The sequence below is a fragment of the Telopea speciosissima genome, chromosome 10, assembly GCF_018873765.1.
Source record: "Telopea speciosissima isolate NSW1024214 ecotype Mountain lineage chromosome 10, Tspe_v1, whole genome shotgun sequence".
In the NCBI taxonomy this organism is placed as follows: Eukaryota; Viridiplantae; Streptophyta; class Magnoliopsida; order Proteales; family Proteaceae; genus Telopea; species Telopea speciosissima.
In genome coordinates, this window is record NC_057925.1 from 41,409,542 (window position 1) to 41,481,630 (window position 72,089).

General features: G+C 40.5%; 2 protein-coding genes across 2 annotated transcripts; one reads left to right on the plus strand and one right to left on the minus strand.

Annotated features, from left to right (window-relative positions):
• The first annotated feature begins 16,455 nt into the window (after positions 1-16,455).
• On the plus strand, positions 16,456-50,828 carry LOC122642653 (tRNA wybutosine-synthesizing protein 2/3/4). The gene is made up of 10 exons (XM_043836190.1): positions 16,456-17,280; positions 18,286-18,685; positions 19,089-20,267; positions 20,444-20,573; positions 23,382-23,617; positions 25,030-25,165; positions 26,066-26,142; positions 44,964-45,070; positions 45,198-45,313; positions 50,443-50,828. Exons 1-9 carry the CDS (start codon positions 16,503-16,505, stop codon positions 45,302-45,304), a joined length of 3,150 nt encoding a protein of 1,049 aa, XP_043692125.1. The 5' UTR covers positions 16,456-16,502; the 3' UTR covers positions 45,305-45,313; positions 50,443-50,828.
• Positions 50,829-53,336: 2,508 nt separating this feature from the next.
• LOC122642960 lies at positions 53,337-60,124 on the minus strand. Its single transcript, XM_043836582.1, has 6 exons — positions 59,713-60,124; positions 57,456-58,307; positions 56,434-56,624; positions 55,009-55,215; positions 54,612-54,672; positions 53,337-53,982 (listed from the first exon to the last, which is right to left on the minus strand). Exons 1-6 carry the CDS (start codon positions 59,980-59,982, stop codon positions 53,371-53,373), a joined length of 2,193 nt encoding a protein of 730 aa, XP_043692517.1. The 5' UTR covers positions 59,983-60,124; the 3' UTR covers positions 53,337-53,370.
• Between the last annotated feature and the right edge of the window lie 11,965 nt (positions 60,125-72,089).

The window sequence follows — 72,089 nt, forward strand, 5'->3', positions numbered from 1 at the left end:
GTTACACCCACGAACTCGTCGGTCCAACAATGCTTAATGACACTGATGAAAATCTCGTATGGATCCGGGATGGTCAATCTCCGAATAAATCTCTTCCAACCACCACTCTTGTTTTAAGCCGTTGAACAGAGGAGGATATACCCTTACAGACCCAGGATGATCGATTTCCTCCATGGTGCCTGGCTCTGATGCCATTTGTTACGTGCAAGATAATCTAGAAATAAAATAAAAAATAAGATAAATAATAGGGAGAGAAAGAGAGGAAGAAAGAGATAATAGGGGATGATAAGAGAGAGAGAGGGATAGGGTTTTTGCTTTATAGACGAAGCAATCGCGTCTTGGCTTGGGTGAGGAAGCCTACCTCATCTCTTTAGAGATATTTTAAGAATTCAATCTATTTTAGGAATTCAATTGACCCCTTTATTAATAAAAAAAAATAATATTTAAAGAGTGCAATGTGGTTAAGGATAACCGATTACCATGCACAAATCCCACATAAAATAACAAACTCCAAATCTAAATAGCCCACTACTTAATAACCTACGTATACTTACACTTCCCACTTCTAATAACCGACTCGATCTCTAATACTACTACTTAATAAATAACCTCCTAACTCCTACAACTTCTCACGATGCATAGTCATTAGCCACCTCCATATATCTCATGTTGTTGCATGTGACAATCTGTTACTCGAAACCAGTATAGGTCTCTACTGGTTCCTTCTTTGTTCTACTTTGAGAAAGAAGAAGATTTAGCCTCGGTTTGTTTTTCTTTGTATTTCTTCTCTTTCTTCTCTCCGGCGACTCTTTTGCTCGACTGGACTAGCGGAGATTGAGTTGCAAGTCATGTGAGGAAGAGAGTGGTGTGAGGAAGATGATCAATTTTGGGGTTTTTAGATCCAAGGGTAAAAAAGTATCTCTATACATGGTCAAGGGTAGTTTAGGGATTTACAAATATTTAACTTGCTGACTTTATACTTTAACCACATAAAACTAACTGTGAGTACTAAGTTATAATATAATCCTCTAACAGAGGGGAATGGGTGAGTATTTTCAAATAAGAGGAGGTGAGTTGAGTATCGTTTGATTTTCAGGGGGTGTCATGTAATTTACCCAAAGATTAATTATGAGGCACAAAGAATTTCAAAAACACTAGGGAATTATGATACATAAAGATTAAGGGAAAGGGCCGGGCACACCGCCAAATATCTAAGCTAGCAACCATTGTGTCTATCTCTTCTCCTCCCCCCCACCTTTGAAATAACTCCCCTACTACTCCTATACGATGCTTCATCGCGTTGCCCCATTGATACCTCCTGCTAGCTTACCACATATGGTGTGACTATCCCTCTCCCAAGATTAGTTATCCATCTCTAAGTCACTAATTGTGTAACCTGGAAGGACAGTGTGGTTATTCTACCTACTGAATATGTTGGAATGGATTTAGATAGATAAAATTTCTAATCTCATAATTGATACAGTCATGTACCCTTTCATGTATTGACGTCTTTCTTGTATTTTTAAAACGTACATTTTTTTTCCAAAGTTTTTATTTTGCCACTCGATCAACCCCATTGGAGTTATATGTAGGCAATTGAGTGGGAAATATTGGGTGACTTGTCATGTGATAGGGGTGAGGCATTATGCCTAAGGGTGTTAAAATGTTAAATGGTGTAGTAGGTTGAAACTGAAACCGAAATCGAACCGTTTATTAAATGGTTTCGATTCATAAAACCAAAACTAAAAATGGTTTCAATTTCCCGATTTGTAAACGGATTTGATTTCATGATTTTAAATGATTTCAGTCCCGATTTTGTTACCGGGTTGAGGTCATAGATTTATATACAAACAAACAATTTGTTAATGGTTGTTACATAATTTTGGTCTCGGTTTTGTGACTCTAGAACTCGAAGAGGCATGGAGAAGATAGAAGGCATAAATAATAATATCATAAACTATCCTTAAACAATTTATTAAATGGTTTGGTTCATTTCCAGTTTAACAGTTCAAAACGATCCGAACCATTTAATAACGAGAAATTTACTATTTCCTCCCCCTTTACTTTACCCTAATTAAACTTTCATCCCCTTGAATTTCAATTATTACTCCCCCTCCCCTATAGTGTATAATCTATTACAATTAGACCCAACCCGTCCGTCTATTAAGTAATGACGTGGCAAAGGAGAAATGATTTTAAACCCGAAAATAACCTTGGGTACATGTAATACCCAAATTACCCTTTTTGCTTCTTCTTCTTCCTACAACCCCACCCACCCCCACCCCCACCCCCACCCCTCTGCAATCCCGCCCCATCGTCTCCACTCCTTACATTGAATCAATCTTTGTATAACCATCTGCTTGTCCTTACCAGCACTAGAAGAAGTTGCTATAGCTGTTGCAATGCTAGCCACAACAACTCCATCAACTGAAACTGCGGATGGAGCTGGGCATTGTGCGCTTGGGTTTCTTCTTTCTTCTTCTATCTCCCGCCCTTCAACCAACTCCCAACTATCATTCCTCCTCCACTGCTAACACCACCACTGTTGCTGTTACCGCCTTTGTTCTAAGTGTTTACAGTGTTGTTCAAGTAGCAGAGCTACAAGCACACTAAAATCAATCTTAAAGTAACAAATAATGTAATTGTACCACCAAATAGGAATTTTGGGAATAAAATTGAAAAAATATTAATATATATTTTTTGCAAGAAGCACTCATCAAACCTTTCCTTGCAACCCTTCTCCTTATGTCAGTGTTGTGACAAATTCTGACTCAAGCAGCAGTCCACCTTGTCGGGTCGTCCTGCACAGGCAAACCACAAGAAAGACAAAGAAGTGTTGGCCTGAGCTGGTTAGTGCACTCTGATGCCTAAGTCAGAGTTTGCAACAGATGAGAATCTCAAGCTAAGAAGCTTAAGCTAGAGAAAGTGAAAGTGTCCCATACCTGGGTTGGGCTTGGCTATTTATAGTTTTGAGATGCTATCCGGTATCCAAACCTCTTTTGCCTATGGATGGTAATTTTGATTTCTCGTCATCCTAGGTGGCACGATTTCTGGCCGACACGTATGCGACCTAAGGTCACGCCAAAGGCGTGACTAGGGTCATGTGTGAGGCGTGATCTTAACCTGACCACGGTTCCTTACTAGGTTGAGTCATTTGTCAACTGAGGTTAATTAGGATTATCCCGAGGTCTGTATACCGACCCGAATTGGTCCCCGAGCCGACTATGCTCTCCACGTGTAAGAAGGGGGTTGGTAAGATTAATTATGATCTATCATAGGCCCCCCACTCTTATTGAACATGTTGGTTTGATAAGAGTAGATCGGGTCGTGAGCTTCCGAGCTCTGTTCGTCATCATGCTTATATTATTCTCGAGCTGATGTCATACCATCGTCGTGATGCATTTAATGTCGTCCATACCGTGTCAAGGGGTGGTTGTCAAACGGGTGATGTGTCGCTTCTCGATCTGACGCATGGCGCTTCGCCATCATTAGTCTCGGGTATTCGAACCATCATGCGTCCTCCACCGTTCGATCATGGCAATCTAGGTCGTTGGATCTCGATGACTTTCCCGCCCTTCTTACCTATAAATATGCGCTCTTCTTTTGCTCTTACTGCTCTTTTCTCGTCATTGTTGCTCTGAGTACTTGGGTTTTCGGGTTTTCTCAGTTTTCGGTGTTCGGCTTCTTCTTTGTGGTGCGGTTCGGTTCGTCGTCTTTCTTGCCAAAAAGTAAGTATGTCTTCCAACAATGATTACGAACCCATCCCGTGCAAGGGAGACGTCAAAGGCTTCAGCGAGGATAGTGATCCGAAAGGCTCGTCCATGGAGTCGGCCCATGACTCAAGTGAGAGTGGTGAAGTGACCTCCCAGACTGTTAAAGAGGCGATGGTCAGTCAATTGTTTGTCCGTCTCGATATTGATAGGGCGGAGGCCTCAGGTCGGGTTCAAGAAAGGGGAGCCACCGGCCCATCTGGTCTACCCGACTAGGAAGAAGGGTAGGGATCGGTGGACCATGATGAGGACGGTTCTACCAATCCCGAAGATGAAGAGGTAGAGGAGGCAGCAACGTTTGTGGAGCCCCGTAAGCGGGTTCCACAAAAGGTCGAGGACTATGAGTGTACATACACCGATGCCACCATAGCTGCCCTCCGGAAGAAATATTACCTCCCCTCCAACGTGGTTACTCATCGGCCCAACCGACATGAAAGAGCCTTTTCCCCCCGTGCCCCCAAGGTTTGTATCCACATGGATGCTCTTAAGGTAGGCCTTCAATTTCCTATTCATCCTTTCGTTGTCGATGTTCTTGATCACTGGGGATTAGCCCTGGGTCAGGTGATGCCCAATTCATGGAAGGCCATATTTAGTTTCTTTGTTTATCTATCTATTCGTGGGTACGAGCCGATCGTCCCTCTCTTCGCCTACTTCTATTGTTTGAAGAAGTATAAGGAAGGCTGGTATTATTTTACCTGTCGGGATCTGGGCGAGACGTGGAAGCAGTTCAAATTTTATGATCAGTTCCCAACGTCCAATAAATTCTGGAAAGGAAAATTTTTCTTCACCGTCATCCCGAGCAATCCATTCAGGTCGGGGTGGCCAAAGATTAATCTCTGGGTCGGAAACCCTCTAGCTGGTCTGACCCAAGATGAGCAAGAGTCAGTGAAAGCCACTCTTCTCGGCCCCAGGTTTGACGTGCGCAACCTAAAGTCAGAGGTCTTCCTCGTCAAGTGGGGTCTCAGTTCGGGTCAGTCCCACCCATCCTTAGTTTTGTATTTTTTATAGCCATGTTTTCCTCTTCTTACCATTCTTTTTGTTTCTTCGCAGTGAAGCTTGATCCAGCCCGCCTTACTGCAGTTGCCCGGAAGCAGAGGGCTTCGAAAGCTGGTAATAAGGCAACAGATGAAGTTGCCAAATCCCGTCCCGAGCAGACCATAGGCTCAAGCATTCAGAAACAGAAAGACAAAGAGAGAGAGAAAGGAAAAAGTCCATTGGGGGGGAGGGAGACGGGTCGGACCCCTCCCCCGAAGGATAATAAAAGTAAGAGGAAGGTTGCTGATGCAGGGCTTCCCGATGATCAAGGGAAGAGCAAGAAGCAATCGGAGGGGAGCCAGTCTCTTCCTTTGAGCACTGACCATCTCCCCCTCTCCGACCTGTTGGGCGCCAACCGGCCCGTTATATACAACCCGGGTTGGGTCATTACCGCCGGCGACTCTACCATCGATGATGGTTCAGTGGCTCGGGAGATGTTGGTAAATGGCCGCCTTCCCCGGGATGTGGCTCGTTTGAAGTCATACTCTCATGGCCGTTTTGTGGATACGACATACAAGGAGATTGCCAAGGTAATCCACGTCCCGATTGCTTGCCCTTGGTTCGACCTTCTTTTCGTCTTCATGACTTCTTCTTCCCCTCTTCCTTTCCTTCCTTCCAGGGTCTCCTTACCTCCGTCGAGGCTGTGAAGCGGGTCGAGTATTTTATGGAGTCCAACCGTAAGCTCAGCCAGGAGTTGAAGGACACAAAAACCTTCATCGAGACAATCACGAAGAGTAAGGAGGAGGCGGAGGGCTACCTGACCAAGATCTGTGGTGAACTCTCGGCCAGTATGATCCAGAATAGTAAACTGTAGAATGAGCAGACACTCCTCAACGACAGTATAAGCACGATGAAGCAAGAGCTCGCTGATGAGCACATTTATGTGTGAAATCTTAGGGAATGAAGCATACATTTTATCACATTGGACAGAGTTACTTTGGTGCTTTCTTGTGCTTTTCAGGTTTTGGGCTATTTTGGGCTATTCTAGACTATCGAGAGTTGCATGTCCCAAGTTACACGTAAAGTTACCATTTTTCTTTCCATGGCTGTAAAGAGGACTAAATTTGGAGCAAGATGGACGTGACGGAACGCAAGTATGCATTCGTTTAGGCCACCATGCAATCGATTATTCTTTTCAGGCCAGGAAAGGATAATGGGTCAGAAAGGAGCTGTAGTGCAAGCCCATAGTCATTTTGCCACTGCCCAAGGACATTTTTGACATTAAAGAAGGTACTTCTAAGCAATGGTGGAGATCTACTGCAAGTACATGATTGTTTTGGTAATTTTTCATTCTTGAAGAGAGAGAAGGACTGCTACCCACATGGGGGGGACCCACACTACCACAGGGTTCCATGATTTTTGAAGGCCCATAGCTATCCATAATTTTTAGAGGGTGCACACACACCTTCATGATTTTTCTAGAGGACTTAATGGGTATTTGATTAATTGATTGAGTGGAATCCTAGTCATCACCCTTATTTTCTCTCTCCTCCAACTTTTCAGGGGCACTTTTAGAATTTTATTGGGATAGATTTCTTTTGAAAAATATTCTTTCATCCATGGAAGGTTGAAAAGTCAAAGATGCCTTGATCTCATTGCTTGGAGAAGATATTTACAAAGAAAAGGAAGCACAAGTTAGAACTAGAAAGTTACTTTTGTAAAAATAGAAGGTTTATGTAGCTAGGATTCTCTTCTCTCCCTCTTTCTATTTTTTCTCTTTTTTCTTGGGAGTCAAGCATTGTAAAGGAGGAAGGAAAGGGAATATTCTCTATTTTTGGATTCTCTTCTCCCTCTCTCTCTCCCCTCCATGATTTTTAGAAGGAGAGAGCCCCCAAAATCATGGAGGCCTCTCTCCCTCTTCCCTTTTCTCCCTTCTTCTCTCCTTCCCCCTATAAATACCCCTTGCTCTTTAGGTTGTAACTGGTTAGTTCTAGTTTAGTTTTTAAATTAGTTTTAGTTTAGTTTTAATTCAGTTTTTAGTTCAATTAATTAGTAAAATTTCTTCTTCTCTTCTTCTAGTTTTTGGCTTTCTAAGTTCTAGTTTGATTTCATGCTTTCAATTTCATGGTTGTAATGCTTTTGATTTATACTTCAATTTTATGTCTTCAATATGGTTGTAATAATTCTAGTTTAGTTTCAAGCTTTCTAATCTAAGTTCCTAAGTTAATGACAAGACTTAGAGATTTAGAAGAGGAAGCCATGCAAAGTTTGTTCAAGTATTCAAGCTCTTCAACTACATTCATGCAAGCAATTTCAGTCCGGTTCAAGCACATCTAGGTTTTTACTCTCTAAACTCTTCTATCCCATTCTCTCTTCTTCTATCTCATTCTCTCTTCTTCTATCTCATTCTCCTTCTTCTTCTTTTGCTTTTTTTTTTTTAATGTGGCTGTGGTTTGTGGCTGCATTTTTATTCCTTCCAATTCGCGTTAGTTTGATAGGTTAGATGCTCATGTGTTAGGATGCCAATTTAATCCCTTAGATGCTTAATTTTATTAGCTGCTTGTGAGTTAGGACGTGTTATTTTAATCATCATTAGTTTAATTTAGTACTTTAATTAATTTGGTTCACTTTGCATTGCTTTAAAGTTAGTGAAATACAATGGCGTACATCTCCTCGTGTTTAACTCGTAGCTACGATTGACCTGTATGCTTGTGGTATTATTTTAACTCAAACACTCGCCGAGGTCAGGTCATCCAAGGAGCAGCTTAAGAAGACTTTTGACGAGGCGATAGCTGCTGCTTGGGTCGAGGCGGTTCAGGCTTTCAAGGCTTCGAAGGATTTCGAGGACTTGATGTACAAGCACTATGGTGAAGCCTTTGCACTCGGGATCCACACTACTTGCCACCACATACACAAGTCGAATCCGGGTCATGATTTCTTGAACTTTGAACAGTATGATGAGGATATTGAAAAAAAGGTGGTAAGGGCTGAGGAGAAAGAACTGGAGGAGGCTCTAGAAGCCATTCCCGTTCTTTCCGAAGCCACGGTGTTGGTTGACGATACGAAGGCTCATGACGCTGAGGCCTCTTCTCGACCTCCTCTGATTGATGAGACTCAGGCCAAGAATGACCAAGCTGAACCTTCTTCCAACGAGGTGGATGTTGTGGTGGTGTAGACCACCTTCTGTTAAGTTTTTTGTTTTTTTTTTTTTGTAAATTTTGTAAGATTTTCTAAGTGTTGGTGACCGGGTCGGTATTGTTAGTACTGATCTAACTCTGTAATTTTTGCTCAAAAGTTAAGAGAATGGTCTTTCTTTATGTTGTGTTACTTGTACATTGTTTATCATTTGTGCTTGCTATCTGAAAACTCCTTATGACTTTGCAGGGTACGGTTTCGTGTAATGTATGGAGATCTGCCTAACCAAGAGGTGAAGACTTTAGTGCCTCTCGGGTGAGGGCTTTTGTGCCTCACGGGTGAGGGCTTAGGTGCCTCACGGGTGAGGACTGGATTCTTTCTATTGGCGTCATACCCGACCCTGAGGTCGGGTGCTACTATTCGGAGAAGTATTAATGGGGATACCAGATTTTGGAAGAATTTGATGTATATTCCTTGTATGTTTCTTAGCTCGTAATACAAAAGTCAACAAGTAAACCTGTAGCAGAATCCCGTGGTCGGGTCTGAAGTTTTATTGATAGAATCTCCTTAGATTTATGGCATTCCAAGGTCTTGGGATGTCCTTGCCCCCGGTAGTCTTCAGGTGATACATTCCTGGTCGGATCACCTTAGAGACTTTATACGGGCCCTCCCAGTTCGGGGACAGTTTGTTGATGTTGCGAGGGTCAGATGCGCTGGCCTTGCGGAGTACCAAATGTCCGATCCTGAACATTCGTGGTCGTACTCGGGAATTATAGTACTGAGCTGCCCGTTGTTGGTATATTGCGTTCCTGATTAGGGCAGCCTCTCTTACTTCATCCAAGAAATCCAAATTGGCACGTAGGCCATCCTCATTAGCCAATTCATCGAAATTCGCGACCCGATGCGACGTGGCTAGTACTTCGACAGGTGTTAAAGCCTCCGTCCCATATGCCAATCTGAAAGGGGTTTCTCCTGATGGTGTTCTGACCGTCGTTCTATATGTCCACAGAACACTGGGCAATTCATCAACCCATTTTACTTTTACCTCGAGTAACCTCTTCTTGATCCCGTCTAGGAGTGTTCGGTTCGTGACTTCTTCTTGTCCGTTGCACTGCGGGTTGGCCACGACCGGTCTTCTGAAGTCAATGTGGCAGTGCTCACAAAAAGCTTTGAAGGCTGGGTTGTCAAATTGTTTTCCATTGTCCGTGAGCAATATCTTCGGGAGGCCGAACCAATAAATGACTCTGTCGCGAAAGAATTTCTCCATATTCTTCTCGGTTATTGTTGCTAACGGCTCGGCTTCTACCCACTTGGTGAAGTAATCAATGGCCACTACGAGATATTTTCTGTTTCCTGAGGCGGGGGTAAAATTCCCGAGCATGTCCATTCCCCACATTACAAATGGGATGGGGTTAAGCATGGAGGTCAGGGGCATCGCTAGTAGGCGCGGTACGGGAGTGAACAACTGGCATTGCTCACATGCTTTGACATAGTTCACGACCTCCTCCTGCATTTTGGGCTAGTAAAAGCCCTACCTGAGTATCTTGTAGGCCAGTGCCCGACCACCTAAGTGGTTTTCGCAGATGCCCTCATGGACTTCTGCCAAAGCATATCGGGCTCCTGCAGGCCCGAGGTACCTCAGGAGTAGGGCGCTAATAGCCCTCTTGTACAAGACCCCTTCAATCAATGTGTATCTTGCTGCTCCTCTCACAACTTTTTGTGCTTCGGTTCGGTAGGATGGCAGTGTGTCATCTTTTAGGTAGTCCATTATCGGGTCCATCCAGTATGGCTCTTCTTCGAATATGTTCACATGCTGCTCGTCCTTATGCGATGGCTGGTCCAGGACCTCTATATACACAGAACGATTGAGACTCTCCCAACCCCCAGTTGCTAGCCTTGAGAGTTTGTCTGCCGATCGATTCTCGCTTCTCGGGATATTATTTATCTCAAAATGCTTGAACTACTCAATGAGTGCTCGGGCCTTCCCCAGATATCTGGCCATCCTTTCTTCCCTTGCTTCAAAACTCCCATGGACCTGGTTGACCACTAACTGAGAATCGCTATACGCTACCAGTGCTTGACCTGTACTAAACGGGCCACCAGTAAACGGGCCACCAGTAGTACGAGCATGTCAATCAGTTCATGGCCCGAGCGAAAGCTATCTTTTCAACTTGAGGATACCTGGTCTCGGCCCCCAGTAGTACGTGACTGACATAATAGATCGGTTGTTGTGCTCGGGTATTTCCATCTGTCCTGATCAGGGCGACGCTCACCGCAACTGCTGACACCACCAAGTAAAGCTGTAATTCCTCACCCTGGATGGGTCGGGATAGCAACAGAGCTTTTTGTAAATATTCTTTTAACTCTTCAAAAGCCTTTTGACATGCTGGAGTCCATCGAAAATCCTTAGGGTTTCGAAGATTTTCAAAAGTTGTAAAGAAAGGTAAGCACTTATCTCCTGCTCGGGCCATGAACTGATTGAGGGCGGCTATTCTTCCTGTCAACCTTTGCACTTCTTTTACAGTTCGGGGTGGTTCCATGTCTCGTATGGCTTTTATCTTGTCAAGATTTTCCTCTATGCCTCTTTTTGACACTATAAATCCGAGGAATTTTCCGGATGCGACCCTAAATACACATTTTGCAGGGTTGAGCTTCATGCTGTTCATTCGTAGGCACTGAAAAGTCTCATTTAGGTCTGCAAGATGCTGGTTGGCTAGGACACTTTTCACGAGCATATCATCGACATAAACTTCCATATTTTTCTCGATTTGAGGTCTGAAGATATGATTAACCGTCCTTTGATAGGTCGCCCCCGCATTTTTCAATCCAAAAGGCATTACTTTATAATAGAAGTTTCCTTGCTCGGTTCTGAAAGCTGTGTGTTCTTGATCATCCTTGCTCATCATTATTTGATTGTACCCTGAGTATGCATCCATGAAACTTAACATCTCGTGGCCAGCAGTTGCGTTGATGAGCTAGTCTATACGGGGCAGGGGTAACAATCCTTCGGGCACGCTTTGTTTAAGTCTGTGCAATCTACACACATCCTCCATTTGCCATTAGACTTCGGGACCATAACCACATTGGAGAGCTAGGTCGAGAATTCTATTTCTTGGATAAACCCCGAGTCCTTTAACTTCTGCACTTCTACTTCTATGGCCAATAGCCTTTCTGATGTGAAGTTTCTCCTTTTTTATTGCACTGGTCTACACCTCGGGTTAATGTTGAGACGATGCTCTGCGATGCTCCTAGGGATTCTAGGCATGTCTGCTGCTGACCATGTGAAGACATCAGCATTTGCCTTTAAGAAGGCATGTCGGTGCGGCATTCTCCTATGCCATTTGGGGTCGGGAATTTGATCTTCAGGTGCTTGGTGGACACTACTAATCCGAGGGCATTCAGGGCGGGTCTTCCCAGAATAGCGTTGAAGGCTGACACCGACCTAACTACCATGAAATTGACTTCGATGGTGACTTCATTGGGATAATCTCCTGCTGTGACAGACATCTTTATATTTCCTTTTATCCTCGCTGCAACGCCCGAGAAGTCGTATAAATTGGTTCCATCCGGAGTGAGACTCTCGTCTCCCAAACCGAACTGCTTAAAGGCTTGGTATGATAGTAAATCTATCAAAGCTCCAGTGTCGATCAAGATCCTGTGGACCATTCGATCTTGAATTATCATCTGTAGCACAATAGCATCATCGTGTGGCCAGCTGATACCTTCCATGTCTTCACTGGTAAAATATATGATCGGGTCGGTCTTAGCGTCTTTGCTGGTCATCTCGGCTACTCCCACAAACCTCGCATGTGCTTTTGCTTTTTGGACTGATTCTTGGCCCGGTCCTCCCATGATCGTGAGAATCGGGGCTGCTGTTTGAGTTAAAATAATACCGCAAGCGTACGGGTCAATCGTAGCTACGGGTCGAACACGAGGAGATATACGCCACTCTATTTAATTAACTTAAAAGTAATGCAAAGTGAACCAAATTAAAGTGTTAAATTAAACTAATTAAACTATTGAAAATTAATGCATCCTAACTCATAAGCATCTAACAAAACTAAGGGATTAAATTGGCGTCCTAACACATGAGCATCTAACCTATCAAACTAAAGCGAATTGAAAGGAATAAAAAAAACGCAGCCACACTTCATAATCACATAAAAAGAAATAAAGGAGTAAAAGTGCATCCACATACCACAACCATATAAAAAAAATAAAAGCAATAGAGGGAGAAGAAGAAGAAGATAGAGAGAGATAGAGGAAAGGGAGAATGAGATTAAGGGTTTAGAGAATGAGATACCTTGATGTGCTTGAATACTTGAATAAACTCACCATGGCTTCCTCTTCTAAATCTCCATGTCTTGTCATCAACATAGGAACTTAGACTAGGAAGCTTTAAACTAAAACTATTACAACCATTAAATTAGACTTATGAAATCAAAACTAAAAACTTGAAATCAAAACTAAGAACTTAAGCCAAAAATAGGAAAAGAAGAGAAAATTTCACTAAATGAATGAAATAAAAATTACACTAAAAAATTGAATTAAAATTGAACTAGAAATTAACTAAAAACTGAACTAAAAAACTACTTCTTACAACCCAAAGGGCAAGGGGTATTTATAGGGGGAAGAGAAGAGAAGGGAGAAGAGGGAAGTGTAAGAGAAATATTCCCTAAGAAAAGAGAATATTCTCTTCTCCTTCCTCTTTTACAATGCCTTGAATCCTAAGAAAAAAAGAAAAAAATAGAAAGAAGAAGAAGAGAAGATTGTTTACATAGACCTTCTATTTCTAGAAAAGTAAACTTCCCATTCTAACAGTGCTTCCTTTTCTTTGTAGATATCTTCTCCAAGCAATAAAATCAAAGCATCTTTGATTTTTCAACTTTCCATAGGTGAGAATATCTTTCAAAATAAGTCTATCCCCAGTAGAATTCTAGAAGTGCCCTTGAGAAGTTGGAGGAGAGAGAGAGTAAGGGTGATGACTAGGATTCCTTCAAGAATAAATAAAATACCCATTCTGTCCTTCAGGAAACGTGGAGCATGGGGTGCTTATATAGGCCTCACCATTGTGTTCCTTGCGAAAAATCACCCAAAATAGAACCAAATTTCGTCCAATTTGGAGTTCGGGAGCCCAAGATATCTCAAGTTAAAGTTGGACTGTCCAGAGCCCTCCAAATGGAATCTTTCGGGTACAAGAAATGTAACTTCTAATAATTCTGTTAAGGCCCCTGCAATTCGAACTTTCGCTTCACTTTGTCCCCAGCCGACTATCAATAATTACAAATAAACCCCTAGAGACCATTTTCGTGCTTCGCTACGGAAACGGCTGTAACTTCTTCGTTTCAACTCGGAATCAAGTGCCGTTTAAACCGTTGTGAAGCTGACTCGATGGGCTACGCATCCAAGCCATTAACACCTTTAAACACCTTAAAAACATTTCCTTAGCATCATCTCCTCCATTTTCACAAGAATTCACCTAAAACCTGAAAAGCACAAGAAAGCACCGAGTAACTCTGTCCAATATGGTAAAATGTATGTTTTATGCCCTAAGATTTCACACATAAATGTGCTCATCAGCTGCCAACGGTCTGCTTGATTGTCCGGCTGCTCTGGTCGGTTCATTCCTTGTCTCGATTGTTCTCTCCTTTTCCTTTTCATATCTTCTATCACCTTTCTGTTGATCTCTCCGATCATCTCTCGCACTTTGTCTTTCTCCTTCTTTGTGCTAAGGTCGGCTTTCTCTTCTTTTGTCTACATACTTTGACAAATGCCCGTCCCGAATGAGGTTTTCAATCTCTCTTTTTAATTGCTTGCAATCTTCGGTGTCATGCCCCATATCCCTGTGGAATTGGCAGTACTTACGAGGATTCTTGTCCTCCGGTTTCGAAAACATGGGCCCAGGCCAATTCAACAATCCCTTACTCTCGATCTGCATCAATATCTCAGATCTCCTCACGTTGAGCGGGGTACACTCGGGGCTTGGTGCCCTATTAGTTTGGGTCTTTCTATAGTCCTTTTTGTCCACTTTTTTTTCTTCTTTCTCGGCCACTTTCTTCTTTTCCTTAACTCCACTTGCTTCATTTTGTGCCACAATGATCTCTGCCATATTGGCAAATTGGTGACACCGACTGATCAGCTCGGTCATGTTGTGCACTTTGTTCAATATGAGGGATTTTATCAATTCAATATCGGTTATCCCGCTCTGTAGTGCATTAAATGCCACTGAGTCATCCATGTGGGGTATATCAAGTGACTCTCTGTTGAACCTGGAGACGAAATCACGAATCGACTCGTCCTTCCTTTGCTTGATGGCTAGCAAATTTGCCACTGTCTTCCTCTGTCGAATACTGCTCTGAAATAGGATAACGAATGCCCGAGACAACTCTGCAAAACCACCGACCAACTTTGTCCTGAGGTGTGAAAACCACTATGTGGCGCCGCCTTTCAATGACGCCGCAAAGAACCTACAGGATTCAGTGTCCGACCCGCCGTAAACCATCATGACTGAGTTAAAATAATTGATATGATCGATCGGGTAGGTAGATCCATTGTTTAACATGAAGGCTAGAACTTTGAACCCCTTTGGTAGCTCTGCCTCCATTATACCCTTGACAAAAGGGTGCTGGTTCGACACTGTCAGCATCTCCTCGGCTGCGTTCTTTCCAAAGCTCCGTAATTGATCATCAAGGTCTTTTAGGCGGCGCCCGATCTCTACGTCCTCGGGACGGTAAGATCGGTTCTCGCTCCCTTCGCCGTCGAATCTCCCTCGCATCTATCCCCTCTGGGGTGGTATGATTGGAGATTTGTCTCGCACCCTTCTTGGACTCCTCACGGATAGGGTCGGTGATCTCGCTCGGTGTCCCCTTGCTTGATCTTCGCATCTTCTGCTCCTTTGCGAAGGTGGGGTTCTGGTCCTTCTTCCAGCTCTTGCGGTGCTGGCCAGGCTCTCCATTCGGTGAACGCCTTGCTCCCCTTGTCGCAGAGGAGGCTGGGGTGGAGGTAGCTGACGATCAGAGCCTCCTTGCATGAACCTTCTCATCATTGCTTTTGTTTCTGCGAGTTGTAGGCATAGGTCATGCACTTACGCGTTAGTGGCTGGGGCGTTAGGGTCAAAATGCTGCACTCCTGGGATTGCCGGCATCAGCCTGGGTCCTCTCCCCTGAATACTTGGGATTGGCAACGGAGGAGGTGGAGGTAGATTCTCTTCAATCACCGGGCTGGGTGATTGTCGCACTCGGGACGGTCCTAGCAACAGCATTGCCCTAGTTGCTTGCCTAGGGATCGGTCCTCTCTCCATCTGATCCGTCGCCCCGCGACGTGGGCTCCCCGTTGCCCTGCTATTTCCTTGGCGGGAACCGTTTCCCCTCTCCATATTCATATCACATGGTTGCTTTGTAACGTTTCCCACAGAAGGCGCCAATCTGTTGTGACAAATTCTGACTCAAGCAGTAGTCCACCTAGTCGGGTCGTCCTGCACAGGCAAACCACAAGAAAGACAAAGAAGTACTGGCATGAGCCGGTTAGTGCACTCCGATGCCTAAGTCAGAGCTTGCAACAGATGAGAATCTCAAGCTAAGAAGCTTAAGCTAGAGAAAGTGAAAGTGTCCCATACGACCATACCTTGGCTGGGCTTGGCTATTTATAGTTTTGAGATGCTATACGGTATCCAAACCTCTCTTGCCTATGAATGGTAATTTTGGTTTCCCGTCATCCTAGGTGGCACGATTTCTGGCCGACACGTATGTGACCTAAGGTCACGCTGAAGGCGTGACTAGGGTCATGTGCGAGGCGTGATCTTAACCTGACCACGGTTCTTTACTGAGTTGAGTCATTTATCAACTATGGTTAATTAGGATTATCCCGAGGTCTGTATACCGACCCAAATTGGTCCCCGAGCCGACTATGCTCTCCATGTGTAAGAAGGGGGTTGGTAAGATTAATTATGATCTATCAGTCAGCAATGAATTTTAATTTAGAAACATCAGATTTAACTTTTCCCAACTTGCATAAGGGTGGTTGGAGGTTGCAGCGATGATGGGGCAGTGGGGTGCACAGTGGAGGGTGTGATGGGGGGTGTAAGTGGGTAACGATGGTTGAAAAAGAAACAAAAGAAAGGAGGAGTGGTGCACTGGTGGTTCCCACTTTTTATATAAATCGAAACTATAACTTATACCAGGCAAGGGTAAAATAGTTTTTCCAAATTATAATTAATAGTAGGCTAACATTGTCAACCAGTTGGGGTCTAAATGTTAATTGAAAGTAGAGGAGATGAAAGTTTAATTAGGGCAAAGTATAGGGGGAGGAAACAATAAATTTCTCTTTAAATAAACCAAACAATTTCATTTTTAAAATCGAAATCAAAACATTTATTAAATGGTTTACCAATTTTAATTTAAACGGTTCAATCCAATTTGATAAACGGTTTCAATTTGGTTTTGAGACCCATACTTTTGCTTCCCTTACGCACAGTACTTTTACTTTAGGTTGGTAAATTTGAGAATAAATTGCTTAAATCTTAAATACTTGATTAAAATTACTCTATTTTCATAAAACACCCTTCTTCTCAAATACGCGCAGTCACAAGGGGCGAGCGAGAGGAAGGAAGCCGAGACGACAGCCATGGAGTTTGAGAAGAGAAAGGCGAATGCACTTGCAGCCATAGCATCAGAAGAGGCAGACAAGTCCCCCAAGGGCACACTAGACACGCCCATAATACCTCTCATTAGGGCCCTCAACCAACACCATTCCTACTTCACCACCAGCTCCTGCTCCGGCCGTATCTCCATCCTCTCTCAGCCATCCCAAACTACTTCCACCACCGCAACTAAGAAGAAGAAAGCTAGAGGTGGTTCTTGGCTCTTCATAACCCACGACCCCGCCGATCCCAACTCGGTTGTCGATCTTCTCTTCCGAGCCGACTCGACTCCCCCAGACCAGCACGGCGAGCTCGTTTTCAGGTTCGAACCCTTCATCCTCGCAGTCGAATGCAAAGACGTCGTTTCCGCTCAGTCTCTGGTTTCCGCTGCCATTTCTTGCGGCTTTAGGGAATCGGGCATAACGAATGCTCATAAGCGTATCATAATCGCTGTCAGATGTTCTATACGTCTGGAGGTGCCACTGGGAGAGACCGATCGGATCATGGTCTCGCCTGAGTATGTTCGGTACCTTGTGGGAATCGCAAATGAGAAGATGGAGGCTAATAGGAAGAGAACTGATGCTTTTCTCCAGGTGCTGCAAAGCACTGGTCTTTCGGGACCTACGCAGCAGGCGCCGGAGAGCCAGAAGTATACTCCCGAAAATGAACATTGTGACATGGTTGATGAACTAGCTGTTGATTCTACCCAGATGAATATTGAAGGCTGCAATGCGGAGAGTACAGATGCCGATACCCAAAGCGGTACTAATTGATTTGTGATGTAATGCTGGTTCAGGTTTCACAAGACATATGCATTTCTTAGGCTTTGAGAAGTGAATGTTTTAGAATTGATAAACATTGTGTCAGTTTATATAACAATCAGAAGAAATGCTTAAGTTTGAACGATGAATATGATTTTTGAGTAATCATTATGATGAAAACATGGTAAGTGAAAAAGTCTTGTACCTCTTTCTAATTTGTTGAAGTTGAAAATTCTCCAGTTATATGGGGGTTTGCTGAAGTATTAGTACTGGTAATACAGTGCCTTCATTTTATGAGAGTTGGGATGTCGGTTACTTGGTTTCACAACCTGGCTGTGGTTTAGAGGATAAAAACCTTCTATCCTGATTTTGTAATCCATCTAACTATATTTTTAGATGTTGTCAATCCTGACATATGAATTGGACTATATTGGAACTTGCTTATATCACATATAATTTTACATACAACTTATTGATTGCCATGTACCAAAATAGTTAACTCATTTATAAAGGATATTGTTAGAATAGTTTCCACATAATATTACCAAGTGACATATGCTTAATAGTTAATAGTCACTAATATTGACTATTTAATACATATGGTTCTAACGTATGTGCATATTCTTTATGTCTATTTAGGATGCTAAAACCATCCAATGGAATTGTTTCTGATATTCTTTAACTTTTTATTCATTTTCAATTGTTTGTTGTATCAACTCACAACCGTGCAAACAAACATGCATTTCACTTGATGATTACTTCCATTTCCATGTCTATGTGATGACACATTTTGCCACCAGATGCAGAGATGATTTTGTTCTCCAAATATCATTGTCTGGGCCAGCAAACCTCTACTATAACTACTTATAGGATGGTTTTTGTTCATGATGACTACTGCAAAAAATTCATTTACCACATTCATTTCCCTCCCTCTTTTGTCAGTGAAATTACAGGAGACTGTTTTCTTTACCTTGACAATGAATTTGAATCCCTCATTTGTTTGCAGGGTTATCAAGAGATACTGGGTGCAGTATTTCCGTGACCCAGGTAGTTGTTGTTGGGGAACCCGTTGAGAAGCTTTTTCTTTGGGGTCATTCTTCCTGTACCTTAAACAATACCAACCACACGAGGATTTTGGTTTTTGGTGGTTTTGGAGGGGTAGGAAGACATGCACGAAGAAATGATTCTTTAGTACTTGACCCATTTTCCGGAACGTTAAAGGCCATTAATATTGAGGAACTTCCTTCTCCACGCTTGGGTCACACATCTTCGGTAATTGGACAGTATGTTTTCATCATTGGAGGCAGGGGTGATCCTACGAAAATTCTGGATGATGTTTGGGTTCTTGATACAGATAAAAATAAATGGACGTTGCTAGAATGTAACCGCAATATTTTCTATCCTAGGTGATGTTTAGTGTTTTTTCATTCCTTTCAGGATGCGGCCTATTGAAATGTTTCACCAAATGACGAGTTTGTCTTGAAATCTTGCCTCAACAGGATTTCACACTAATCATCAAGCTTATCATTTTCTGATTGGGAGGCCATATTTAAAGTGAAAACATTTGCACAAAATGATTTACTCACCCAAAAATAAAAAAAAAATAAAAAAAAAAAAAAAATCCTTGATAGTGTGCTGCTACACTATTATCCATTGAACGAGAGGAGAAAAGGAAAAATAAGCACCACTGAGCTAGTTACCAGTTGTTTCTCATCTTCTGAAGCTTTGACTTTATTTGTGTATTTTTCTTGTTCAAATTACAGCTTCAGATATATGATTTCCCCTTTTAACATAACAGTTATTGTACAGGCACAGGCATGCAGCAGCAGCCGTAGGTTCAAAGATATATGTATTTGGTGGGCTTAATAATGAAATGATCTGTTCTTCCATGCATGTTCTTAACACAGAGAATTCAAGGTGGAGCAACATAAGTATCTTGGGGGAATGGCCATGTGCACGTCATTCCCATTCATTGGTCGCAAAAGGGTCTCAACTTTATATGTTTGGAGGATATGATGGGGAAAAACCACTAGGTGACCTTTACAGTTTTGATACTAAAACATGTCTGTGGAAAAAGGAGAAGACAGCAGGGAGAGCCCCACATGCAAGGTTCTCACATTCTATGTTTGTCTATAAGAACTATCTTGGTATTATTGGGGGCTGTCCTGTGAGACAGCATTATCAAGAGGTAGCATTACTAGATCTCCGCTCCCATCTTTGGAAGTATGTGATGCTCGACTTGGTTGACAAATGTCTGTTTGTTCGTAGTACAGTCAATGTTGTTGGTGATGATCTTGTAGTGATTGGTGGTGGTGCATCATGTTATGCCTTTGGTACAAGGTTTACTGAGCCTATGAAAATGAGTTTGCTCCCATTAATATCTCCTGATGATATCATCTTTCCTTCTGACTTGGATGAAAAAGTTATCAAGCATAAGGCTGGAGAGGCAATTGTGAAGAATAACAACTTCTTAGTTCCTGAGAGATATCTTGGAAAAATATTAACTGAGAATTCATTCTCAAATTATGAGCCTGATGTATTTGCTGTGAGTTTTGAACATCAGATGAGTGCCAAGCTTTGGGTTCTGAAACTTGGAAGAAAATATGCTAAACTGGGGAAGGACATCCTGAAGAAATTTGGATGGTTAGATCTTGGAAGAAAGGTTTATTCATGTGAAGATGAACTGCTTATTTGCTTACCTGTTACTGAAAAATTTTGTGCCATGTTTAATGAAAAGAAACATGATCTGAAAGATGCACTTGGTATAGGTGTTGTGCCATCTACAGAAAAGGGTGTTCTAATAAATGAGTTGTCTTGCCCGGCGGCGTTGAATTTTTTGTTGGCATGTGGCGGTTCTATACTCAAAGATGAGGTGGTAAGTGTCAGAAAGTCTCCAAGATCTCCACTAAAGACAATGAGTGAAGCTGTTGGCTATTTGCTCAAGGACCAAGGCCTCTCACAACATTTATTGGAGCAGTTACCTACTAGGTATGTGGTTTTCACTGTAATCTTTTAGTATCAATTTGTGATCCCTAGGTAGTATGCATTCTACAATTAGAAGCTTGCATCCTTGAGTTATGTTGGCATGGGGTTTGATGGGGGTGTTTCTATTGCTTTGTGTTTCACTTGCATTACCTTCTGCATTGACAATTCTGCTGCTTTAGGTGGGAGCGTCTTGGGGATATTGTTGTGCTTCCAGTATCATCCTTCAAGGATCCAGCATGGAATTCAATTGGGGAAGAACTTTGGTCCATTGTTGCCAAATCACTTGGTGCCCGTCGGCTTGCTCGCCAAGTATGTTGCCAACTTACTTCTGGTCTGCTGTATTTGCCTAGTTCCTGTTCTTTTGATGTGTTTCAAAATGTAATTCTCCATGCCAATGTAGTCTTCTCTGCTGTAGCTTAGCTCATCAAATCCATTCTGGTGGATATTTGGTCATTATTCAAAGACATTTCAAATATCTATAGATGCTGAAAGGGATACAACTCAACTCAGCCTTACCCCATCTAAATGGGGTTTGCTACATGGATCATTTTTATCTAATCAGCTCTATTAAAAGCCATACTTATTACTAGTCTTAAGCTATGCTTGTCTTTCCTCACCACTTATCTAGAGTCATTTTAAGCCTACCTCCGACACTTTTAGCTCCTTCAATCTGAATCAAATCATCCCTTTGTACTGGTGCATGCAAAGGCCTCCATTGCACATGTCCATGCCACCTCAAATGACTTTTCCACAACTTATTGGGTTTAAATGCACACAATTTATTGAAGCCCGTTTGAGAAGAGAGACTCATATCTCGGTGATCCAATTTGGTTTTATGCCAGGTAGATCCACGACAGGTAATGGGAATAATGTAAGGAACTGTGGTCAATTTTTGAATGAGGCTCGAAAGAGATAGAGATAGAGAGAAATTCATTAACATGAAATTTGAGTTCTTTCTTTGGGCCAATTATCGAAGTTATATATATAGAGATAGCAGGAAGGACCCACATATGGTCTTTTATTGAACTGGAAAAAGCCTATGACTGAGTCCCTAGAGATTTAATCTTGTATATTCTAATGAAGAGAGGAGTGTCGAGTACATATGTGGATGTAATTAAAGATATGTATGAGGGCGTGGTGACAAGTGTGAGATCTGTGGGAGGTCAGGGCAAGGAATTCCCAATTACAATTGGTTTACATCAGGGTTCATCCTTGAGTCCTTATCTTTTTGCGCTTATCACAGACGAGCTAATCAAGAGCATTCAAGATGAGATCCCATGGTGTATGCTCTTCGCCGATGATATCGTTTTGGTGGATGAGACAAAAAAAGGGATTAACTCTAAGTTAGAGCTTTGAAGGTCAACCTTGGAAACTAGAGGCTTTAAGATTAGTAGAATAAAGACAGAGTATATGATGTGTAATTTTAGTCACAATATGATGGATATTGATATGGTGCGAATTGAGGAAAGAGAGATACCGCAAAGTGACTACTTTAGATATCTGGGGGCAATCATAAATAAAGGTGACATACATGATGATATGTCGCAGAGAATTAAAGTGGGATGGATGAAGTGGAGAGGTGTGTACAGAGTGCTGTGTGACCGACGTATTCCTTTAAAGCTTAAAGGAAAGTTATATAGGACTGTAGTACGACCAACCATGATGTATGGGCAGAATATTGGGCAGTTAAGAAGTGTCATATTGATAAGCCTTGTGTAGCAGAGATGAGGATGTTAAGATGGATGTGTGGAAAAACAAGGAGGGACAAAGTAAGGAATGAACGTATAAGAGCAGACTTGGGAGTTGCTCCGATCAGTGACAAGCTTCGAGAGAGTCGTTTAAGGTGGTATGATCATATTCAACAGAGGCATACGGACACCCTAGTAAGGAGTGACATGATCCCAATTGAATGAGCTAAAAGAGATAGGGGCAGGCCTAAAATGACCATAGGAGAAGTGGTGAAGAAGGGCATGCATAGTCTAGGTCTTATACCTAGTATGACCTCGGATAGAGCCTATTAGAGGGCAAGGATCCATGTAGCAGACCCCATTGAGCTGAGATTCTCCTGACTTGTTGGACTGTGTCTCTTTTCTCTTATTTTCATCTTTCATATTTCTATTTATTTTCTCTCTTCCATGTGTCATTTTTCATTTCTCATCTCATTCCCCATCCCCCTTTTTTTTATTATTTGTTTAGAGCGCAGTTTTCCCTACGTAGTTTTGTTTGGATCCATGTAGCCGACCCCATTAAGTTGGGATAAGGCTGAGTTTGTTGTTGTATATGCTGAATATCCCAGCACCAAATCTTCCACTTCATGCATGTAATCATCAAGAGGGCCCACAAAATAGTGTAGAGACTTATCAAAACCATACACAGTTAAGGAACCAATTTTGGTTCAAACAGAACTATAAGCTTGGTTCTTTGGCCAGCTCTCTCCTCCTATTGCAGGCTCTGTTTGCTCCTCCTTTCTGTGCTGAACTACATCGCCGACCATGTCTACAAAACAACCCCAATATTTTTAACCCAATTATCGATTGAGAAACAATTAATTTAGCATGAATTTCAGTCATTTTGGATGTAATTGAAATTGATGTTTATGTTTATCAGATACATCACTATTAATTGACTGTTGGAGGTGTCACTGGTTTCCTAATATTTATCATTAACAAAAATTTTATGGACCAGTTGCTGATTCATAGGAGAGAGAGAGAGTGCAGGTGGGTGGGTATGTTTCCTGTGTGCACTTGCATCCAATGATGTTATAGCCCTAGGGGTGAGTTAATAAAATACCATTTTACCACTTAAATACATGGTATTGGTTTGTGAAAAGTATATTGGAGGAAGGAAATTGATCCTGTTCCCTTATTGAGTGGCTCATGCTGGTGTGGTGTCATCAATTTTAGCTGGAACTATGACATCATCACCAGTGTTTATATGCATGTAGTGATGACATGTTGAAGACTGAGTATTGGAAGTCAAGTTCCAATCATTGAGTCATTTAATAAAAAAATCTATTTAATGTGTTTCACAAAAAAATGTCTTGGAAGGTGACAGCTTAACATTGAGAGTGGGCATCTTTTAGTATTTTCATTATATGAACTTCATGTCTCTTGCCAGGGTTGCATAGCGCCAACTGGAACAAGGGATAGTACTTTGGAGATCCTTGTGGGAGATAACGGATGGGTTGATCATCGTGAAAATGGAATTCTCTATTCTTTTGATGCAACAAAATGCATGTTCTCCTGGGGAAATCTTTCTGAGAAGCTTCGTATGGCCCGCCTGGATTGTAGGGATGAAGTCATTGTTGATTTGTTTGCTGGAATTGGATATTTTGTATTGCCATTTCTCATAAGGTATGTATTGCAGTTCCTGAACCATTCCATCACATATGCAGGAGGTTGGTCCTGCCATTTTTCTGGACCCCTAGATGATCTGATCTGAACCATTGTTCCAAATACATTAAGGGGTTAAGATAGTATGGCTTTTGGGTGGCCCAAGTAGGCAGGGCTTCCTGCTTGGCCCTCTCTCATTGTGCCATGTGGCATTCTGACTATTGGATAGTGAGGACATGGAGATTTGCCACATGCCAAATTTTAGAGTCTAATTCAATCAAATGCCCCTGTATTGGCTTGAATCCCCATGTGCATGAATGCGTACTGGTACTTTGGCCATTATTGTGTACTCTCCCAACTCCTGATTTTTCAAAGTTACATATTGCCACTAGACAAAATCTGTTTGGGCTGAAATTTGGTATGGAAGTAGGTGACCTTGGGGTCAACCTATCCACAAAGTTTGGGAACTGCCACATGGGAGATATTGGGACCGTGCAGGAAGCCCTTACTAGGTGGGCCATTTAGCAATCAAGAGCTCTTTTGGAAAATATGGCAGTTCTTCCGGTTGAAAGGTCCTCTACCCGGCCTACCTAAGAAGGCCTTCCTCCATGGCCCACCTACTTTTGCCGCGTGGCAATTCAAGCATTGGATAGATGGGGTACAGTCTAGATTGACCACTTGTAAAATTTCAGAGTGAAATTTAATCATATGCCTTCCCCATGTATTGGCATTATTTGTATTCAACCATTTTGCAAAAGTTGCTTATTTTCAAATATTTTTGAAATACTTTCAGATTTCTATTTCACGACATTGCCAACACCTTTTTGCCTGGAACTTGACATGCGGACAGGGGATCCTATGCCCTACATACCCAGGAAATTTGGGCTACGCTTGATCTCCCAGGTGGTAGATATTGGCCTTTCTAGATGGACCATGCAGGAAACCAAAGCCCAAAAAGTTTTATAGGCCAGACAGGATTTTCAATTTTGTTTAAATTTTACCTGGACAAAGAGACTCTGTAATGGTGGGTCCACATCACTCTACTTCTGGTACAGCCAATGCTGGTATTGTATTGGTTGATCTCCTTAGTGTCAGCTTGATCAGGGGGTTAGTATTTTCAATCGTATGTGTTCTTGCCCGGACAATCAGACTCTGTAGTGGAGGACATCACTTCTTTGACACAGCCAATACTGGTATTGTATTGATCTATCACCTTAGCATTCAACTTGACCAGAAAGGATTTTCAATTGTGTCTGGATTCTTGCCTGGACATTCGGACCCTGTGTTGATGTGTCCACAAAACATTTCTTTGATACAGCCAATGTTGGTATTGTATTGATCGATCTCCTTAGCACAACCTGCTGGAAATCCTTGGATCACCTGTTGTCTTATTCTGATGCATTGTTTTGTAATTGTAATGTATCACCAATCAGAGCAAAGGCAAAGCTGGTTTATGCTTGTGAGTGGAATCCTCATGCTATAGAAGCTCTCCGACGTAATGTTGAAGTCAATTCTGTTGCTGATCGTTGTATTATACTTGAAGGAGATAACCGGGTTATACCACCTAAGGTATGTGTTGTATCTGTATTGGCCTTTTATTGGTAGTCTAGCTTACAATTAAAGAAAAGGAGGAAACCTATTGTAACAAATGATAGGCTAAAGTGATAGCCAGATAAGGCAATAAATTCTTCATGTGGTTTTTATATGCAGTTAAATTCCTAACTGGATGATCTGCTGGGGCTAAAAATCAACATGATTGGGTTATGATAACGATCCATCCTGAATTTTTACTGGACCCCTTGCCACTTTTTCCAATGTCTTGCGTATGAATTTGGGAAGAGGGCACTTTCTTTTTGAGTGCTACCATATGAAGGGTCCTGGCCATATTATCAGAACAGTCCAAATATCTGCCATGTGGCCCAAATTTTATGGATGGTTAGGTCCTAAGGTCCCCTGCCTACATGTCAAGTTTCAGCCAAAATGGAATCTTCATAGTGGTAAAATAAATCTCTAAAAATTTAGGGACTACGGGAGGGTACATGGGCAGATGAAAAATAGTAGAATGCATGAGCATACATGGGATTTAATCTGATTGAATTTGAGTCTGAAATTTGACAAGTGGCTAATCCCTGGAGTGTACAGCAGCTACAGCTAATCATCCAATGGTCAGTTGGCAAAAAACAACCATTTATGTGGTTCAAAATGTTGGATCATTCTTGATAAGCTTAATCAAAATATGACCACGAAAATAAAATTTCTCAATTATTTTTAACTACCCAAAGAATTCTCAAGATTTTAAATGACTTGACCTCTTGTATTAGTTTTGGTCATGTGATACCTTCCACTATGCAAAACAAAGTGTTTTTTTTTTTTGGGGGGGGGATTATGGGTTCTCTTTGTTGATAGTATCACAATATAGTAAATTTAATCACAATTGCCGCTATTTATGGTTTTTATTGGCTGTGGCAGGGGGTTGCTGATCGGGTCTGCCTTGGTCTATTGCCAACAAGTGAGGGCAGCTGGCTTACTGCTGTTAGAGCATTAAGGTGTTTTTTTGTTGTTACATAATTTTTTTTTCTTGTAGCTGTTGTTTAGCCTCTTAGGAATAGTTTGTCATAATAGTACGTCAATCTAAAGCAACTTGCATTATGTAATTTTTTGCTGTTTATACAAGTATACGACACTCTTTAGCGCAAATATGAACTGAATATTGATTACAGCATTTGCACTGGCACTTGACATTGTGGATTTCATAAGGAAATTCCATGGATATGAATGTATTCAGAGTCTCTGCAACCATTATGTTTAAAGTAAGGTTCTAAAACTTGGGTTTCGACTAGGTTTCGACCAGCCAGAAAACGAGGTCATCTCGGTTTCGACCATATCTCGGTCGAAACCTGGAACTTTCTCCAGGCTAACTCGAACCTTGGTTTCGAGGCCCAGAAGTTATTTTTTTGCTATGATTCTTGTTGTGCTGCCTATTTTTGACATTTTAAATCCAATCCATGCATTAGTTTCACGTAGAGAACACTACAAATAATGCTTGTGGTTTTGTTCCAAGTTTGAAACTGTATATTGTTCTTGGACATGCTATCGAATAAGGTTTGACCGGAACATAACACCTTCAATAGAAGGTGCTTTTTTGTTGTTACGTAGTTTTTTTTTTCTTGTAGCTGTTGTTTAGCCTCTTAGGAATAGTTTGTCATAATAGTACGTCAATCTAGAGCAACTTGCATTATGTAGTTTTTTGCTGTTTATACAAGTATATGACACTCTTTAGCCCAAATATGAACTGAATATTGATTACAGCATTTGCACTGGCACTTGACATTGTGGATTTCATAAGGAAATTCCATGGATAAGAATGTATTCAGAGTCTTTGCAACCATTATGTTTAAAGCAAGGTTCTAAAACTCGGGTTTCGACTAGGTTTCGACCAGCCAGAAACCGAGTTCATCTCGGTTTCAACCATATCTTGGTCGAAACCTGGAACTTTCTCCAGGCTAACTCAAACCTTGGTTTCGAGGCCCATAAGTTATTTTTTTGCCTTGATTCTTGTTGTGCTGCCCATTTTTGACATTTTAAATCCAATCCATGCATTAGTTTCACGTAGAGAACACTAAAAATAATGCTTGTGGTTTTGATCCAAGTTTGAAACTGTATATTGTTCTTGGACATGGTATCGAATAAGGTTTTACCGAAACATAACACCTTCAATATAAATCAGATTTAAGCAATCTTGGATTTGTTAGAAAGCTTTGTTTTGATAACTTTCCAACAAGTACAAGATTGCTTAAATCTGGTTTATATTGAAGGAGTTATGTACCGGTCAAACTTAATTTGGTGCGCGGCGTGTGCCCGAATGCTGTCAAAATCGCTCTGAATGAAAATATTTTTTTGGACATCAAAACAAATGAATATTTTACCGCACTTTTGTTTTTTAGCAATGTTTTACCATATTAAGATTTATGAAATTTTTAGATTGGAGAAAAACCCTAACATTAGAAAGTTGAAAATTGCACCTACCACTGAAAATCCAGTTTTTGTTTTTGAACTGGGGTGTTGACTTTTTTTTTTTGGAATTTGATTTTTAACTATTTTTATTGGATTCAAATAGGGGGTATTTGCTTATTTATGAATAATATCTTAAGTAAATGAAATACAAATACAAAAATATTTACTTAAATGATATTAGGCATAAATAAGTGTCTGTCCAGGTTTTTGGCATGGTTACTGGCATACTTAAGTATTTGTACTGGTTTCGAGCTAGGTTTCCCCAAGTTTCGATGGGCATAAGTGTAGAAACTTGTAAAATTACCAACATCTCGGTCGAAACCATCGAATTTCGATCGAAACCCTGGATTTTGTAAAATGACCCTTCAACTCGTCTCGGAAACCTACGAAGCCGAGTTAACTCGGTGGTTTCGACAGGTTTCGGTCGAGTTCTTCTTCCATGGTTTAAAGTGTAGTAGCTCCGACCAGAAGCCAGTGAGTTGAGGTTCTTCCTTGGTAACAGAAAGCTTATTTAGTTGTTAGCTTGGTGACAGGTTGGATAGTGATCAGAGGAACTACTGTCATTACTGGCTCAAAAATATTGTTACTGTTCAAAGAGTATTTTAAATTGTTACTCTGACACTGTCGGTGGATTGTTGGCTAGCATGTATTGCGAGTGGTGTCTTCTACACATGAATTATAATTTCTGAGACTATGAATAGGTGATAGTATGTATAGCTTGGTAAATGTCACCCTCTCCTTTTCTCTTTTTTTTTTCGTACTTTTATTTGGGGGCTGGGAGGGATAGCAAAAAAAGGAAGCCAATTAAAAAGTTCAATGGCTTGTTGAATTCCAACCCTTGTTTGAAGTTCTTTTTCTAAAACACAACATTGATGATATATATTTTGAGCAAGGGTCGAGGTTTCGGTTTCAAAGCAGGTTTCGGCTAGGCCCGAAAACCAAGATATGTTTTGACCAGGTTTCGGTCAAAACCTGGGATTTTTTTAGGCCAAGTAAAACCTAGGTTTCGAGGCCCCTAGAAAATGGCTTTTTGACCGGGTTTCTGGGCACTGCCTATTTTTGCCATTTTACACCTATTCCATAAATTAGTTTTCACAAAACGCACCCAAAATGGTACTTGTGGTTTGGACCCAAGTTGGCCAGTGTATGCTGAATGCTGCTGTTCGCTAGCCCTACTATAAACACTTGTTGAAACTTGAAAGTCTAGGGGTATTTTTGTCTTACATTTTGGGTTTTCTGAGTTTTTATGCAATTTTCTTCTTTTTTCTGTCCTTGTAATTCCAGGATATTTAGGGTGTTAGGGGTAATATTTAGCTTCCTCCATTGACAACAAAGGGAGGCAGTCTCCATTGTCAAATGTAGGTGGGTGTTGGGAGCCTTCTCCATTGTCAACAAAGGGAGGCAGCCTTAATTGGGAGGCTGCCTCCATTTTCAAATGTAGGTGGGTGTTGGGTGACTTTGCTTGTAGATGGTTATGATGGACCATCTATAAATAGATGTATTTCTTTCAAAGAAGAAACATGAAACAAATCTCTTCTTCGTCTCTCTTCTTCTCTTGACTTGTTTATTTAGATTCTGGTTTCTAACATGGTATCAGAGCTGTGGTAAACAAGTCAAGGGATTCCTTTCATCTCCTTTGCTGATTGTTTCCTTACTCTAAGGTTTGTGGTGTGCAGCCACCTATTGCTGCTCATGATTCTATGTTAAGCCTCCTTGTATGATGAATAGGAATGCTCTTATTGTGTTGTTTTTTTTCATGGTGACTGTTGGTGATTCGAAGATCTAAGTATCTTCAGTGCTGGTTCTTTTCCTTGCAAAATCGATAAGGAGTTTCAGGGTTTGAACTTGAGATCGATGTTGGCTTTTTCTTCCCTTCTTGGTTGCTGCTGATTGATTCAAGGTTGCCAGTGGTGGTTCTTCTACGATTGCTGATGTTATTACATTCTTTTTTTTGGTGGCCGGCCCCTCATTCTTCATTAGTGATGGTACTCTAAAACCCTGCCTATATTGATTTTTCCTTGCCTTTTATTATTGATTTGTTGGGTTGACCTCTGCTGATCCATTGATTCTTACCTCCTGTTTTGAGGCTCTTTCATTGCTGATTTGAGTCATTAGTTGGGGTGCTGGTTTTTCTTCTTTGATTTGGGTTTTGTCAAAAAAAAAAAAAAAAAACCTGATAGTGACTCGATTTTTCTAAGGCCTAGTCCTTTGGTGGTTTTTTCTGCCCTAATTTGGGTTTGATTAAATTGAAGTTTGGTTTATTGCTGTGGAGGGTTACTACTGCTGGTTACTTGAGGATATATTTTTTTCCTTGGACTTCTTCATTGTTAATTTGGGTACTTGGTGTTGGTACCTTGTTGCTAAGTATTGAGTCTTTGTCATGGGGGACGACAAGTCTTCAGCTATTACTTCTGCTGCTCTACCTCATTCTGACAATGTGAATGCTACTATCACTTCTATCAAACTAAAAGGGAGTTCCAATTATTTGCTATGGGCACGGGCTGTAAAGGTCTATCTTATGGCCAAAAATAAGTTAAAATACATTACATCTGATCCTCCAGCCTCTAATGATAGTACCTACAGTGAGTGGCAGAAAGAGAATTCCATCACTCTCATTTGGTTATGGAATAGTATGGAACCGGATATTGCAGCCAATGTTATGTTCCATACCACTGCCAAAGGTGTTTGGGAAGATCTTCAGGACGCATATTCTCAGGAGAAGAATATGAACCGTATTTATGATTTATATGAAAAATTATTTCAGCTCCAGAAATCAAATAACTCTCTCCAAGACTATTACAACTCCTTTAAGAGATTAGTTGAAGAATTGAATGTTTTTCAACTCCTCACTACTGATATAGATAAACTCAAGGCTCAATGTAATGAATTCTTCATGTCCAAGTTCCTGGCTGGCCTAAACACTGATCTAAAGGCTGTCAAGGGCCATATACTTGTTGGTGAGACAGTACCTACTCTTGCAGACACCTTCTCCTGTCTCCAGCGTGTTGCTTCTCCTGTGAAACATGACTCTTCTCCCAAGGATACCTCTGTATTTACTGTCAGCCGTGGCCGTGGCCGTGCTTCAGGGGGAGGTCATGGTGGTGGTGGTCAAGGTTCTAGTGGGCAGTTTGGTGACAAATCTACTCGGAAGTGTAATCATTGTGGCAAATCTGGTCATACTATTGATTACTGTTGGGCATAGTCGTCACGGCGTCTTGGCGACCTAAGGCGTTGAAGAGGATCCAATTTTAAGGCGACACCAAGTAAGCGTCCAAGGCGCCCCGCCTAGGCGACCAAGGCGCCCAAGTCGACCAAGGCGCCTGGAAGCCTAGTCGACGCCTTGGCAACTATGCTGTTGGGACAAGCATGGCAAGCCAGATTAGGCAAACTAGTCGGTCAATCATGCAGTGTCTGATGGTGGTACCGATGGTGCTTGTATTGGTGATTCTCTATCGGGTCCAAGGACAGGTGGCAGCTCCTCTACAACTCCTCACTGTGATGATAACTCTCAAATATTATGACATTTACAGAGTCTGGAGGCATCTAGTGATACATCCTCTGGGCACTCATCCTCTTCTACTACTTTGGCCTATGTAGGTACACCTACCTTCTTTGCTACTACTTCTCCGCCCTGGATCATTGACTCTGGGGCTTCTGCTCATATGACTGGTAAGTCCTCCTTGTTTACATCTTTTTCCCACACTAATTACTCTCCATCTGTTATACGTGCAAATGGTTCTTCTACCCCAGTGTTTGGGCATGGTACAATGTCTCCTACTCCCTCCATTAGTCTCTCCTCTGTGTTGCATGTTCCTCAATTACCATTGAATCTTCTTTCTGTGAGTTAAATTACTAGAGCTTTACATTGGTCTGTAACCTTCTTTCCTACCCATTGTGTGTTTTTAGGATCTTTACATGAGGAAGACGATTGGTAGAGGGTGTGAAAAGGACAGACTGTACTATCTCAACGGTGGTGCTGCTACTTCTGCTGTTGCTACTGCTCCTATTGGTGGTATGACTCCTTGCCAGTGGCACTGTCGGTTAGGTCCACTTGTCTTTGGTTAGGTTAAATTTGTTATTTCCTTCGTTTAAGTCCTTGTCTAGATTATAATGTGAAGCCTGTGAGTTGGGAAAACATCATCGTGTGTCCTTCCCTTCTCGTATTGTGGAACGTAGTCCATCTTTATTTTCTTTAGTTAATTCAGACATTTGGGGTCCTTGTCGTGTCAAGAATAAACATGAGTTCATGTACTTTTTCACTTTTGTGGACGACCATTCCCGTCTTACATGGTTATATCTCTTGAAGGATCTTTCCGAATTTTTATTTGTATTCCAAAATTTTTATAATGAAATACAAACTTAGTTTGGCAATTATATTAAAATTTTTCGTAGTGACAATGCTTTGGAATATGTTCAAAATGATATTTCAGTTTTTTGTACTGCCCGTAGTATTATTCATCAAACCAGTTGTTCCTACACTCCACGACTAAATGGAGTGGCAGAACGCAAACATAGACATCTTCTTGAAGTAGCACGTACTATAATGTTTCATATGCATGTTCCGAAGCAGTTTTGGTCTGAGGGAGTGCTAACCGCTTGTTATTTGATTAACTACATGCCTTCGTCTGTTCTTGCCGATAAGTCCTCCTTCTCTGTGGTCTTTCCCGGTCTGTCTTCCTTTAATTTACCGCCACGTGTGTTTGGGTGTGTTTGTTTTGTGCAAAACTTACATGGTCTCTCTGATAAATTTTCCCCCACAATCAACTAAATTTGTTTTCCTAGATTATTCTTGTACCCAGAAAGGGTATAAGTGTTATGATCCTGTGTCTCACTGGTATTTTGTGGGTGTTGATGTCACTATTTTTTAGGGAAGTTCTTACTTCTCTCCATCTCCCACTGTTTTTGGGGATGAGTGGACCGTTGCTGCTCCTTCACCTTTTCCTGTCTTAGTTCCCTTTCCGGATCCACCACCGTTACAGGTCTATTGGCGCCGGGACAAGCCAGTGCAACAGGTTGAGATTCCTACTGCTCTAATTGTTTCTCCACCTCTACCAGCTTCTTCTTCCGGTGGCGATCCACCTCCTTTGTCTGATGACTTACCAGTCGCCTTGCGCAAAGGTACACGTTATCACGTTCATGCACCAAACAGTCCAATGTTGTATACCCTATTGATCGGTATGTTTCCCTCTCCTACTTACCATCTTCCATACGTAATTTTGCCTTATCTTTATCTACTATCACTATTTCCAATCATTATACTGAGGCTCTTTGTCTTCCTAGTTGGAAAACTGCCATGGGTGTAGAAATGGATGCCCTCTTGACTCGTAACACTTGGAGTAGTTGAGTTGCCTCCTGGTAAGGACTTAGTTAAGTGTCGCTGGGTTTACGCTATTAAATACTTCCCTGATGGCTCTGTTGAGCAGCTCAAGGTCCATTTGGTTGCTAAGGGCCATACACAAACTTATAGTGTTGATTACTTCGAGACTTTCTCTCCTGTTGCTCGGCTCAACTCTGTTCGATTACTTATTTCTCAAGCTGTTAACTATGATTGACCGTTGTTTCAGCTGGATATTAAGAATGCCTTTTTGTATGGTGATCTCCATGAGGAGGTGTATATGGAGCAACCTCCAGGGTATGCTGCTCAGGGGGAGAACAGTACTCGGGTTTGCAAATTGCGAAAGACAATCTATGGTCTCAAATAGTCGCCCAAAGCTTGGTTTGAAAAGTTTAGTAGTACTGTGGTGTCTCACAATGCTACTCTGACCATTTTGTGTTTGTTCGACGACGTAATGGTAAACTAGTTGTCTTGGTTGTTTATGTGAATGATATCATAGTTTCAGGCGATGATGTGGCTGGTATTGTAGAGATAAAATATATTTACAGCAACATTTTCACATCAAGGATCTAGGTGACCTCCGCTACTTCCTTGGTATTGAGGTTGTAAGAACTAGCAAGAAAGGCATCAGCCTATCCCAGAGAAAATATGTTTTAGATATTTTATCTGACACTAGTATGCTTGCATCAAAGCCAGTGGATATCCCTATGGATCCTCATCAGAAGTTTGGAGTAGATGATGGTGGTCCTCTCAAAGATGTGCATCAGTACAGGATTTTGGTTGGAAACCTGATCTATCTTACAGTTACCAGAGCAAACATTTCTTTCGCTGTTAGTGTCCTTAGTCAATTCATGCAATCTCCACAGAAAGCACATTGGGATGCTGCTGTCCGTATTCTTTGTTATTTGAAGGGTGCTCCTGGTAAAGGGTTGATTTATCGTCCTAATCGGCATATGGATTTAGTTGGATACTTAGACGCTGATTGGGCTAGTTCGGCTAGTGATCGTCGCTCCACCATAGGCTATTGTACGTTTGTTGGGGGCAATTTGGTTACTTGGCGCAGTAAGAAGCAGACTAATATTGCCAGGTCAAGTGTTGAGGCTGCAGAGCTATGGCTCGTACTACGGCAGAGTTGATGTGGCTTAGGTCTCTCCTTCTTGAGATGGGTTTTCCTGTGCCTATGCCAATGAAGATGTATTGTGACAACCAGGCAGTTATATATATTGTGAGCAATCCTGTCTATCATGAGCGGACCAAGCACATCGAGGTGGATTGTCACTTTGTCCGAGATGCAGTGATGAAGAAGCTAGTTGAGACTCCATGTGTTTTGTCTTCAGATCAGCTTGCTGACGTGTTTACCAAGTCGTTATTTGGTCCTAGTTTTTGCTCTTGCTGTAACAAGCTAAGCATGGGTAACCTATATGCTCCAGCTTGAGGGGGAGTGTTGAAAGTCTAGGGGTATTTTTGTCTTACATTTTGGGTTTTCTGCATTTATATGTAATTTTCTTCTTTTTCTGCCCTTATGTGTAATTCCAGGATATTTAGGGTGTTTGGGGTAATATTTAGCCTCCTCCATTGTCAACAAAGGGAGGCAGCCTTAATTGGGAGGTTGCCTCCATTGTCAAATGCAGGTGGGTGTTGGGAGCCTCCTTCATTGTCAACAAAGGGAGGCAGCCTTAATTGGGAGGCTGCCTCCATTGTCAAATGTAGGTGGGTATTGGGTGACTTTGCTTGTAGATGGTTATGATGGACCATCTATAAATAGATGTATTTCTTTAAAAGAAAAAACATGAAACAAATCTCTTATTCTCCTCTTGACTTGTTTATTCAGATTCTGGTTTCTAACAACACTCATTACATATAATTTAGCTACTGGAAATATAAATATGCAATTAAAACAATCAAAACATACATTAGGTTAGGGAAATACAAGTATAGAACACTCCCCACTCAATACATGGAGTGTCTTGGTGGGTCTAATTCATTAGCTGCATACCACTGAAGATGTCGATGACGCTCCTCTGAATGCTGCACATATGTATCCCATGACATATTTTGTGCCCATCACTATTTCTATATGCTAATTCTCCGAAAAATTAGATTTGGGAAAAAAAACCATTACCTCATGCAAATCGAAGCTGTAGAAGGGTTGAATGAGTAAAACAATGCCAAAAAGTAGGAAGAAATCAAATGATTTGGCAATAAACTTGCAGTTTTTGGCAAAATCCCCATCGGCAGTGTCGAAACTTGTGAAACTTCCTTGGTCGAAACCAAGTGTTGAAACTGATGGATCAGTGAGCCCACTTTCAAGAAGGCCGGACCATTATTTTGCTAAAAAGTATTCTCAGTTGAAGGCCCAACCCAAGCTCAAGGCCCAGCACAAGACTAAGTTCTAGCCCAAGTTCCAACTCAGGTCTAGCAGGAACTGACCTCATTTTGTGACCCAACCAGTCCAATTGTGGACCCTTGGGACTGGCAAGTCTGGCCTCACAAGTCAACAAAAGTCTTGTGACTTTTCATCTCCATAGACTAATTTATTATTTTCTTGTTTGTTGTTCCTAGGTCTTGGAACAAGTTTCTGAGTTTTATTGGGGATAGTTTCTATGTTTTGGGGATAGTTTGTAGGTGTTGGAATTCCTCTCAGCTTTGGAACTCCAACAGTCCAGTTAATGTGAATGCATGATCCAAGAGGCAACTTGTGCTCTTCCTCCCCTATAAATGTAAATCGTGGAGGCTGCTATCATAGTTGTCATGACGTCTCGGCGACCCAAGGCGGTGAAGAGGGTCCAAATTTCAGGCGACACCAATTAGGCGACCAAGGCGCCTGGACGCCTAGGCGTCGCCTAGTCGATGCCTTGACAACTATCCTGCTATAGCCATCACAGATTTTGAAAAAAAAAAAAAGACTTAAGTCTTCTTCTCCTTTGAGAGTGCTTGTGAGTTTATCAAGTGGCCTAGGTGGGACTCCTAAGGTGAGACACTAGTGAGACTCTTGCTGTCTACAATTATCTTTTATCTTTTCGAAGTTATCAATTTCAGTTTATCAACATCTACACCAGCCGAAATCACCAAGTAAGTCAGCCAACAATTGTTCATCTTATTTCACAATCCCTCCCTTCATCCTCCTCTCATTTGCAACCTTTTCTCTCCATAAAATCCTCCAACTGTGGCCCTTTTCTATACTCTCCATTGAACAAGAATCGATCTTGGCAGCAGCCTTATAGGTTCTGCACCAGAAACTGGAGAAACCTGGTACAAACCAGTTTTGACCCTTGGTTTCGTCTCGGACAAGGTCGAAACTGATTTGTTTCAAGTCAAAACTACAATTTTCGACCGAAACTAAGAACCGTGATTATGAGCTCGAAAGATGGAAAGTGATGCATTCAGTGGAAATCAAAAAAATTGAGAGAGCAGAAACCACAAACAATTTACCATATAAGTCAAAATTTTTTTTTTCCAATGTCGTTGAAATGCCATTTACTGCTTCTTTAGCTGGAAGTAACTGACACCCTCATTGACGTTGGCTCTTTGGTGCAACTTACTTAACCTAATTGCTTAGAAAATTAAACCTTTATGAAGGATTGTTGAGAACCATGGGATTAATATCTTTAGCATCTTACATTAGGTTTAATTAGGATTGCCTTTATTTACCTTTTTACCCCTTGGGTTATAATTCTATTATAAATAAAGAGGATCTCTGTCATTAATGACAAGTCACATCATTCTTAAAGTCTCTGATTTTGAACTCGGTATCAGAGCCCAAAACCTTAGAAAGTTTTTCGTTCTTTGCGTTGCTCTTCTCCACCATCGCTGCTCGTTGGGGGCCACCGCCTCCTTGTCTAGCATGGTAGACGAACCCTGAACCATGCAACGCTAGTCTTCTCCTTCATGCGCCTCTCACTGCGCCTTCTTCCACTCTCTTTGGTAAACAAGATTCACCACCGCGACCCTGCCTCTGGCATAGTTGTCACGGCGTCTAGTAGACCTCAGGTGTTAAAGAAGGTCCAAATTCAAGGCGACAACAATTAGGCGACCGTCTAAGGCGCCTGGACGCCTAGGAGCGCGTAGGCGACACCTTGACAACTATGGCCTCTGGTCGCCATGCCTCCTCCGCTACCCTCCTTGGTCACCATGCCTCCTCTGCTGCAAGCTGCGACCCTCTCAGCTGCCCTTGCTGCCGCCGCCGTCGTGACCTCTTGGTCGTCGTGCCTCTTTTGCCGTGACTCCTTGGTCGCCGTGCCTCCGCTGCAGGCCGTAACCCTTTAGTTGCCCTCGCCGCCGCGCCTCTCCACCGGCCTCTATGCGGTCGGTGTTGCCTCCTCTTGTTGGTATTGAAGATTACTCTTTTTGTTGCCCTTGATTTTTCTTCTCCTTGGTTATCAAAGGCAACGACAATACGAGTACTACCTCCATAGGTGCGCCCTTTTCTGGCACAACTAAGGGGCACCCCCTTGGTCGATCAAGTAACACTGAGCATCACACTGTCCAACCTGGTCCCATAAAATTGAATGGTCAGAATTATCTTACCTCGTCCCGAGCATGTCTTCTCATACTCCGGGGGCACAACTAATCTGGCCTTATTACAGGAGACACTCCAAAATTAACAGATCCCACTGCAGCTTCCACATGGTCTTTTAACAATGCGTTAGTTATGTCCTTCCTGCTTAATTCTATGGAGCCCTCTATCAGTCCCAACTTTGTTCTCTTTAATTCTGCCAAGGATCTATGGGATATGGTTCACCAGACTTACTTATAGTTAGGGAATTACGCCTAGATTTCTGAGATACGTTGACAGGTTTGCAACACTACTCCGAAGGAGTTATCTCTCACTGCTCATTATGCGGCCCTGACCACTCTTTAGCAACAATTAGACTTTTATCATCTTGTTCCCATGGTTCACCCTGAAGATGTTGGTACATTCCAAAAGGAGAGGGAGATGGAATGTGTATATGACTTTTTGACTGGTTTGAATCTTGAATATGATCAGGTCTGGGTTCAGATACCAGGGTGTGATTCATTCCCTACTCTTCTCCAGGCATATAATTTGGTTCAATCTGAGGAACAGACAGACTGTTATGATGCCTCTTCCTATTCCCATAAGGTTGGCCTTGCTTACTATTCCACCTGCGCCTCTCATTGTGGACACTTCCAAGGCCCCTTCCTCTATATACGGGAGCCCGTGAAATGCGACTACTGTGGTCCCCCTCGTCATACACGGGAAACTTGTTGAAAACTTCATGGGTGTCCTAAGAATGGGTGCAATACCAAACCAGACAACACTCGTTCCCAGGCTCACCTCTCTGATGCAGCTGATAATTGCCCTGCTCTCTCTACTTTGACACCTTTCTCTCCGGATCAGATGGCTGCCAAAAATTGGTGGCACAGTTGACTACTAGCTCCTCCTCTTCTGTCTCCAATCTTGCCCAGTCAAATAATTTCCATGTCTCTTCTTCCAGTTCCTTATGTTTAATAGACTCTGGTGCTACCGACCACATGACTAGTAACTCAGAGGTCTTCCGTACTTATTCTCCTTGCTTTGACCGAGACAAGGTACGTGTTGTCGATGGGTTTGTCTTCCATTTCGGGTAAAGGCTCAGTCTCATGCTCTTCACATCTCTCTCTTACCTCTGTTTTACATGTCCCAAAATTATGTGCAAATTTGTTATCTGTTTATCGTTTGATCAGTGAGTTGAATTGTTCTGTTCACTTTCTTTCCACTCATTGCGTGTTTCAAAATCTAGTGACGGGCGCAACGATTGGATATGGTTGGGTCCGTGATGGTCTCTACTACTAAGAATCCACACCATCGGCACCTCTCCCTTCTTCAGCTCACACTCTCCGTTCTGATACCGCATCAACCAAGCTTCATCTCTGGCATTGCCGTTTGGGACACCCCACTTTTCATATTTTACGTTATATGTTTTTTGACTTAGTTAGAATTTGTGGTTTGAAATAGCTCCATTGTGATGTGTGTGAATTTGCAAAACATACATGAAACTCTTACCTTATTCGTGATATTAAAAGTGATGTTCCTTTTTCCATTATTCATTTAGATGTTTGGGGCCCCTCTAGGACGATTGATCGTAATGGTTTTCGTTAGGGGTGTCAATTACTGGCCCGATCGGAACCGACCGGGCAAAAACCGAGACTGACATGACCGCCTTGTAACTGTGCCGGGCTTAAGGACTAACTGTTTTTTAATCGGCCGTTCCCAGTGCAGTGTGGGAGACCGAGTGACTGACCGAATGTCTCTTTTGAGTGATTTTTTCATAAAATTTGATTTAATCATTACTGGAATTAAAGATTGTTGGCACTTGGCAATTGACATGATAAGATATAATATTTTAAGATATATAATGGTTAATACTTCATGGACAAGGACAGATTGTGACATATAATTATTGTAATATATTATATCCATCAACAAAGTATTAATTTCTACTCCTTCCTCTTCCTCTTCTTCTTCTTCTTCTTGCGTTTCAACTTTCCATTAACTCTGTGAAGCGAGATCTAAATCTTTCCACTATAACTCAACGAGACAAGAAACGTGACTGCCAAGTCCTAAACACGCTCACACCATCGGTAGTCTCTGATTTCAGATTTGGGATTTTCTCCCTTTTCCTTCCTACCAAAGTCAAGGTTGTCCCATATAGATTTGAAATCCAAGTTGCAGTAATCTCCTCCCATCCCTCACTCAACCTTTCATGGTTTATTGAGGCTTTGATTTAATAGCAATCGAGGGTTAGCAATAGGCAGAGAGAATGAGTTTTGCTATTTCATAACCCTTTCTATCTCTCTTTCTCTCACTCTCCTGTGTCAATGGCTTGTCTGTCAACATCGTGCTCTTCTAATGCCCATGGTCGGCTATGTTTACCGTAATCCTCTCACCCTCATAGAGCTGGGGTCTCTTCCCTATCAGTTTCAAGCTAAATGGACAGTCCCCCTGCATCTTTGATATTCTTCTTCCGACGTTAATCTTTTGGGCACAGAGACTTGGGACAAAATCCGATTAAGCCCGGCAACCGACCAACTGTTTACCAGTCGGTCACGGTGGAAAGATTTGTAGACCGACTCTTTAATCGGTCGTGTACGGGCTAGGGTATCAAATTGGTAGGACCGATGAAGGCCCGACTGAAACCGGCCGAGACCAACCGATTGACACCCCTAGTTTTCGTTGGTTCATTACATTTATTGATAATTGCACGCCTCACATGGGTTTACCTTTTACACCATAAGTTTGATGCCTTTTCTTGCTTTCGGTCTTTCCATGCCATGATTAGGACTCAATTTAATGCTACCATTTGAGTTCTTCGTAGAGATAATGGTACAGAGTATATTGATAGTAGTTTTCAACAATATCTTTCTTCCCATGGGATCCTTTCCCAAACTTCGTGTGTTTGGACACCAGAACAAAATGGCATCCCTGAACGGAAAAATCGTCATCTCTTGGACGTGACCAGTGTTTTAATGTTTACTACTGGTGTCCCTAAAACTTATTGGGGAGACGTCGTCCTTATTGCTGCCTACCTTATCAATAGAGTTCCCTCTAGTGTCCTAAATTTTAAAACCCCTCTTTCCTTTCTCCCAGACCCTACCATTGCATCTTTCCTCCAAAATTTTTTGGGTGTATCTACTTTGTCCATAATTCCTCTCCCAATCAATCCAAGCTGGACCCCGGGCCCTTAGGTGTCTTTGCCTTGGTTATTCGGCCTCCCAAAAGGGTTACAAGTGTTATCACCCTCCTTCTTACCATCTTTATATAACCATGGATGTCATCTTTCATGAGTCAGAACCCTATTTTACGACACCTCTTTAGGGGAGAGTCTTGAGGAAGAGTTGTCATTACCTGTTGCCCCTATGATTATTGATAGTCTCCCAGTTCAAGGGGAGCTTCCTGTCCAAGGGGAACCTATTATTAACAATACCAATGATGAGGGGGATACTTTGTTTCACTCTAATCCTGATCAGGGCATGATAACTTACACCCAGAGTAGATTCGAGAAAAAGGGAACCATGAACGACCAACTATTACCCACAATGCCGCCTCCACCAGATTCGCCCACACCATATCAAGTAATACTCCTACTTTGGATAATGTACCTGATCCTGCTATTCATGATGATAGTCCTATTGCTATTTGAAAAGGTGTGCGTTCCTGCACACAACATCCAATTTCCCATTTTGTCTCTTATGAATCTTTATCACCCTCCTATCGGGCCTTTGTTTCCTCGTTTTCTTTTGTGTCTATTCCACAGGATTGGATAGAAGCTATCAATGATCCGAACTGGAAGGCTGCCATGCTAGAAGAAATGCAAGCCTTCGACAAAAATGGTACGTGGGAACTTGTCCCTCGTCCTGAAGGGAAGAAGTTGGTTGGATGCAAATGGGTGTTTACAGTCAAGCAAAGGGCAGATGGTACCATTGAGAGATACAAGGCACGTTTGGTTGGCAAGGGCTTCACCCGGTTTACAGTCAAGCAAAGGGCAGATGGTACCATTGAGAGATACAAGGCACGTTTGGTTGGCAAGGGCTTCACCCAAACCTATGGGATAGATTATCAAGAAACCTTTGCACTGGTTGCAAAGATGAACTTGGTTAGGGCATTATTGTCATGTGCTGCCAATTTGGGATGGAACCTTCAACAATTAGATGTCAAGAGTGCCTTCTTGAATGGAGATCTTGGAGAGGAAGTATACATGGACTTAACCCCAAGATTTGCTCCCTCATCTTCTATTGGTCATATTTGCAGACTGAAGAAGTCCCTTTATGAACTCAAACAATCTCCTAGGGCGTGGTTTGGTCGCTTCTTGAAAGCCATGCAGAATTTTGGATATCTACAAAGTCAAGTTGATCATACCTTGTTTGTGAAGAAGAGTGGTACCCAAATTATAGCCATGATTGTGTATGTAGATGATATAGTAATCACTAGGAATGATGATATTGAAATCTCCCATCCAAAGACTTTGCTAGCAAAGGAGTTTGAAACAAAGGATCTAGGACCACTCCGGTATTTTCTTGGGATATAAGTTGCTAGATCAGATAAGGGTATCTTTATTTCCCAATGAAAGTACGTCTTGGACCTCCTTAAAAAAACAAGAATGCTTGGATATAAGCTTGCGGATTCTCTTATTGAGGTCAATCATCAGCTATGTAGTGCCATGGATGACTTGGTTGACAGAGAGCAATATCAGAGATTGGTTGGCCGGCTGATGTACTTGTCTCACACTAGACCTGATATCGCCTATGTTGTAGGCATTGTGAGTCGGTTTCTCCATTATCCTAGGACATCCCACCTTGATGCAGTGCACCGTATATTGAGGTACTTGAAGTTTGGCCCCAGAAAAGGTATCCTCTTTTCTAACAATGGGAACCTAAGACCGGAAGCGTTTACTGATGCCGATTGGGCTGGATCTGTTAATGATCGGCAATCTACTTCTGGTTATTGTTCCTTCCTTGGAGGTAATATTGTCACATGGCGAACCAAGAAACAATCTGTTGTATCCTGGTCCAGTGCTGAAGCAGAGTATCGTGGCATGGCTCAAGGGATATGTGAACTCATGTGGCTTAAGGGGTTACTAAGTGATCTGGGAGTTACTTTTGAAGGTCTTATGCGTCTCTACTATGACAACAAGGCTTCCATTAGCATTGCCCATAATCCAGTTCAGCATGACAGGACAAAACATATTGAGATTGACAGACGCTTCATCAAGGAAAAACTTGAGCAAGGGATTGTTTGTATCCCTTTTGTTAGTTCTGTAAATCAGCTTGCTGATGTATTTACACAGGGGTTGAATTGTACGGTGTTTCACCCACTGGTCTCCAAGTTGCGCATGTATGATATATTTGCACCAACTTGAGGGGGGAGTGTTGAGAACCATGGGATTAGCATCTTTAGCATCTTACCATAGGTTTAATTAGGGTTTCCCTTTATTTACCTTATTACCTTTTCTTCCCTTTGGTTGTAATTCTATTATAAATAAAGAGGACCTCTGTCATTAATGACAAGTCATATCATTCCTAAAGTCTCTGATTCTGAACTAGGATTCAGAAAGGTTGGCAGTTGGATTGTGCTGGTGTTTTTGGACTGTTGCTTGGGCTTGGGCCAGGAAATCCAATATATGCATCAGAAAACCTAAGGATCACTTTGCTGTAGTTCATTTCTTATCCATGTGGATGTAGTTAGCATTTAAAAGTTAATGAGCACTAGTTTATCTGAAAACAGTGTGTTCAATTTATATCAAGTATGTTTTAACTTGATTTTATGGTTAACCAACTTAACCTAAGCCATGTGTCAAATATCAAACTCAGGTGAGGCAGATTGGTCGGGTCAACTTAAGATTGGCATAGCCTGGTACATCTATACAATTCAGTTCCCCCAAAGAAATCAGCTAAGCTGCACTATTTACCCCTGCTTCTGCCCAAACTTGGCCGAATCAACTTACATTGGATTGGACGATCCGAGTCTGACCAATCCTGATCCCTAGTTTCAAATCATTGGATCCAAACTTAATTGGATTAAAAATAAGTATTTTTGAGGAGCTGCAAGAACAAGGGGTAGTAAAAAAATGACCTTGGGGGAGGGGGGAGTTATCAGATATACATGGATGACTTTGGGCTAGCAACAAAAATGAATTCAAATAAGGCTAGCAACAAAAATGAATTCAAATAAGGCTTTGTTGAGTTGAATCGAGTATGTTGGGCTAAGGTTGGGATCGGAGTGAGAGTTCAGGTACTGTTTTATTTGTATAGTAGTGTCAGCTTGAGAAACAGTTTGACCAACTCATTTAACCTGACCTGTTGACCAAGGAAACCCAAGTTGTATTTGATGCAATTAAGGGTGTCCAATTGGGCCAATTGAGCCTTGGAATACTTTATTTTGGCCCATGATTGGTTCCTATGTGCCTTGGGCTTGTTATTTTTTTTTGTAATTTATTGTAATGGGGCTCTTTTATAAGCCCAAAACTTGGGATTTAAGGGGGTACACTGGATCAAGTATAGTAATAAGGTTTTTCCAATAAGTGGGGCCTGTTATTTTATTTATTTCTTATTTGGTATTGTAATCAGGATTGGACTCAATCTTATCCTTGTTCCTAGCTTTTTAGATTAGATTAAGAAACTTCCTCTTAGCCTACGGTTGGAGGATTGAGTTCTTTTTCCGTTTTTATTTACTTTCCTTTTACGAGTGAAAGTAAGTTTTTTTATGTGATGTTGTTAGCAGCCTCCCCACAGATTTGGAATGATGGAATAGAGTTGTTTTGCTCTCTCTCCTCTCTTTTCTCCCCTACTACATCTCCTTCTCTTCTTTTTCTCCCTATTATCCTCCCTTTCTCTTCTTACCAATAGCCTATTTTCCCCTTTCTTTGCTGCTGTCGTAGGTTTTGAATTAGTTCTATTCTAACAACAGATCCATATCTACTTGATCTGCATCAACCTCACCAGCAGAACCTGCTATTCATTCTGCATTAGTATTGGGGTTTATTATATTCAACTAGGGTTGAGCAGTTAAAGCTTGGATTAAATTGTGGGTTGGATACAATTATGACTGAACTGTTTCATTTGCGCATTATGGCTTTCAAATTCAATGACCTTAGTCCCTTATGGTGCCCTTGCTATCACTGAATGTAAATTATGAGGACTCCTAAATACAGTCATTGTAACTGATGTTTCTTATCTTGAAGTTGCTGTGTTATAGAGTTTATTCATTGTTGAATAGAGCTGATGTTTTGATTATGAACAGAGACATTTTTTATTTCATATCTCATTGCCATTCAGATGGCTGTCCAAAGTTGGTGTTATTAGTGAGTAAATCATTGGAAGGTTTTGGTTAATTTCATGCCTTTTAAACCAAATAAAAATGATTTAATTATGAGCCCTTCCATTCTGTCCTTCTATTTGTGTGATTGATAGAATGACTGAAATCCCATTTAATCCAATACTTGTTGCTTCTATTGGATAGATTGTTTGTTGATGCTATATTCTATGTGATTAATTTGTTTTGGGTAAAATCTGAATTGGCAGGAGTGAGGGTGGGATATTGCATATTCATGGGAATGTGAAGGACTCAGAGGAGCAGTTATGGCCAGAACATATTGTCAAGTCGATCAATGACATTATTAAGTCTGATGGTACGGGCTTTTCGTTTCATGCGTATATGAACTTGATGTCTCTTACATAATACACTGTGAATGCAATTAGTGAGAAGAAAAGCTGGTTAAAAATTAAGCATCTTGTTGTTGAAACATTCTTATTCAGGTTATTGTTGGGAGGTTTCAATACAACATGTGGAGAGGGTGAAATGGTATGGTCCACATATCCGTCATCTTGTCGCTGATGTAAGATGCAAAACAAGTTCAATGTAACACTGGATGGTATGTTTCTCAAAAGGTTACATCATTTGAGTTTTGTTCCAGAATTTGTGGATTATGTTTTCTTCTATTGGGTTGGATGTCTGCATGCCCAGCATTTGCCTTACCTGCCTTTGTCATTTCAAGTTTATGTTAAGCTGTAGGTCCTACCATTGTATGCATCTTGCAATTGATATACCTTTGCCTAGAGATGCATGAATGCTGTTTGATGATCGTGACCATTATTTGGATGGTCTACCCACAATTGTTTCTTGATAATGGGGTTCTAAATCACCTTAGGCTTGGTAATTCAGAAATCCATTAGAAAAACCAGAATCACAGGAATTTTAGGAACCATAATAGTATAAGAGAAAATGAATAATGCATTCAAAGTTCAAACAGGTCTGATGTGGCTAAGATTCAAATAGCGTAAGCTGTTCAACAGGAGGAATGGTTTTGCAGAAAAAGATCTGAATCCAATGGTTGGATTGAAAGTTATGGTGGTTTCCTACTGAGGTTAGGAAACTGAAAATCCAGATCAGACATTGATATCGATAGCTTTTTCAGGAAACCAGAGTATTATATATGGATTCAAGAGTTGATTCAGCAGAGAATAAAAGCAATAACAGAACCAGACTATTAACTGAAAACAGATCTGAGAAACTAAATCAGAAAATAAGATTTAAGAAGTTGACTGATAGTCTCAACATCTTCTGATAGCTTCCTGATCATCTCAGTCAACTGATTAAGAGAATTTTGTGGCTGGCCATGTCAAGGTTCATTGAACCATTGCTGGCCATGGCTCTAATACAAATTTAATGGGATTTAACCACCTAATCGATAGGGTTAATGTGGATCCGGGGTTTGAAAACCCATTTTGGATCGCTTATGGACCAATTTAGATAATTAAGATCCAAGTACAAGAAGTGATGGCAAACTTGTAATTAATAGGAATCAAACTAATAGAGGGAAAAGAATAATTGTGGATAATAGTGTACTGTATGGAAAAGGGTAAACTTGGAAATAACATAAATGAAAGGACAGGGCAGAATTATCATAAATGGAGGGGGTAAAAGTGGAGCTCAACCATTAAGGGGGTTAAAACCAATCTATCATGAAGGTCTTCTTCAATCCACGATTCCCAGCAGGAAGGCGGAAAACCTGATTGATGGCAAGACTATGATCCCCCCTCAAAACGATCATGGTTTGATCTGAAACTCTTGGAGAAACATCGTAACTAACAGTACTACTAGGGGCAACCAGTGGTTTTCCAACACAGCAAGCAAAACCAGTGTTTTAAATGTCTGAAACTGAGCCCTGTGGTGATATTATGTTCAAACCTGCATCTGGTTTAATCCCATGATAGGAGGGGGTTCCAAAACCAGAATTTTTTTTTGGGGTTGGGGGGGGGGGGGGGGTGGTGGGGGCTGAGTCGCCCAGGTACGAATTTCTTTCATCCACAACCTCAGGTTAGATTGGTGGTTTACCAAGGTATAGAATAATGGTATAAGTATTTAAAGAACAGAAATAAAAGAAGAGGAGGGATAATAGAAGAATAGAGAATGATTACTAGGAAGTGAAGAGGAGAGAGAAGAGGTAGAGATCGTTAGGTTGCTGGTATCGCTGGAACAGGGTCACCGAAAAGGAAAGAATAAAAGAAGAAGAAGAAGAAGGAAATATCAGGGGAGGGGAGAGAAATAGGGAGAAGAGGTCGCGGAACCTGATTCGTTCCAATCTGGTAACAAAACTCAAAACTTTCATTCATTCAAATCTGCCCAACGAATTGGGTTACAAGCATATATATATATATATATAGAGAGAGAGAATGTTTTCTGTGCTGGTGGCGCTGGCTGCGCCCAGACAAATGGGGTGGGCGAAATGACCACCCTGCCCCCCTGAATGACAGGCCCATGTGTCTGGGCGTAGGCTGCGCTGCGGCCCAGAGAACATCACCCCATATATATATATATATATGAGAAGAGGTCGCGCAACCTGATTCGTACCTATCTGGTAACAAAAATCAGAACTTTCATTCATTCAAATCTGCCCAACGAATTGGGTTACAAGCATATATATATATATATATATATATATATATATATATATATATATATATACTAAGAGGGGGAAGCTGTTCAAAAGGAAAGCAAGCTGAGCTCAACCTTAAGAGATCGGTGGAGGTCTTTCCTTTCCTCTTGAGTGGATTGCCTCTACTCTATTAGACTTTACCTTCTGAAAGCGAGGAAAGTAGGTAGGCTAAGGAGATGCTCAAACCAGGGCTGTTATGGCTTATGAGAGCCCGGAAAACTGGGCTAATAGTTGCTGTTTGCTCTTCCTATTGGGAAGCGGACTAGTCCTGGCCAGTCCAGTTTCAGCAATGAAGGCCTGCAGCAATCAAGGGAAAGGAAATATATAAATAAATATATATATATATATATATATAAAAGTAAGTTTCCTAATCGAAGTCTAAAACAGAAATAGAATTAAAATCTACTTCCTAATTGCTTCGTAAAACTTAGACTAATAAAAATAGAAGTTCAATACAACTCAAATTGGAAATTTCCCTAATAGCTACCCAAAATAAAAATTACATATCTTTCGCACATACAATAAAGCCTAAATATCCTACTGAACCCAAAACTTAATTGGACCCGGTTCGTCTTCATGGGGGTTACCCAACGGGTTTGGGCCGGCCCAAGGATTTAAAAAACCAGCAAAAACCAGAATTGCAAACAAGGGAAAATTTCCAGATTCAGGAGAAAAAAATATATTAGAAAATCCGTAATTCAGATATTGTCAGTACTCTGGTTGAAGGCTAGTAATATCTGGGGAGCGCAACTGTACAAAATCTGATCAGAATTTGATGGTCTGATTCTGAGATATAAAACAAGCTTACTGAGGGTAGGACACTTGAACAGGATTCCAAAACCAGCAAATCGATATCAGAACTTCAGAATACAAAGCAACCAAAACCAAGTTATTTTATGGGTTAAATAGACTTGAGCAGTGATAACTGAAACCCAAGCCAGTAATACAATTCAGAAATCAAAGAGCAAACTCAGTAACTTTGAGTTTAGAAAATAGACCCGAACTAGGACTCTTCTAATTCGATGGAAGAATAGAAACTTGAAACCAGCAGTTAGATTAAAACTCAGAACGGATATTCAGAATGGAGAATAGAAGAACAACAGCACAGGGAAGCTATCAGCAGACTAGTATTGATTAACTTGAATCAGAAACTTGAAACTAGAATGTGCAAGTAAAGAAATTCAGAACTGACACAGTATTTCAGTGGAAAGATAGGATAAGAAGAGGATACATATTTTTGGAATCCCACCTGAAATACTACCTTGGAATCACCATCAAAGCCTTCTGGAATCACAACCAGAAATTCCACTGAATCCCATAGAATTGAAAAGCTGAAACCAAAAGATCATTCATCAAATTCATGTTCAAGGCTGAAACCCCGTATAACCTTATATAAATACTCAAAAACAGACTCAAACTAAGCATAGAACTCCTCCACCGAATGCTTGCTATGGTCTATGGAAGTAGTCTTAACTACTTAACTAACTAAAACTCTACATTAAAGGAAAGCAGTTTAAGACAAGTCTGGACTCATAGAGGCCTATTCCAGCCTAAATAAAACACTTAAATAACATTATAAATAAAGAAATTGACTCTAACTAAACTACCTAATAAAGTAAATCCCGTATTCCTATATCTTATCTATAAATTAGCTCCATTAAAGTGACCTATTACAAAGCAAACTCATTGGACCAAAAGGCTCAACATATGTGTAAAGCTAACTCAAGGCTTATTTCCACTAAATAAGCCCATTTCCTTTGATTTATCTGCATCACTTGACCTGGGGGTCCCTTAACTGAATCCATTAGAAGGTTGGATCGAGCTCTCTGCTTGGCGCCGGATTTCTCTCAGGTGGATTTGAGGTCTGTTTTTTTTATAAACATTCAGTAGTTGCTGTTGTACCATGCTATGGCAGTACCTAGTCCATATGCATCCAATAGTCTATTCACTTTCTCTTTGAAAATCTTTGGAAGAAAAATTCCCTTCTTTGGATGATCCTAATCGATGGGGGTTAGCATACAAGCTAACAAAGGAGGGCTGAAAATACCAGGTACTATGATCAAACTTTAGAGGTTTATTATTGTGGATTTAGGTTATCATGGTCTGTGTTACAAAGCTCAAATTGATGGATTGTCAGCCACACAACCTTGGCATATTAAGTCTTTTGTTTCTTTATCTCAAGTCAAAGACGGACCAAGTCTAGTCCTAATTGTAGTAGGAGCAAGTCAATCTGGGCTCCTCGTTATTGCAAGTCTAATTGGGTGTGGATAACTAATCCGCATGAATTTAGAGCCAAAGTCTTTCCTCCTTCCCATCTGGAGTAGAACTTGTATGGCTTATCTATGGTCTCAAGACACATTAGAACTGGTCCCTTTAAGAGTTTTTGAATGACATTTTGAAAGAGCCCTGTTTAGGCTATGGCTAGGGTATTTCCTTCCTTTGGTTGTTTGAGTGCTGCTGCTCTAATTGCTATCTTGCCTTGTTATCACTTATCACTGCTTTGATACTTCACTGCTGGATTGTCGTTGCTGATTTGCTTCTCTTTTAGATTGGAGTCCTAGTTATTCTCTAATTGAATTCTGTTTAATTTCCACTATAATTTATTTCCATCGCTTAGGGTTTTGTCTACTTGCCTATGTATTTAAATTCTCTTTGGTGTTTAAGTCTATTATTTGAAGGGGTGGGGTTTCTGAATTCCTGCATGCATCAGCAACATGAGTCAATCATCTGATGGCGGAAGGTGCTGTATTTTCCTTTTTGACTGTTGAATACCTTTTCTCCCCTGGTGCTAAAACTTTTGGGGAGTGGGGAATATATCGTGTGGTTTTTCTTTCATTTGTTCAAAAAGTTTTGTTCCCTTGTCAAGAGTCACAATCATTGAGTGTGTGAATTAATAATTTGCTCAGACCTCTTGCAGACAACTTTGGTCTCTTCTTTTCCTTCTTGTGCTTGTTACTCAAACTGGGCAGTGATGGATACTGGTGTGAATTTTTTTTCAATGAATTAGGGTGTTGCGCGAGCACTGTATCTCTTTTTTTCGTGAAGATGGTTCTTGTGTTCTACAGCTAAGCTGGATCAAAATCCATGAGAAGTCCAAGGGAATAATCTCAACAATCTGACAAAAGAAATTCCAACAGTTGAGTGGAACTAGATTTCAGAGCGGTCAGTTGGGTGGTAATGGATTTACAGGCTAGCAATTGTTTCCAGAGGACAGAACTTAGCTGCTGTGGAAGTTGGTCTGTTACATGTTGATATCGTGTTCAAGGTCATCACAAGTGGAGATGTACATTAATGCAGTTCAAAACTGTAAGGCGTTAATCATCAATCGATTGGGATTTCCTCCCTTTTCTCCAACAGTCCCTGCACTTAAAATGGAATTGAATTTTTCAGACAACCTTCGAGGCATATTTACACTTGAAAATTTTGGATTGGACTGGACAGGACATCAGACATTGTCATGTGGCTGATAATCTGAGGCAGCTCGAGCTGTAACCTGATTCTTGCTCCCAATCTCTAAAAAGATTTGTTAACAAATTAATACAATATTTCTAACATATCGTCATATTGTTCTTTTTACTTTTTGGGGAAACATGTGTTACTGTTATTATTAAAGGTTTAGAACCTGTTTAATTGATCAGGTGATAGGTTATTTACTTTATTAAAGAAAGGGTTAAAAGAATTGGAATAGAAAAAATTTACCAAAATGTAGAAATTGTGTTTTGGAGGAAAAGAAATTTTGGTTCACATTGCATTCATTACTAGAGTTTATGTAAACCTGCAGTGAGGGTTACTCCTGCTGGAGCAGTGCATTACTGGTATTGGCTCACAGTGGGGAGTGTTTTTAACTACATTTTCATCTTGTATAGGAAGTACAAAGAATGGTAGTCTATGTACATCTCTGATATGAACTCGGTGTGATGCTGCAACTTTTCCTTCTTTTCTTTCTTTCCTCTTTTTTTTTTTTTGTTGGGGGGGGGGGGGGGTGGAGAAGAGAGGGGGTTGGGTTAGGGGAGCTCAGCTGTTACCCCAACACTTCAGGGGAATGAAAAAAACATCAATGATGGTTTTTTAGCTTATTAAAAGCATATGATGCGTCACCCGAAGTACAGTGTCTAGCTCTAACATAATTTATGTTGGGGAAAAGATTATCTGAGCTGGGTGGGGTATATTAGCACTCCTATATCTCTATCTCGTATGAAATGACGTTGCTGCCCTCTTTTGTGTGATAATGTTTTGTTGAATGTGATTGGTGCGCTCCACCACACTTGAGAATCCAACCGTTCATTCACTTGCAGGATAAAAAAGATGCCACTGCCTATTTTTTCACGGTTGGATTTTGAACACTTGAGAGGATGAAAATCCTTCATATACAAGGAACCCATTTTAAGTATCCAACCATAAAAACATTGGTAGTGGTGTCTTTTTATTCTCTTGAAGTGTTGGGTGGACAGTTGGATTCTCAAGTGTGGTGCACTGGACAGTGCACCACACTTTGTCCAGTGCACCACACTTGAGAGGATAAATTTCCGGAAAAATGTGTCAAGAAGAGAGAGTATCAAAGGGATTACGACAACTCCGGCGTGGCCATCATTTTCCCAAATGTTAATAACAAGGGTTCAAGTATCCGAAACATAAAACCAGATCAGTGAGTCTTTTCATTTTATAAGGGTGGTAAGGTTAATTTGGATTAGAGTCATAACTCACAACAGATTACAAGAGCTCGAAACTCTTCTTTCTTTGAGAAAATAAAATCCACTTAAACAAGAAAAAACTACAGTGCTAAGAAAGTATCCATCAGCCTATGAGGATTAACACCAAGCAATAAAAGTCCAGTGGAAAAGACCAAGCAGTAACAATCCTGTGAGCTAACTCAACAATCTATCTCATAGCTTATCTTACAAGATGAGATTTTGAGAATCTGATCCAATTTGGTTACATCTCCATTTTGGTGGGTATATTATATGTGTATGAAGACAAACAAAATTCTCTTGATTTAGCAAAATGGACATTCACGTTCAACTAAATAAGCATCCTGTAGTACTCACAATTAAAACAAAGGGAACTGATGGGCCATAATTTACCACAACCAATCTCCGAGCAACACATGTTCAACCGGACCAGGCCCGGCTTATATACGCGGGACTCGGGTCGGGATCACGACCTCGGGATAATCCAACATAGCCAGAGTGGTTAATTGACTCAACCCAACCAAGAACCCCGGTCAGGTTAAAATCACACTTCGTGCGTGACTCTAGTCATGATTTCGGCATGACCATAGTCGATACACGTGTTGACCAGAGGTTGTGCCACCAAGGATGATATGAAACCAATGTTATTGTCTAGGATCAGGCAAAGCTTGGGTATCGTATAGAATCAAGAACCTATAAATAGCCATGCCTAGCCAAGGTATGAAGACTCAATTCACTCTTTCTTGCTCAAGTTCTTCAACTTGGGATCTTTATCTGTTGCAAGTTCTGACTTAGGCATCGGAGAGTACTAACCGGCTCAGGCCGGCACTTCTTTGTCTTTTGTTGTTTACCTATGCAAGACGACCCGACTAGGTGAACTGCAGCTCGAGTCGGAATTTGTCACAACAGGAACAAAAACTGGTGACTTTTGACAATTTACTTATAAGCCAATCAGTGCTTTAGTTATCACAATTAATCATGAACTCTATTTTGAGGATCATAATGTTGCATACCCTACCAATCTTTATAATCGGATCATTGCATCTCTGCTTAACAATTTTTTATCATGAAAAATCACAACAAAGATGTTATATTTTTTTAGGAGGGGGAGGAGGAATCTCTGTAGATGCAATAACCAAGCAAGAGCAACTTACAATGTACCCTTTGTTAGCTGTGAATTCATTACAGACAACCTTTATCAGGCATGACTTCATAGGTTTGAATTGATCATTTCACAGCAGCCAAAATGCAGAAATTGATTACAAAATCTTCTTACACAAGGCGGCATGACGAGTTGTCAGTCCATTACTTACAGCTTGTTAAAGCATTCTCCGTTTTGGAACCACTGGAACTGCTATCAGAGTCACTACCAGCTTCCTCCATGGCTGAACCGTTCTTCTTAGTGCCTGCAACCACTTTGCTACTAAAGGGGCTACAGTAAGGGTGGCCATAACAAGGTGGTGTATGAAGGGAGAAGTAATTTGTTGAAGGAGGGTAAGATCGAAAACCATATACAGAAGGATAAGGGCAAGAAGGAAATGCATTCATATGAGGCCAATATGTAATTGGCATGAAAGTGTTTGCTGGGTGGGGTGGGAACATGGAATATTGAGTTGGTGTCTGATCTGTGTGATAGGAGACATTGGGGCTGGAACTAGAAATCACAGGATTTGAGATTGGTGGAGTATCTCTTAGCGTATGAGATGGCATTGATGTAAAAGCTGTCATTGCATGAGTCTGGATAGATGTACAACCCATAAGCCCAAATGTTGTAGGTGGTACAGGGCTAGAAGGACCAGGTGGTAGTGTTGAGGATCTCAGCAAACTCTGGGACTTACTTATTGAGGCTGTTTGCTTCTTGCTATTAGGTTTCGTTGAAACTGGCTTCCCAACAAGCTTCTGTGAATTGGGGCTAGCCTGTCATAGAAAGAAAAGTTACCAACTATGAAATAAGAAACAGTGTCCTTAAAAAAAAACAAAAACTAGTAGTATTGAACATGCAATTGCTGCTTAGCTACATGGTTCTTTGTATCACAATTACAAGGTTCTTGGTTGCATTACAGCTTACAAAGCCATGCAATGGTTTAATCTTTAAGAGTTACATTGTTGTCATAGTTTAATGACTCTGTTGGGTAATTATGACAGCCAACTCATAATGGTCTTGGAAGGATTTGATACAAAACCCTACAGGATAATGACAACAAAAAAAAAAAAACCTTATTTACATTTTTCTGAGGGAAAAGGCTGGGCACGCCGCTAGGATACCCAGCATATGTCATCCTCTCTCCTCTCCTTTTGGAAAAGACCCCGTTGCCCTCCTGTTTCCAGGCCTGTGATTGGTGTATGCCGCTAACTTACTGAAAGCTGGCGGCATACCCAACCCTCTCCCCTATTCTAAATACTAGACCATTTTGTTTGAAGTTTTTGGGTTGACAATTAGATTTAGAGTCTTACCATCCTCACCCCCCATAATTACATTAATGGAACAAAGAATTTCAGCACACTGACAGAACATGAGAACCACAGACAGGGATCAGTGGTCTTACAGCATCAAAAGAAATTTGATAAGGACGAAACAACTCCTCCCCTTCAGCATCTTCATCTGTCCTGCAATAAGAAGTTTGTCCCAAATGAAATAACTCTCTGAAGTGAGACAATTTTATAATGTTGGGATCTTCAAAGCAACCAGAAGAAAAGTCTATAAATTTACGCCTTATTATCGGATGGAAACCTCCTTTCTAGTTACGTCCAATGCAAAACATTCCATATCCTCTAGACTGAACATGGTGGTGCTTACTTGATTTTTATGCATGCTGTCAATTAAAGGATTTGATTGAAGTGTAGCTAAGTTCAATAGTGAAAAGAATGTTGATCTCTTCCACTGATGTGTCTGGATTGAATCTAGCAACCGTGTGTGTGTGAGCACATGTGTGTAAAGAATACCTGTAATATATCTGAAGCAGGTCCAAGTTCCTGTACTTGGTCTCACTTTGGACAAGATAATCAGGAAAACCAGCCATAAACAAAAGTGTGATACCCAAGGCCTTGAAGAAGAAGCTCCCACTGCGAATATTAACCAGCAATGCCATCTGACAAATAAGTGGCCCAAAAGATTTCAGCTTGTTCCTTCCCATACGCTGCCTAACATACCTGTAAAAACTCAACCATAGACATCTCTAGATTAGGCTGAAAGTTGATACTCTCCAGAGTTAGTCACATCATTAGCATACAATGAACTTCATGGTGATACTCATAACAATTATCTAGTCATGTGTATAATTTAACATAGCAGAAAAAACAGCTTTTCTTTGAGTTCTAAAAGCACTAAAACTTATATTGAACTCTCAAATACATATGACCTCACCTCAAATAGATTTACCAGTTAATTCTTTCTTGGTACATTTTTTTCTCAAAAGAAATAGTTCTACAAAGTGGCATAAGTAACATTGACCCAGCCAACCATCCACATTCATAGAAGTTCTTCGAAACTCTTCCCAGCGTACTTTTTTCATTGGTATTATGATTCCTGCAGCTGTTCCATGTTGTTGATATTGATTTAGCTCAGTAAGGAATTTTCAGTTAGGCAGTCCTCAATTTACGACCATTTCCATTGCCTACTGTCATTTGATGAACAGAGGTGGTCACTTGCACAAGTAAGGAGACAGTTGCACTAGAATCATTATATGTTGAGATTGTGGCACATCACATATCTGAGGGTCAAGGGAATTGATGTTGCAAATCTTTGTGGTTACATTGACAACAAAGTGCCATTTCTCAGTAAGAACACCAAAAGTAGCAAAGACTGTAGTGTGAATTCCCTAGGCACATGGGTACAGTAAGCTGCACACTCATTCTATGACAACTCATTCCAATATTACATAACTGAAGGGTAGTATCTCATACATTGTATTAGCCCCTGAATCCATCAGAAAATAATAGCCAAGTAATAATGTGCCAGTTTACCATGAAGAAACAAATTGCCACTTAACTCTTATTGTTAATTGCACAAAAAGAGAGCCTGGTGTGCAGTGATGAAATTATCATTTGCATCTCTTGGTTAATCTTTGTGCCTCAATCAACAAGGCTGAACTGGAAAAATTCCCATATACATGTACATATATGTGGGATCCAGTAATAGGTATTGCGGTTTAGTCCACTCACTTGAATGGGTGGATCAGCTCCCATGGATAAGGAAATGAAAGAAATTTCTCAAAAACTAATCTTTTCATTCCAGGATTGCTTTTTCTTTTTCTTTTTTTTGGCTAGTCATTAGAGTAAAATAGTGGCTTGACCATGTGTAATATGTTTAAGAGATTACTTCATTCTGAAAAAGGACAAGGATCCATACTTGGGAAGTATGGCACTTACTCATTTTGTGGAAGGTTCCGTGTCCTCCCTCCATATTTAATGCACAAAAATAAGCATGATGGGCAACCTGGGTCGGATGAGCGCATAGCCTTCTCCTCTTCAAGTATTTGAACAGGACAGAGTAGTGGGTTCTGCCGATTTGGATAGAAGACTTTCCTCCTAACTCCAGGATTCTCATATAAAACATGTTCCTGGTAATTAATAAAAAGAACTTTCTTTATAATTTAGCATGAACACATAATGAACAAGAAAGAGTATGAATAGAGCAAAATTACAGTTACTAAGATGGCAATTTATCAAAAAAAAAAAAAAAACCTAAGACGATACTTTAAAGGGAACCCAATCATAATTTAGGGATTGAGTTTGTATCACTTGGGAAGTCAAATGGCAATTCAACAATTACAATTACAGGTGATACACCATACTATCATTTTATTTCTAATGAAAACTGGGGAAGAAAATAGAAAGGTAATTCACTGAATCGCAGACAGATATTAATGGATAAGACACGACAAATACTCCACAACAAATCACAATGGGTTCCCCAATAGATTGACCCGCAATCATCCCTACTCCTTCTCTTTACAACAAAGATATGATAGTAATTCAATGTCATGAAAATAATGGAAGTGCATTGATATTAATTGACCATCCCCAAAGTAGTTTATCCTTCAGTGGGGGTGTCAAACCCTTTCTGTGAGGGAATTTGTCTTTTTCTTTTTTCTTTTTTCAAAGCGAAAGAGAAGTGGTTTTGCTAACCTCTACAACATGGGATTCCTTAATTTAAGCATGAAGCGATTGCAGAAAACCATATGACATATTATGGTTAGCTAGATGAGTTGGGATTGGTTGCATATAACATAAGGGGTAAACATGTCCACAAACATCAAACATTGTAGCTGCAACTCGTGAATGCCGTTTATAATCAATACCATATTCATGAACATATCCTTCTGGCAACTAGGTTGCTGTTATATGACCAAAGCTCAAAACTAACATTTTCACAAAATAAAATTGCTTACCCCAGGATCCTTTGTGGAGATGTATGGCTCTTCCTTCCTTAATATGTTAAAGTGATTGAAGTCTAATTCATACATATCTTCACTCCCATGCCTTATGCCAAGAGAAGCAAAGATGATGATTTTCCGTATGGTATGAGACTGAGCATTTTTTAATAAAAGCGCTTCTGACTCTATTATTCTCTTGACTTCCTTCGGACAAAAAGCTACCTTTGGAGGCTTTTTATGCAACGGGATACTTCCAAATTCTTTTTGCCCAATCTCGTGGTCAGAACCAGAAATGTGGATCTCTAATGATGCCTTATATCCTTTAATCTTTTTGTTTTCTCTCCTGTTATGCCTTTTGAGTTTTTTCTTGTTAAAAGTGGTTCCTGTATCAAGTAATACACAACCTTTGGCTTGATCTCCATTTATTTCTTGGCTCACACTCAGACCTGTTGATTCACTCTGATAACTGAGGAGCCTTTCTGTGCACAGTACATGTATTCCCCCATCAACACACTCCTCATGAAGCTGTCTTTCTAAAGTACTGGAAACATCAAACTTATCCTTATCATCACCACCAACAGGGTCCTCATCATAGTACTCATCATCCTCATCATCACTATCATCTGAATTCTCATAATCTGCATCCAGGTCACCATCTTTAAATTTTTCAACATTTATGAACTGTGTCTCATCCATGCTCATCCAGTTGACTGGGTGGTCTCGTTGATCGGAATCGTCGAGGGCCCTGCATGGAGTGTCACCCATGTTGGGACTCTTTGCTGTTTCTGCATCTCCAACTACATCATTTCCTATCTTTTGTCTCTTAAACTTCTTGAAACTTCTCTCCGTAGCAGTGAAGCAATCATCCTGGGAGAAAAAGAATGTAAAAATAACATCTTACATGTCAAAAAGGAAAGCGAATCAGAAGTGAAACAAATAAGAACCCTATCTAACTCAAATGCAGCAAAAACGTATGATTTAGATTACTTCAGAGATGTATGATTGTAAACATGAAAAAAAGGTATCAGATAGAACCCTGAAATTAGAACAGATTTTAACCTCTGATTATCTTACCTTCGCAGAAAAGAAAGCTCCAGAATGCATGTGCTCTTCTAAGGGAAGAGCACTGTTTTTAGATCTTCAAAGTTCAGCTTACAGAAGTGCATTTTGGCACCAAATTGGATTAGGTGATTCCATCGATCTTTATACAGGGTGTTATTTTAATCTCTAGCATCTAGGCTCATCCAATGATAAAGCAAGGTTGTCCTGTGATATATTGCCTCCTACCAAGGTATCCCTAATCAACTTCCAGTAACTTTCCATTTCCATCAACATTAAACCTGAAATCCAGTGAACAAAGATTTGAAATAGCCATAGAGAGTATCCTGAAAGATGATCCATTGAGCTCATTCTAACAATTGATCTCCAAGTTAATGAATTATCTTGTGTCATTTTTTGGCCAATCAAAGCTTCACTTTATTAATCTTCTACATCTTTTTCACCCTTCTGGATTATATACAAAATGATCTTCACAACCAACCACCATTCCTCTGTATATCCAAAACACAATTGTTTTCATCCTAAACTGATTTTCACAGAACTCACCTATTTCTTAACATTCTTTCCACCCTAACATTGTGTGAAATCTCCTTTGTTTGAATATAAAATTTGGCCAGTGATTATCAGTTAACAACTTAAGACATGATTTCAACCTAGATCAGATAAAACCATTTTACCTCAACAAGCTTAACAAGAGGGAGGCTTCATGAACTGTAAAAAGTTACCTAGTCCAACTCTTAATGCAAATCAGTTTGTTGATTAAGGAAGCCAGTTTTTATTGTCTTTGCCAATTAACTTGTTTTATACAATTATATATAAGAATCTCATGCAAGCCATTGCATGTAATTTGGATTCATTGAGAACAAATTCATGGCCTTGAGCTAAAGGAAGTCAGATCAATTAAAAGACACCTTGAAAGCTCAAGAGCTTAACCATCCATGTAAATATAGATTAAGGAAAGATCCATAATTAGTCCAAGATATTACTTGAAAATTAGATACAGATTGTACATATTTTGTAGAGGAAGGCAGATTGTTGAGACCATCCATCAATATGTCCATGCTCAATTTAAGTAAGTTGTTTCACATGAAAGGCTATAAAAGAAGAACAAGAGGGAAAGAAGCACTGGTTGAGGTTAAAGAGAAACCATGTAGTTGGCACGAAAAGAAGTAGAAATGACAGAAATGGGGTTCTGTGGATCAAAAAACCATACTTGGGAAGTGCTAAGGAGAGAGGCTTTTTCCCTCTCTTGTATCTGAGCTTCCAATAAGGATATCCTTTCCATAAGCTCTGTGTTCTTCTCACTTTCCCTCCGCAGCTGGGCAGAAATCTCTGCAATAACGTTTATATCATCTCCTTTCACCTCCTGCTCGTCAGAGCCCAACAGAGCTGGGTGAGCAGAAAACTCTAAGGAACACCCCCTGCTTCTTGCACACAATGCTGAAGCATTAATCAAACTACTACACGAATGTAGTTCTGCCATTGAATTATACCCAACCCTCCTTCAAAATCTAAAGAGTTTCCAGCAAAACCCAAATTAAAAAACAAAAAATGGGTTTCAATGCAGAGGAAGCAGAGAACGGAAAACCAACAAAACAGAGAACCCCAATGCAATTTGTAAAAGTTCAAAGCTTTAGGGGGATAGTGCAGTAATAATGAAGAGAGCAGAAGTTGAGAAAGTGAGCGTTCATTCAACACATCGTTCAGTTGAACACAATATAGAGAAAACCAAAAGAGACGAAAAGGACAGAACCCAGATAGGATAGAGGGGGAGAAGCAGAATGAAAGAGTTGCAGAGAGAAAACGGAGAAATAGAAAACGAATACTTCTAGTGCAAGAACATACGAGCCCTTTTCTGTTACTGCATATGCATAGGCGTTGGAGACTAGACAGTAGAGAGAGAGAGAGAGAGAGAGAGAGAGATTGATCGGGAGAGTGTTTTTGGGTTTGGTTTTTGTTCCAGTTTTGTAAAAAATGGCGGCGGGGCGTGGAACACCTCTGTCTCTCTCTCTCTCTCCTTGGTCCTCTTTGATAAAAAAAACCGAAGGGAAAAAGTTTTCTGTGATAGGGCACACTCCATGAGTCTCTCTCTCTCTCCTTCTTATGTGAAAAGACATCTCTGCCCCTTTGTTTAAGAAGGAGAGAGATAGACACATAGGAGTGTTGGGTTGGCCACACTCCCATACAGAAAACTACTTCCCACAAAAAATCATGGCACCAAATTCCAAAAACCATAAAAGACAAAGCTCTTACCTCTTACGTCAAGTGGAAACCTTTGTATTTCATAGTCTACCTACCTAGAGAAGGTATGGGACTATGCGAATAGAAAGAAGGGGATCCAGATCTTCTACGGCCTAGCTGCCCGAGCGGTTATAGCAACGCAGATCATGTGAGGCATGCATTTACCATCTTACCCCTATCCGAGTGTCTTGTCCAAGCAGGGTTAAGGCAGTTATTGCGCATTCATTATACTTGTGCTGCTATACCTGCTCGGGCAACTGCACCACAGAGAATCTGTTTCCAGAAGAAAGTGTCCTCTTTTTAATCATAAAAAAAGAAAAAAAAATTAATATAAGAAATAAAAGAATAGATAAGGGAGAGGCATAGAGAAGTCACGTATAAGTACTTGGCAATCTAAGTGGTTGGTGAGCATCCTCATACACAATCAAGAGCCACCTTCAACCTTAGATGAATAGCTAATGCTTCTCCAATAATTGCTGAGCTTGGAAACACATGATCGATGCCCACCACCAAGATGACCAAGCCCAAGCCCATAGCACGGGGGGAAACTGGGACAGAAAAGCATTGGTAAAAACATGGAAAACCCTAGAGTTATGATGGAACTCATGCGTAAGGAGCAAGTAGCATTTGCGTAGAAGGGATGGGCTTTAGGAGTCACAAGCTTAGAGATAGTCTCATTCACCAAACTTTTCACCAACATCATCCATGGGTGAGAAGCCGAGACAAATTTATTGAAGGTCATAGCATTCCGATGCTTTCATATTTTCCATACAATTATAATGTGAGTTGATTATATGAATAATTGATACATATATATCTCTTTCTCATTCACTCACATACACAAACACAAATAAATGAAGCACGAGGGAGAGAGAATATTCCACACCATACCAATCATCGCATAGAAAAAGTTTCATCACAAAGAACCCATATAGTTAGATTGAAAAATGTTGGAATTTTTTCAAATAATAGATGTGGGATGTAGTCCCACATCGGTTACGGAGAAGTGTTTCTTTTGGTTTATATATGATTGTGTGCTATTATCACATGTTATGTTTGGAAAGGGTTGTATGGTGCACTTGCGAGCGAGGACGGTGACCGTCCGAGCGCGTGCATGAGGCGCAATGTCTCTGATAGCTTCAAGAGGTTATTGATTCTGCAACCAGTAATCTATTTTAGCCTGATGTATCTTGGGAGGCAGGTTTGCTGCAACCCTTTGTAGGAATGCCATCTTTCTGTCCTCTTCCTTTTGATTCTAATTTTTCTAACAAAAAAAAAAAAAAATGTTAATATAATTCCATATGGTCAAAATCTGAGAAAACTTAAGAAATCTTTTTTCACATAAATCAACTCCTAGGTGAGTAAAGGGTCCTCACTCCACCTTGGGTTTGGACATATTTTTATAGCCATTGTCCTCCCGAGAAAGAGAATATTGAAAATTGGTCTCTTTTTGAGAGTTCCTTTACACTAGAGAGGGAATCCCATGGCACCCACCCCTTTCCTATGCTTTGAAAAATTGTATGCACACGTGCAGGTTAAATATAAAACAACCTCACGTGCAATACTGCATTTTGGGAATTTAAAATGGTTTCTGTCCCAAATGCAAAGCTTTGTCACTTGTCAGGGGAATATCAGGCTAAACTAACCTTGGATTCCATCCTTCTAATTATTATTTATTCCTTTAATTATAGGGTTACCATGGAAAATGTGCACTGCTGTGCTGCGCTGATGAGTAAAAGACTTGACTCTTAAAAACTCCCAAGGGAAGAAGAAAGGGTCTTCACTCATTCATGAGTCAGTGTTAATTCTGATCTGAATCAGCTGAGGTTGGAATCGGTCCATATCGGTCATTGCCGATTTCAAATTAGAATCCGCCGATTCAATTGATCCTGCTGGAAATAGGCTAAAAACCCTTTAAACCCTAGTTTTTATATAAGAGCGATTCAATTCTGATCGACGAGAATCAGGATTGGCCTTGACCAATCCCGATTTGGATCAGCCTGAGATCGGATCCGATTTTTCAAACCATGTAAGTGCAGCTCCTCCTCAATTTCTCCCAACCCCTCTAATAAAAAATAAAAGAACCAAACCATAGAACTTCAGGGTAGCAAGTGGGAGTCTAATATAGTGTTTTGTTTGTCTTGTGGTTTGTGTTTAATTAATAAGATTAAACCCTGTCATAGTAATACTTCCACTTTTTCTATTGATTAGTTTCACATGATATGTTAGGTTTAGCTTTGAAATAGGAGAAATGTATAGAATCGTTATTCTCTCTTGTTACAGCATGGTGCTGTACTGCATCGTGCGGCGCTACAGAGGCCATATGGTACAATAGACCCCACATGGTGCACATGGCCGCTGCAGCCGACGCACGATGCAGTACAGCACCGTGCTGTAACAGGAGAGGATAAAAATTCGAAATTGAATGTGACTACTTAAATCTTAGAAATTTGGTAGCGAGGATTTAGGGGAGTGATCTGGACCTAAATGTTTGGCCCAAGCCCATCAAAATGCTAAGGTCAAAGTCAAGAGGGACTTATCCCAACTTTTTCGATTTACCCACTGTGTCTATCTCTCTCTTTCCTTCTTTGAAATGACCCGTCTCTCCTGTATGATGTCTTGTCTCACTCTCTCAATTGCATCGCCCATTAGTTTTACTGTACACAGACAGCCAAAAGATCTTTTCACTAAAACCGAAGTTTCTCTACATTAGTGGGTGCAACAAAGGATTATCTCTACAATAGTACCAAATTTTCGCTATTTTAAAAAGTCACGTGACAATTTCAACCATATGGATATCTAGGTAATGGTGTGAATTGGCCACACATCAAATTTCAGACTCAGATCAATCATATGTTCCTTCCCATATATGGCATATACCCACCCATGTATGTTCATTCACCCACTGTCCTATGCTTTGTAACTTACCAAACTCCAATTTCGTTGAAACTTGACATGTGAACAAGACACCTTCAGGTCTACCTATCTACATAACCTTATCCAATGTGCCAAATGGCATAACTTGGGGCATTGGTATAGAAATACCCTTCACATCCGGCAGTGGAGTGAACCTGCCCCCAAAACCAAAAGAGAAATCATTAGAAGGTGTCTCCCAACTATAGTTAAAACATGTTTTAAATGCTTATTAAAGGTCCCAAAGTACAATAAAAATTTAAACATTTTTAAAAAGCTTAAATTTTGATTTCTAAAAATAATAACTTAATATTATATAAACATATGACCCACACATCAAATTTTAATATTCAATTAATAAGACATGAGTTGTTCCCATAATTTATGTATATATATTATCCTCTTTTTTTTTTATCTAGTATTTTTCAAATCTAAACATAAAACATTGGTTAGGCCGAGTCTTGTTTTATCCTAATTTTAATCAAATCACAATTTGTACACTTCAAAAGTTACTGATTTTGTTTTTGTTACATACATTAAAAATCTTTAAAACACTAGTTTATCTTTGACAAGAACTTTTTTGATGCATTTTTAAGGATTTGTTAAAACATTACAAGAACCCTAAATTTATTTTTTTTTTCCTTTAAATGGGTTTGACAATCTTATGTTGAATTAGAAAAATTTGCGTGTAAAGTTTTCCTATTTGAAACATTTTCCATTGTTTGTTTTCAGTAGGTAAAATATATATGATGTAAAATATTAAAGGAAACAAATTTTCAATGTTTGTTTGTCATTTATTTTATATGGTAAAATTATTTAAAATAGTTACATAAGATGTCATTATAACAAATTTGAATTAGGCAACCCATGTTCTATGATTGTAAAAATCATGGATTGACATAGGTTTCCTAATTACATAATCTTTATGTGACCCATCAAAGGCAATAAAATTTTCAATGTGAAGACATAACATAGCCTTGTAAGTTTTTTTGGGCTCATCTAAGGCTATATTTGGTTTCAGAATTCAGAATTAGAATCATGCTTGCGTGGCCAAAAGTTAGACAATTATGAATTAAAATTGTTAAGAATTAGAATCTAAATCAAACAAAGCTTAAAGTCAGCAAGCGCTTATAACATTTATCAAGATTTTATACTCTTTTCTCTTTGGATCAAATTAAAGTTTGGCAAACACATACTTCACTCTTTACCTTACAAAATCTTCCTTGATCAGTCCAAACCAGTGAGCATCCCTCCAAAGGCCAAACCCACATATCCAATCATTTCCCCACCAAAAATTTCTTGAGGCTGGATCAGGTTCTCGAACGAGAACCATTCTCGCACGCTGGATGTCGCACAAATGGAATCCACTCACTCTGTTGGATTCCATCTGTGCACCATCCAGGGTACGAGAATGGTTCTCATTCGAGAATCTAATCCATTCTCAAATTTCTTCTCTCCGAGGCCTAATTCATGCATGGGTTTTTATCCATTTTAAAGTAATGTATTTGGTTGAAATGTCAATTGGCCTAAGGAGGCTCAAAATTCTTCCAACTAAGATATCGAACTGAGTTTTGACTTTCAAGGCTGAAGCATACATCTCAAACTGTTACATTGGCATTTGTTTTATCAAAAAGAGAAACCCAAATGCTAGAATATTTTTAAATATTTACATTTAAAATACAAGTATTTAGGCATCTTTTGAATCGACATTGAAGACAAGTTTTTACCAAAATTCAACAAACAGCATCTCTAAACTATATTTAATCTTTTAACAAATGCTAGGCTTGTGATAATTCTATTCTTCTTTTTCAAGGAAGATTCAAGATCAAATATAAAATATGTCCCACTTTGCTACTGGTGTTGCTGCTACTTCTTCTCATGATGCTGTCACTAGATTGGTCTTTGGGTCCCAACTCTAAAATATATTGGGTTGGAAAAACAACATTTCCAACTTTCTTTGCAATGTGAGAAACACACAAAATCGGTATGTGCAAGATCAACAAAACAAAAAAAACAAAAAAAAACACACAAACAAAAGAAGAGGCAAGAGATTTACGTGGTTCGGCAAAATCGCCTACGTCCACGGAGTGAAATGCAACTTCTACTATGAATCAAGAGAAGAGAAAATAGTACAACCCTTGCGATTTGATACCCAAGCCCAAGCCCTCATGTACACCCTTCTCTTATCTCCCATTCACTCAACATCTTCTCCTTGACTCCTTACTTAGTCCTTGTGCAACATTTACACCTTTCTCTTATCTCCCATTCACTCAACATCTTCTCCTTGACTCCTTACTTAGTCCTTGTGCAACATTTACACCTTTCTCTTATCTCCCATTCACTCAACATCTTCACCTTGACTCCTTGCTTAGTCCTTGTACATATATTGTACCCACATTGTACCTCTTGGACTCTCACTTGGATCCTCACATCTTGACTCCCTACTTGGATCTATACTACTCTTTTTGGTAAATACCTCTTTCTTTTTATAAGGCTCCTTTCTACCTTGTTATTTTCTCTCCTTAGAGAAAACCTAATAATTCTCTTTCCTCTAGCTTGTTAGACAACTTGTTAGACAAGATTTCATTTTCTCTCTCCTTACAAAAAACCCACTAACTCTCTCTCCTTCAAGACGTCTCTTGGGAGACTCCATCTTGCTTAATGTCTTCAACCACTAGCCACTTCCACTTCCTTGGAAGACTCATCTTTGTTGAATACTTCACTCTTCCACTTACTTGGCAGACTCCATCTTCTTACAGACTTCACCTCTTTGAAGACTCCACCTCCTTGGAAAACTCCATTACTTGAAAGGCTCCACATCCTCCACTCTCTTGGCAGACTCAACATTGCATGTATCCACTCACTCTCTTTCTTCTTCTCATGGTAGAGAAAATCCACTACACACAAAGCCCCAAGTGACCTACTCATATGGTACTTGTACACATGGACTTGGATCTAAATGGTCCAACACCAATAAATTCTTTATCTTCTCCATTAGCCCATTTAGACCATTGAACCGAACCTTCAACCAGTCTAGATAAAAGCCACCAAACCCAAAAAAAAAAATGTACACGGATGCTCAAGCCATGCCAATGAGTACTTTACTGATGGTCTTGACAACTCTACCGTTGATACCTTCTTCTCGGCTAGAGCTTGAGATAGCAAGGACATTGCCTGCAACTGTACAAACAGATCCGCCATTGGGTTCAACCAATTTTGGCTTTTGAATCTTTAATTTCATTACTTATTTCTATTTTGGACAATAATTAGATTTAAAAGAAATTTAACTCAAAGTAAGTTGATTACCACCCCTCCCCGCCCCCCCACCCCCCCAAAAAAAAAAAACAATAATAGTAAATCAACAACACAATTACACAAATTGAATATTGGATATGCTTTCAACTATAGGAGCAACAAACAAAAAGGGCTCATGAGGAACTACTTGAGCATTTTCTATTTCTGACAAACATGAAAACTATAAGAAAAATAATAAAAGTCTAAATTATTAATACTATTTATAAGATCATTTTCTAAAAAATGGCAGCAACTGCTGAAAGAGTCTATGTAGAAGGTAGTATGCTAGAAAGTCAAGGGCCAACATCTGACTTACAAATATGACAAAAAGCACAATCAACCATCACAATTGACACAACCAATCACCCAACGTTCTGGTCTGGAGATATTCCTCATCCCATTACAAACACAAACTCCTATAAGTTCATCAAAAGATAGTAGATACTAGAACTCGAATAAATTCAAGATTTAGGAACCGAGGTGGGAGTTCTAGGCAGAGGGTGAAAGTGTAAAAGGGTGAGGAGGCCGGTCTTCTAATAGCTATTGGCCATTCATCTTTTTATTTTTCAGGTGGGAATGGTGTTGTGGGTATTATGGAGGATGGCTCTGGTGTTGTTGATTCAAACTCAGTGGTTTTTGTTGATGGTTTGAAGAAAAGTTCTAATGACGTTTCTAATTCTAGTATTTTAGTGGATGATCCTATTGGTGGTGATGAATGCAGAAACAATGACAATAGAGATGCTCTTGTTGATCTGGCTATTTGTGGTATGGCCGGATTTCAAAGTGGAAATGCCAATGGTGTTGATGGTAGTTGTTCAAAGACGTGGACAGATCTATTATCATCTTCATCTTCTAGGAAGGTTGAAGAATTAAAGTTCTTGAAGGGGGCCATTGGTATGTTTAGAAGAAACCTTTGATTACTAGGCCTTGGAATCCTTCGGCTTCTTTGGGAAAGATTGATCTCTGTTCAGTCCCGATTTGGGAAATCAAGGAGATAGTACTTGGGTAGCTGGGCCTAGTGGTAGTGTCCGTAAGCAGTGGAGAAAGAAATCGTCTTCTAGAGGGAGTGTTACTCTTGATCCTATTTCTTCTGATCAGGGAGGAGTTCAACCGTCCTTGGTGGTCTAAGGTGGTGTTGCCCGATCTGCAGGTTGCTAACTTGAAGTCGCAGAGGAGTTCCTATTTTCAAAATTCAAATGTCAACTTTGGCTTGGTTGATAAGGGGGAACGAAAGGAAGTTTTGGAAGAAAATTCTTTTGCTTTGGTGGAACATTTTGAAGAACTCACTTTCTAATTAAGGGGATTAATGGAAGGGGGTGTTAAGGCCCGAACCGTGCCAAGCCGATCACTTAATGGGTAGGTATCGTATTCATGAATTGTAGAATGTAGACCCCTCAGTTTTGGGGCAGTTTGGTTTACACTGAAAGTTCCTCGATAGGCCCGACCATCAGGACTGAATCGACAACCGAACCGACCCATAAATGAAAACCAACCCAGTAGAAAACGAATGAAACCCTAGGTATATAATGCTCTTTTCTGATTTATCATCCCCCCTCCCAAATTCCCAACACATATGTGATTTTCTCAAGCCCTTAGCAGCCCTTAGTCGTGAGAGTGTGGAGACGCCGAGAGGCCCTCTCGGAGAAGGTAATACTGCAAGTCTGTGACGCCCAACGCTGTGAGACCCTGAGGCCTGACAGCCTGAGTGCCTGCTACCCAATCCGTGAGAGTGGCGATCTCTTCTTCCCTCTTCCTTCTTCTTCATTCTTCATCTTCTTTCCTGTTCTTATTTTCCTCTCCATTTTTTGTTTCTCTTTGTTTCCCTTCTTTTTTTTTTGTTTGTTTATCGTTTCCATGTGGCTGAATAGAGAGAGTACTTGATCTCTCTCATTTCCTGTTCGTTGGGCTTCCATATCTAGAGATTAATTCTTTCTCCAGGGGTGACCATACCCATAGACTCTTCTAAACAACTCAGCCAGTTGAGAGAATCAGACACATCTCCGAATCTGATTCAAGTTCTATCATCAGATTTGCCTCAGCCATGAGAGTGGGGAGACGGTGACTGACAAGCAAAGCATCACATTGTTGCACCTAAACCACTCCAATGTCTGGATAAAAAAATGGATCCCAACCCATTTTGTTTTTTTTGGTTGAAAAAATAAAAAAATGGAGCCCAGTCCATTTGAAAAGGTCAAAACGTAAAATGGAGCCTAGCCCATTTGATAAGGCCCATGGGCCCTAACCCATAAGACATAAATTTTGGTTTAAAATCGGGCTGGTAACGGTTTCAGACCAGTTTAAAAACCAATCCAAACCGTTTCACACCTGTTACCACAAACCGAACCCTCACCGAGACCAACCTGTACCGAAACCGAAACCACACTGAAACCAAAAAATCAATATAGGTGCAGTTCAGATTCAGCTATTTCCACACCGAAATAAAAAAAACCGAACCAAAATCGGTCTGACCTGACCGTTTGACACCCTTAATTCAAGGTCGTGTGCAAGGTGAAACCAATTTGCATTGGGACTTGAATTTCCTACAACCGCGAAGGGCCACTCCCTCTCGATAAGTTGATAAAACATAGTTATTATCTTTTTCTCACATTTATCATGCTCCTCCGAACGAAGTAGTGATTCTGTCTCTGACTCCGCGCTGGGAGATGAATCAATACAAGAAAAAAAAAAAAGTCCCCTTTAGTTCACTTCCTGTCTGTGCTCTCAAAGAGTATGAGGACCAGCCAGGCCAAAAGCCTCATTTCCTTCCACTAATTCAAGCGATTCAGTCAGTAGTAAAGTCATCTCACTAAACATTGGATTATTTACAACCTCGTGAAAATAACAGCGCAAAATCAAAAGTCCAATATAGTTGTTTAGCCTCATCTTCCTCCCATTACGTAGAAGAAAATCCAGTGGGTTGAGCATTGGACTATTGGATTAGCCAATTTAAAGGTAGGAGGTCAGGCTTCTTCCCTCAAGAAGGGGTTGGCACAGTTTTGGGCTGGAGAGCAAAGAATCAAGCCAGAGGAAGAGATATGGTTCCGGTCTAGGCGTTAGCGGAGGTGGGAATTCTGTGAGCAGCTACCCGATGGCCCAGATAGCCTACGAAGAGGTGCACGCTTACGGCTCCAGAACCACACGTGCAAGTTTTCCTACATGTGGCTCATCCATGCTTTCCGAGGCACTGTCTGTGACTCAGCATAAGAGAAGGGGGCGAAATTGCACACTTTCGTGTGCAAAGCATTATCCGAGTAGTGCCTACCAAGCAAAACTTTCTTGAAGAGGCTGGGCTGGTTCCTTTTCAGTGCCCACCATGTATTTAGATTACATGTTGGTGCAAGACAAGCCCCAGGAACGAAAGTGGGGCTTGCGTAATGTAGTTGTATTTAAGACTGCATTGAAATAACGCTTTTCTTTTTGAAGATATACTAAAGTAACAAAGGCGAATGGGGCTCTCAGGCCGAGACATCTGGAAAAATGCTTAACCTCCTGCGTTGGAAGTACAAACATCATTGAAGGTGTCGTGCAAGGTGATACAAACTACCACGCAAATGGTAAAGGTCAGCCTACTTTGCAAGAGGGTGTTCACACTTTGGAGAACCTTTTTTCTCCCTCAAATCAAGCTAGTATTGAAGGAAGTGGCATACAAGATGACATTAATGATAAAAAGAAAAATACAAAGAGACACTATTGATGGTGACATGCAAGAATACATAAATGAGGGAGGCATTACTAGAGTCACCAACTTGCAAGGAGAATTTAGCATTTCTTATGCCAAACCATGTAGAGTTTTCAAGGAAGCTATACATGGTAAGAAGAAATACTATTAAAAGAAGTGGGTAAGCTACCTGTCAAAGAAGGAGCGTATGTTGGAATGACAAGGTAAGGAGGTTCTTCCCATGCTTATTCCCAACTGAATAAAAAGGCCAAAGGTATGAAACATCCAAATATCTCATCTAATTTATCATATAGTCATATTTCAAAATCTATTGTGGCAAGGGAGAAAAATGTGGATTTTATTATGGGCAAGACCATGGGTGTTGAGAAGGAATTGGGGCTCGATCAGTCAAAAGGAAAAGATAAATTCCAACCTCAGCGAATTGAGCTTACTCCTAACATGAAGGAGACACTGTCTCGGGTGAGGCATTTTAAGGGAGCCAAGACGGCTGAGGCGGGTGTTTCTATACATCTTTTTAATGAATAGCATCTGTTGGAATGTGAGAAGCATGAATGCCCCAAGAAAAGTGAGGGGAGTGAAGAAAATTTTGAAGGATCTAGGAAGAAGCACTATTGAAAGAAGTGGGTAAGCTACCTGTCAAAGAAGGAGCGTATGTTGGAATGACAAGGCAAGGAGGTTCTTCCCATGCTTATTCTCAACCGAATAAAGAGGCCAAAGGTATGAAACCTCCAAATATCTCATCTAATTTGTCATCTAGTCATATTTCAAAATCTATTGTGACAAGGGAGAAAAATGTGGACTTTATTATGGGCAAGACAATGGGTGTTGAGAAGGAATTGGGACTCGGTTAGTCAAAAGGAAAAGACAAATTCCAACCTCAACGAATTGAGCTTATTCCTAACATGAATGAGACACTGTCTGGGGTGGGGCATTTTAAGGGAGCCAAGAAGGCTGAGGCGGGTGTTTCTATACATCTTTTTAATGAATAACATCTGTTGGAATGTAAGAGGCATGAATACCCTAAGAAAAGTGAGGGCAGTGAAGAAAATTTTGAAGGATCCAGATGTGAAGTTAGCAATGATTCTTGAATTTAAAGTCAAACTTGAAAACTGTGGTAAAATTTTTTATTGTTTGAAGAACGGTTGGCAAAGTTTTCATAATGGGGATCAAAATTCAACTATTTGTATTTGGGTTGGATAGGATAAAAGCATTTTGATAATTGAGGAAATCTAAAAGACTAGTCAATATATTCATTTCAAAGTAATAGTGTTGGGTACTTCTATTATTTTCTTTTGCACAATGGTTTATGCTTCAAATATCATTAGAGATTTTAATATTATGCGTCAGCAATATGAGAAAAGAGGATGAGACCCGATTAGACAAGAGGCAGTAGATGAGTTCAATTCCTGCATTTTTAATGCAAACTTTTTTTAGTTGAAGTGAAAATGAGAATTGTTCACCTA

Bases quoted from the DNA above. Each gene is read 5' to 3' on its own strand.
- LOC122642960 (XM_043836582.1), bottom strand. From the start codon at position 59,982: ATGGCAGAACTACATTCGTGTAGTAGTTTGATTAATGCTTCAGCATTG. The intron at 58,308-59,712 runs GTATGGTTTTTT...TTTTTCTCCCAG, and splicing joins CTCTCCTTAGCACTTCCCAA to GATGATTGCTTCACTGCTAC. The intron at 55,216-56,433 runs GTAAGTGCCATA...GAGTTTTTACAG, and splicing joins CGGAACCTTCCACAAAATGA to GTATGTTAGGCAGCGTATGG.
- LOC122642653 (XM_043836190.1), top strand. From the start codon at position 16,503: ATGGAGTTTGAGAAGAGAAAGGCGAATGCACTTGCAGCCATAGCATCA. The intron at 26,143-44,963 runs GTGTTTTTTTGT...CTGAATTGGCAG, and splicing joins ACTGCTGTTAGAGCATTAAG to GAGTGAGGGTGGGATATTGC. The intron at 45,071-45,197 runs GTACGGGCTTTT...ATTCTTATTCAG, and splicing joins TGACATTATTAAGTCTGATG to GTTATTGTTGGGAGGTTTCA.